This window comes from Cynocephalus volans, chromosome 8 (assembly GCF_027409185.1).
Source record: "Cynocephalus volans isolate mCynVol1 chromosome 8, mCynVol1.pri, whole genome shotgun sequence".
NCBI lineage: Eukaryota > Metazoa > Chordata > Mammalia > Dermoptera > Cynocephalidae > Cynocephalus > Cynocephalus volans.
Window position 1 is genome coordinate 143,919,830 of NC_084467.1, and position 72,089 is coordinate 143,991,918.

General features: G+C 40.4%; 1 pseudogene; it reads left to right on the forward strand.

Moving 5' to 3' along the window:
• Positions 1 to 7,664: 7,664 nt before the first annotated feature.
• Positions 7,665 to 35,066, forward strand: LOC134383675 (tRNA-splicing endonuclease subunit Sen15-like; annotated as a pseudogene).
• The last annotated feature ends 37,023 nt before the right edge of the window (positions 35,067 to 72,089 follow it).

Here is a 72,089-nt window from a genome sequence, read left to right on the forward strand (position 1 = left end):
AATTTTGGCCCCTCCTTTGCCCCTGTAGCATACCTATCAAAACAGTTAGACCCCACTGTACAAGGCTGGGCACCCTGTCTAAGAGCCCTAGCAGTGGGGCAGTTGCTGCATAAGGAGGCATCCAAATTAACATTTGGGGCACCTCTTACCATTCTCTCACCACATCACCTTAAAGACCTCCTTACCTATAAGGCTCTCCACTCCCTCCCACTTTCCAGAATTCTAACCCTCCTGTCCTCGTTTCTGGAAAATCCTGCCCTATCCTTCAATACCTGCCCACCCCTAAACCGGGCTACTCTACTGCCTATACCAGATTCCCCCAACACGCCTTTGCACAGCTGCGTAGAAAGCCTTCAGAATTTCATACCTTACTGCTCTTCCATCACTGAGAGGACCCTGTCTCACGCTGATCTTGCATGGTTCACGGATGGATCCTCATTCAAGGAAGGAAACACTCATTACGCAGGTTATGCCATAGTCTCCCTTGATTCGGTTATAGAAGCTTTACCCAGGGGTACTACCAACTAGCAGGCTGAACTTATTGCTGCCACGTGAGCCTGTGTTCTAGCTGAAGGAAAAACTCTTAACTTATACACTGACTCCAAATATGTCTTTCATATACTTCTCTCTCATGCCGCCATATGGAAAGAACGCGGTCTGCTTAACACTAAGGGTTACACAATCACCAATTCAGCTTTAATCTCCACCTTAATCGAGGCATCCCATTTACCTTGTAAATTAGGAGTCATTCATTGCAGATCCACCAGAGGGACGATTCCCCAATCACTCGCGGGAATTGTAAGGCTGACCTTGCTGCACGCACTGCGGCACGGCACCCACAGACACAAAACGAACTTCCCATTCTTCCTTAAGGCCCCAAGGGTTCACAGACACCCTCTCAGCCCTAACTGCCTAATGATAATAAGTCCTCTCTCGCTTGCTCCATGACCTGTTTCACTCTAGCCCCCAAGCTTTATCCCAGTTTTTACAAGCCTTCTTCTCAATCACCCCATCTGACAAAGCCCTCTTGCAAAAAATCTCCTCCTCATGCACAATCTGCCAGCGTACCAATCCTAACACCCCTCTCAAACCTGGGCCATACCCCTCCCACCAGGCCAGAGGTCTCACACCCACAGCCGACTGGCAAGTTGATTTTACACACATGCCTTCCGTCCGGTGCCTCAAATACCTCTTGGTGTTTGTTGATACCTTTTCAGGATGGGTAGAGGCATTCCTAAGATCCAATAAAAAGGCCTCCACCGTAGCCCAGACTCTCCTTTCCCAAATCATCCCACGATTTGGGATGCCCACTTCCATTCAATCTGACAATGGACCTGAGTTTACCGCCCAGATAGTACAAAAACTCTCCCAGTCACTCTCTCTCCCCTGGCACCTACATTGCCCTTACCGACCTCAGGCATCTTAAGGTAGAAAGAACCAACAGAACCTTAAAAGACATACTAACTAAATTATCTCTGGAATTACACCTTGATTGGGTCCGTCTCCTACCTCTCGCTCTACTCAAGGCCAGAGCTCTCCCAAAGAGGCCCTCCAACCTTTCCCCTTTTGAAGTCATGTATGGTAGGCCCCTCCTACCCCTGGGGATCACAGCAACTGAAGGACCCATACGACCCGCCATGGCCTTACCCTCGCTCTCCCACCTCCGCACCGAATTATGGAAGCACCAGGACTGGCTACTTCCAGATCCGTCACTTTCCACAAATAACCTTTCACTCAGCCCAGGCCAATTAGTATTCTACACTTCCCCAGAACCCAAAACCCCCCTAACCCCTAAGTGGGAAGGCCCACGTTCTGTCATCCTTTGCACTCTGACCACTGCTAAACTTGCCCTGCCAGGTAATCCATTTCCACCTGGCAACGAATCATTTCTGAAACACTCATCTTTCTCACCCACACCTCGCCGGCTCTCTCTCCCGAAAATTGTTTTCTTTGCGCCTCTCTCATGCGACCGCTCCTGGCGGTCGACCCCTTAAATGCTCCCCTTCCTCTCAATGCTACCTCCTCCCCACCACCAGAACACCTTAACCTTCCGGGCGTCCCTCTCTGGGAGCCCGACGACAAAGACAATACTCTGTTGCCCCGTCACTGTCTCATCGGAAGCTCTTCCTCCCTAACTTCTCCCCCGTCTTATTGTGATCTTAACACAACCATTCATACCCACACCGTCGCCCCACCAGGCTCTTTCTTCTGGTGCAATGGAACCCTCTCTACCTCCATCCTGCCTAATCTTACTGTCCCATGCCTTCTTGTCACCATTGTCCCTCAACTCACTCTGTACTCAATTCAGAATTGTTCCATCTTCTTCATCCCCCCTCAAGGCAAAAAAAGGGCCACCTTCCCTCCAATCATGGTCGGTGTTTCCTTAACAACATCAGCGGTCGGAGCCGGCCTGTCGGGAGGAGCCTTAGGGCACAGATTATGGGCGGTCGAAGACATCAATGCTAAACTTGAAGGGGCTCTGACCTCCACTGCCGAATCTCTTTCCTCTCTACAGAGACAGATCACCTCTTTAGCTCAGGTCACCCTCCAAGACCGCAGAGCACTAGACCTCCTCACTGCAGAAAAAGGAGGTACTTGCATCTTCCTTGGGGAAGAATGCTGTTACTATATCAATGAATCCGGTCTGGTGGAAACAAACATCATCAGACTCACCGACTCGGCTTCCAGCCTACGAACCACATCCAGTTCTAACCCCTTTTCCTCCTTTATCTTAAGCCCTGTCCTAACTTGGATTTGGCCCATTTTGGGACCTCTAATCATTATCCTCATAACCTGCCTTTTCTTGCCCTGTATCATTAGGTTTCTTCAAGCCCAAGTGGGAAAAATCTCTAATCAGGCCTTTAACCAGCTTTTGCTTAGAAACTACCAGCTTCTAGGTACCGATGAACCCCCCGCCTCATCTCGTGAGCGCCTCAGCCGATGCTGAAGAGACACCACCTTCCAGAGGGAACGCGTCCTACACGCCCTCGCCACCGACGCCTGGCTGCTCCCTCCAGTCTCCAACTACGAACAATGGAACCGGTGCATGTGCGACTTGTGGCTTCAAGGAACGTTTATGGACTTTTCCCCTTTTGAAATGACTTGTTTCTCCACCCTCCTTTGGGGTTTCATAATCGGTATTTATGTACCTTCCTCCCTTTGCCCCCCCACAACGCCCCAGTTCAGCAGGAAGTAGCTCGATGACTTCAACGTCCCCTTTCCTAAAACAAGAAAAAGGGAGGAAGGTAGGGACCCAAATGCCCCAAGGGGTCACAGCGAGGAATGTAAGAACCCAAATGCCACAAGGGATCACACCTGGATCACGTAAGCCCTTCTCGGCCACACCCCATCATGGCGCTGGTTGCCCTTCTCTTCCGTATTCTCCTTCCCGCCGGCGCGAATTACACACCAATCAGCTCCCCCCAAACCCCATGCGGTATGCTAAGTAGGGATTGTATTTTAAGCCAATCACCTTTCCCCTTAAAGCCCTATATATGTGTGTGTGCTGCGTAATAAACGGGCTCTCTCCGGTGGATCGGCAACTGGTGTCGACTCATCCTTTCAGACTGCCCCTCACATAAAGAGCAAACCCAGCAGTATTTTGTTCACAAAGCTGTACTTTTTAGATGTTGAGAACAAGTGTGCTTCAGGTACCTATTTTTCCAACTTCCCGGTGGGGGGAGAGCAAGTCAAAAACACACACCACCCAGTCACTTTTCAGGAAAAGCATAGAAGGAGCACAGAGCCAGCAGCACTGACAGGTACAGAACCCATCAGGCATCTTATAGGAATGTGTGCAGTCAGCTCCTGGGAAGGACTGATGGCTCCCTGAATTCTTGGGCTGGATTTGGTGAGCACGAAAGGAACGGGACTCGTGAAGGGTTGGGAGAGGTTTCTCCAATGGTTGGTCGGTCAACCTAACTTACCTCAGTTTCCAGCCCAAAGTCAAATTCCACGATGGAAATAGAGCCAGCAGGTCCGGACAGCCGGGGATGTCTAGGAGGGAAGGAAAAGTGATAGGTGAGTCAATGAGAGGCGATGAAGTGTCACCAACACACAGATGGGGCGAGGGCAAGGGGGCCGCTCCCGAGGGTCCTGGCCTCAGTCCGGGCACGGCGGACCCCCCGGCGCCCCTCACGGTGAGGCTGACCCCCGGCCCAGCCGCGTCCCGCTGTCTGTGCCCGAATCAGGTGCTGCAGAAGCTGCGGCCACCACGGCACTGACGAGGCACTGACAACCGTTTCCAAGGAGCCTGAGCCAGCTGGGGTTCTAGAACCCACGGTGGGTCCTGGCTCGTGGGGCCGGGGGATGGGCGGCACGTGGCCCCGAGAGCGCGTCCCTTCGGCCCCAGTCACTAAGGCGGGCCTGCGGCCGGACACTGGAAGAGCCTCTTGGAGTTAATAGTATAATTTGATGTCTTTGCATTGATCTGTCCCAGGGAGGATGCCTCAGGGTGTGTGTGCATATGTGCCCACATGTGTGCATGATCTGTGCATGCGTATGCATGTGTGTGCCCACACGTGTGCATATGTGCATGCGTGGGTGCCATACATGTGCACTCAGCATTTGTTCACGGCGATTATCATCTTCCAGCGGGCCTGGAGCCGTATGCGTTGCAGCACACTTTGTATTCTATGTCATTTTTCCTATGATAGGTAGCAAATTCTTTGAGTTGATTTCCATGAGTGCTGATTGATTTTCACCAAACCATCTTACCTCTTTCAGTCTCTTCCTTTTGTGACTTTTGGCAGGTAGTTGCAGACTTAACAATTGTCTCTCTCTCCAGGTGCCTCAAAATGTCCTTATTGTCATTGTGTCATTTGAAATCACAGCTAATCAGTCAGGTGGATGAAGGCAGGTGTTTTTATATCTCTTCTCCCGATAGGGGTCAGTGGCGTTAGCGGACCTGTCCCGGTTCCCGCAGTTCACAGGTGGCACAGCTAGGATGAGAAGTCAGGTTTTCCTCCTGCAAGCCTCCTTTCCTGTTTTGTGCACAGAGAGGTGTCTGTAACACACCGTTCAGTGACAAACCCATGCTGACTTGTATGTACATGGCAGGTGTGTTTAAATATGTACACACATCCACAGAAAGGTCTAGAAGAACATACTCCAATCTGTTGAAAAAAGGTCACGGGACGAGATTAGAATGAAGGAGGAGTAGATATTTTGCTTTTTTAGTTTATGTTCATTTGTAAGATTTACTCTTTTTGCAATAAATAATGAGTTTTATCATTTTAAAATGAATAATTATGAGCAGTGAAGGAGTAAATGGTGTATTAGTGTCATTGGTTTCTGTCTATAATTTTGTGTTTCTCTCTGGGTGTTCTTTTATGTTGGGAAACGCTGAGGGGTCATTAGGTTGTTTGACTCATTGTTAGGCTGACGTTCTTATTGACTGTTATTGTGTCATATGAATGATCACAGTTGCATCGTTACAAGCAGACTGCCAGATACTGTGTATCTCAGATGACTTCGTCTGCCGGGAATGTCTGAATACCAGGGGCACACCTCCAGCTGCGGGCCTCAGCTCCCTTCGGGGCCTGCACGCCTGGCTTTGCGCTGGAGTGGAAAACGCTGTGTTGGAGTCCAGCTCTCCTCATTGGGGCTGCCCCTGGCTCTGTGCCTAATTGGGGAACCGGTGAGAGGGGAACTACTGAAGCACTGACAAAAGGAGAAATCTTCCAGTCTATCAGAAGCTGAAACTCTACCCTGTTCTCTAGATTGCCAAAAAGCCATTTTGATTCTATACTTGTCTAAGTGTTCCCAAATCCTTCCGTGTTCATTCTTAGGCATTCCCAATCACCAAGTCCTATTTAAAAGTTTTCATTGCTTAATGTGGAATCCAAGAGACGCTTTATTTTCATTCTTCCACTGGCTTAAATAGACATGGATGTTAAAAGTCGGAAGCATTCAATATTCATGCTTAAATGTATTATGCTTTCTCTGAGCAACAGTACTTAATCTATTTGCCAAAGAATAGCATTTGTCTGTTGCTTTTTCAGTTTACAGTTCTTTCTTCAGCATTCTAGGTTTCCTTCCCCGCCCCCCCTCCTTTTAAAATCTTAAGCAGAAACTGAAAATCTTTGCCTGGAGATATTTGAGCCTTGTTCACACGGTATTTAATCCCACTGGATCTTCTTACCAATTTATAAAATTTCCCCTCTACTCATATTAGCAACAAAATGCTTCTATAAATACCAGATGTGAACCGATTAGTATCACTAGGGGCCAGAGAGAAAGATTTATTAACTTCCAATTACTTGAATTAGTGTCAGTGTTCAGTGCTTCAGTGAGCCTACTGATTTCAGTGCTGTTTGCTTCTTTGGGGCTTAGCAGATGCTTTGGGGAAGTAAAGGTTAATGACTTCTTTCAAATGAAATGTATTCTAGGGCAATTTATGAATCTTTGTATGTGGCTGTATATCATATTCAAGAATAACTACACTTCTCTCTGAGTGTAATGTATTGTGTTTCCTTTGATGCATTCAGACTTTTCTCTTTATCTTTGACTTTCAAGTTTGACTATAGTGCGGACATTTTTGTATTTATTTTAGTTGGTGTTAGTTTATCATTTTGTATCAGCAAATATCTACCTTTCATCAAATTTGGAGAAATCTTGGCCACTGTTTCTCTAAATTTTTTCCTGCTCCATTCTTTTTCTTTTCTCTCCCTGTTATCCCATTTACATGTATGTGGGATTTTTTTTTTTTTAATCATATAGCAAGTCTCTGAGGCTCTGCTCATTTTTTAAAATTATTTTTCTCTTTGCTGTTCACTTTGGATGATTTCTACCATCAAGTTCACTTTTTCCTCTGTAATTTCTGATTGTGTTGCATTCCAGTATATTCAGGCAGTCGCTTTTTGTGTCATGTCCAAGTTCTATAGTTGTTTTCCGCTGGAGGATCAGCCACTAGAGTTTTAGTCTATCATGTCTGAAAGTGGAAGTTCTGCCCTACGTATCTGGGACTTTGAATTTTGAGAGTCAGTTCCTGCCCTGGTTAATACACTAGGCTCCTAATCAGTCCCTGTCCCCTACCACCTACTGTCAACACCTCAGTCAGTCAGAGTGACCCTATGAAAACATAACAGGAGCCTCTAATGTTTCCCTGTTTTACATAGAGTAAAACCAGAAATGCTATGTCCTACTCTGCCTTTCCTTGGCTTCCTGGTCACACACTTATGCTGGTTTCTATCCTCCCTTTCTGACCACTCATTCAACGACTCATGTTTCCTCTAATCCGGAAAGGTAGGTCCACCCTAAAAATATGGTTCGATGTTAAACTTCTACAACAGGGCATTGGATAAGGGTTTAAATTCCCAGGAATAGGAGACCAGGACCCAATGCTAAAGGCAAAGAGGACTTAACCCCTACTTTTCAAGAAAGCTGCAGGCAGCACTGACTTAAGGAGGGTTAAGGGCTTTGGGCTCGGGGCTCGCTTGAACCTTCCTCGCACTCGAATCTGCCCAGATTTTAATAACAAACGCAGAGTAAAACTAGAACCTGCTTTTGCACAGGTTCTAGCTACCACTGTCAGAGGGAGGGGCTGATTTCACTTTCCTCCCAGTACCTGAGCCCTACAGAGCAGACGCTGCAGATGGCGGGAAGCGGAACCCAGACCCGGGCGCCCCTGCTTCTGGCCGGGCGCAAGTCGTGGTGCACCACGCGTGCGCCCTGCGGGCCGGCATGGAGGAGCGCGGCGATGCCGAGCCGACCGCCGGCTGCAGCAGTCTGGGCCCGGGCGGCGTTCGCAGCGGCGGCGGCGCTCCGTCGTGGGCCCCTGAGGACGCCTGGATGGGCACCCACCCTAAGGTGAGGAGGCGCAAGAGGAGCCGGGCGGCGGTCCAGCCCCCGGCCGCAGGCGGAGCTCCCGGGCCGCGCTCCCCTTCCGACCGGCCGGGCAGCCGAGGGTGCGGTGGGTGGCGGGGGCCGCTGTGCACTACTGCCAGCCTCAGGCAGTATCGTTTCTGTTTGTTTAGATGTGTTGAACGATCGCTCTGACACCTTCCCCAGCCCCTCACTAAAGCCATCCTTAGACTGAAGGCAAAACATTAAACTCTCCTCAAGCTGGAGACCCCCAATGAGCACTCCACCAATACCTGAGTTTTGTTGTTTAGATAGAGGTCGTTTGGGGGGTGAATTTCTTTAATTCTCACATTAACCATACAAGACAGTTTGTGGGCCATAATGAACTAGGAGTCCGTCATGGTAGAGGTTTAGGTACAGTCACGTTTACCTTAGCCTTGGACCCAGAGTGTGCATCATGATTTTGCACAGGTGCAGATTCCTAATTTATGGGATTTCTTGGAAAGTTTGAATAGGTTCTTGCCTAAAGCAGAGCTACTCACATTGTGAGTATATTTTTCTGTATTCACATCAAGGGAGGTAAAGATGATTAGTCCCTTGCTTGCTTCTGCTTGGGAAATTGCTGCCTTGTACCAGTAATGTCCCAAACAGTGAATGGACAGTGAGCAGAGATGTGGATTTTGTAAGAATCTCTGGGACTGGTCTGGTACTTTAGTAGAATTGCACTCTTCTATTTGAGAACAACAATTCATAATGATCTGAAAACAGTCAAGAAAGGTAAAATTTTATAGATATAAGTCTGAAAAGAATTAAGCCTTCTTCGTCTTCTCACTTGATTTTATCCTCCTGCTCTGTCCCCTTCATCTTCCCCGAACAAGTGAGAAAAAGAAACAATAGCATGGAAGTATTATTTAGTACCATAAAAAGAAAACAACATGGCAGGGTAGCATAGTGGTTAGGAGCATTAACTCAAAGTCAGACTCACTGAGTTTGAATCCTGGTTCTGTCACTTACCAGCTTTGTGATTTGGGCCAAGTGGCTCCATCTCATTACACCTAGTTTCCTCACCTGAATAACAGGGATAATAATAGTATTTGCCTTGTAGGGTTATTACAGGATTAAATCAGTTAATATTTTTGACATATAGAAAGCACTATGTAAGTATTTAATAAATGAAACACAAATAACACATTTTTAAAGCCTCATCGAGATTTGGTGTTGCTATTCAGTTTTCATGCTTGTAGATTTTTTTTCTCTTTGAAGTTAATGGCTGTGTAGATCATGACCACCAAATCTTCCCTTTTGATTATTCTTCCTGAATTGATTTTTAAAAACAAGAAAAGAAATAATAGTGAGTGTTTTTCCAGTCCAATTTTTTTGTTACTCAATTTGGAAATTACTTAGTTTCATCCAGTAAAATGGTATCAGATTTGTCATTCTCACACAGCACTTATATTATTCTACTGCTTAGAAATCCTCAGTGTTTCCTTATGGACAAAACTCAGACTTTTAGTTTGGCCACCAAGACCTTATAACCTGGCCTGAAATTACGTTTTGTGTCATTTTCAAACACATTTGAGGCTTCAGGTAGACAACTAATAACACCCCTATTCTCCTGCACCTGTACACTTAACGGTGAAACGGATCGGGGAATGTGACTTCAGATCTGCCCCCATGCAAGTCTGCCAAAACCTCATCTCTGCATTAGCCTTGCTTATCCACCTAGTCAGTGATGTAGCTAGACAGTCTCAGGCTTTCCCTGCAGGAGTGAGCTGCTGAAAAATGTTCCCTTATGCTGACCAGCAAGTCTGAAAGAAGGAGCACCTTGCTTAGTTCCTTCTTTAAAATCCAACAATTAAATAACTCCCTACTTTTGAGTGAAAAAGGGTGAGGAGAGAGGCTAGGAATGGTATTCTAGCAGACTTTCTCTTCTATGCAAATAAGAGACCAGGGAAATAGAAGCTCCCCACCAACATGTCCCAATGAAAATCCTATTAAAAAATGTCTCTACTCCTGGCAGATAGGTTTCTTTATAGGCCCTTAAATATGTGTGGTTTATTCCCACCTTTGTGTGATTACCCACACTATTATTCTACTTCTCCATTTACTCAAATCATGTCCTTCAGGGCTCAATTTGCATCCCACTTCTGCCATGAAGCATTCAGCAACCAATCTCCCTGAGTAAAGCTCCTCTGACCTGTTGGGTTCTGTGTTTTTATTCCACTCACATGGTTTTTAATCACTTAATGTCATCTATTGTTATTTGCCTAATAATTGTAAGTATGCATGTGTTTATCCTAACAATTGCAAATTCTTTAGAGGTAGAGGTCAGATCTTATATTGCTTTTTAACTACCGCTATTACCTAGAAGAGATATTTAATGTATCCTTGTTGATTGAAGGAAATGATTAAAAGATTCTTCCTTCTCTATTTGACAATTGCATTTTGATTTTCAGTACTTAGAAATGATGGAATTAGATATAGGAGATGCCACCCAAGTCTATATAGCATTCTTGGTTTACCTGGACCTCATGGAGAGTAAGTCGTTTGTTTATATTGTTTTGTTATTGGGGCTGTGGTATGGGTTTGGGGGATTGAGTTGGGGTATAGCATCGTTGGCATTATATTAAGCAATCATTTATGCATTTGCTATTAATTTTGTCAATTTTGTAATTTCTTCATTTATAATGGGAATTACTTTGTAACAGAAAATACTAGAAAAGTAAAGAGAGGCAGTGGCATTATAAGTGGTGTTTGCTCAACTGAGTATTAGGTAGAAGTTTGGTATTTTTATCTTTTGCTTTTGATGAACATTATTGTCCATTCAATGATGCTCTTTCAGGTAAAAGTTGGCATGAAGTAAGCTGTGTGGGATTACCAGAACTCCAGCTCATCTGCCTTGTTGGTACAGAGCTAGAAGAGGAAGGGTTACAGACTGTGGTGCCTGTACCCATCACTGCTTCCCTCAGCCATAACAGGTGAACTGGTGATTTTGGTCTTTGTTTAACAGATTAGTTCCTTTTCTGAGTAAAGCACTAGGAATCATTAAATTAAAGGTAGTAATATAACATTTTTAAAGGAATTTGGGGTACAGGGATCATAGCTTTACTCTTGGTCATTTGAGGAAGTAAGTATGAGAGTTCAACAAGTATTTATTTAACACTTAGAGAAAGAATAAATGGTAGAAATTCTATCCTTAAGGAAACAGAAAATATTTATATTCTTGGTAAGGAGGCAAGCCATTACATTTGAAACAACGTATATTATAAGATATACAATGTGATACCAATCATACCTGCTATAGGAATTGATGAAGAGCATGATTAACATGCAAATTGAAGTCAAAGAAAGCTTCATGCAGCTGTGGGACTTTTTAAAATTTTTTGTTCTTTAATATATTTTTAAGATTTAAATGAATTATTTTTTGAATTGAAACATAACTGATTATACATATTTATGGGGTACAAAGTTGACTTATCAGTATTTGTAGACAGTATGTGATGATCAAATCAATATTATTACTATGTTCATCATTACAAATAGTAATAATTCTTTGTGTCCCTTACCCAATTACTTGCTAACACCCATCCCTCTCCCCCTTTTTCACTTCTAGTAACTATAGGTCTGTTCTCTACTAAAAATTTGACATTTTATTGTTTTTTTCTGTCCTTCTTCCTTCTTCATCCCTCCCTCCCTTCATTCCACCCACCCACCCACCCACCTACCTACCTACCTACCTACCTACCTACCTACCTACCTACCTACCTACTTATGAGTGAGGACATGTGGTATTTCTCTTTCTTTGCCTCGCTTATTTCACTTAACAATTTTCTCCAGGCTCACCTGTGTTGCTGAGAATAGCAGATTTTCATTCTTTTTTATGGCTGAGTAGTATTCCATTGTGTATGTATACTACATTTTCCTTATCCAATTGTCCATCGATGCACATTTAGGCTTATTCCATATCTTGGCTGTTGTATATAGAGCTGGGATGAACATGGGAGTGCAGATATCCCTTCAACGCGATGATTTCCATTCCTTTGTGTATATATTCAGAAGTGGGATTGATGGATTGTGTGGTAGTTCAATCTGTTGTTGTTTGAGAACCCTCCGTACTGTTTTCCATAATGACTGTACTAATTTACAGTCTCACCAACAATGTAGAACAGTTCCCTTTTCTCTACATCTTTGCCAGTATTCAGTATTGTCTTTTTTTTTTTTTTTTTTTTGTCTTTTTCGTGACCGGTACTCAGCCAGTGAGTGCACCGGCCATTCCTATATAGGATCCGAACCCGCGGCGGGAGTGTCGCCGCGCTCCCAGCGCCACACTCTCCCGAGTGCGCCATGGGCTCGGCCCCATTATTGTCTTTTTGATCATAGTCAGTCTACCTGGGGTGACTCAATGTGGTTATCTAAATGCAGTTATTATCTCAGTGTGTTTTTAATTTGCATTTCCCTAATGCTTAGTGACGTTGAGCATTTTTTCATGTATCTTCCTTTGAAAAATTTCTATTCTTCCTTTGAAAAATATCTATTCAACTGCTTTGCCTATTTTTTAATTGGATTATTTGGGGGTTTTTTGACTGTGAAGTTGTTGGAGTTCCTTATATATTCTGTATATTAATTCCCTATTGGATGTATAGTTTGCAGATATTTTCTCCCATTCTGTAGGTTATGTTTTTACTCTGTTGATTGTGTCCTTTGCTGTGAAGAAGCTTTTTAGTTTGATATAATCCCATATGTTTGTTTTTTCTTTCGTTGCTTGTGCTTTGGGGGTCATATTCATAAAGTCTTTGCCCAGTCCTACATCCTGAAATGTTTTCTTCTAGGAGTTTTATAGTTTCAGGTCTTATACTTAAGTCTTTAATCCATTTTGAGTTGATTTTGATAGATGGTAAGAGGCATGGGTCTAGTTTCATTCTCCTGCACATGGATATCCACTTTTCCCAGAACCATTTACTGAAGAGGCTGTCCTTTCCCCAATGTATGTTCTTGGTGCCTTCTCTAAGATCAGTTGTCTGTAAGTACCTTGGTTGATTTCTGGGTTCTCTATTCTATTCCGTTGGTTGGAGTGTCTGTTTTTATGCCAGTACCATGCTGTTTTGGTTACTATAGCTTTGTAGTATAGTTTGAAGTCAGGTAGTGTAATGCCTCTGGTTTAATTCTTTTTTGCTCAGGATTGCTTTGGCTATTGAGGCTCTTTTGTTTTTCCATATTAATTTTAGGATTGTTTTTCTATTTCTGTGAAGAATGTCATTGGTATTTTGAAGGAGATTGCATTGAATCTGTAGATTGCTTTGGGTAGTATGGATATTTTCACAACATTATTTCTTCCAATCCATGCTCTTGGAATGTCTTTCCATCTTTTGGTGTCCTGTTTAATTTCTTTCAACAGGGTTGTGTAGTTCTCATTGTAGAGATCTTTCTCCTCTTTGGTTAAATTTATTCCTAGGTCTTTTATTCTTTTGGTAGCAATTGTAAATGGGCTTGCTTTTTTGATTTCTTTTTCTGCTTGTTTGTTTTTGGTGTATGAGAACACTACTGATTTTTTTTGTATCCGCAATTTTACTGAATTTATGAGCTCTAGAAGTTTTTTGTAGAGGTTATGGGTTTTTCCATATGTGGAATTGTGTCTTCTGCGAACAGTGACAGTTTAACTTTGTGTGTTCCAATTTGGATGCCCATTATTTCTTTCTCCTGCCTGATCGTTCTGGCTAATACTTCCAATACTGTGTTGAACAAGAGTGGTGAGAGTGGGCATCCTTGTCTTATTCCTGTTTTCAAAGGAAAAGCTTTCAGTTTTTCCCCATTCAGGATGATTTTGGCAGTGGGTTTGTCATATATAGTTTTTATTGTGTTAAGATACTTTCCTTCCATACCTAAATTGTTGAGGGTCTTTATCATGAAGGGATGCTGAATTTTGTCAAACATCAATTGAGATAATCATATGGTTTTTGTCCTTGCTTCTGTTAATGTGGTGTATCACATTTATTGATTTGCATATGTTGAACCATGCTTACAACTCTGGGGTTGAATCCCACTTGATCATGGTGTATAATCTTTTTGATGTGCTGTTGTATTCTGTTTGCTAATATCTTATTGAGGACTGTTGTGTGTATGTTCATCAAGGATATTGGCCTGTAGCTTTCTTTTTTTGTTTTGTCTTTGTCTGATTTTGGTATCAGGGTGATGTTGGCCTCATAGAGTGAATTTGGAAGAATGGCCTGTGTTTCGATTTTTTTGAATACTTTGAAAAGGATAGGTGTTAATTCTTCTTTAAACGTTTGGTAGAATACAGCAGTGAAGCCATCTGATCCTGGGCTTTTCTTTGTTGGGAGACTGCTGATTACTGCATCAATCTTATTGCTTGTTGTTGGTCTGTTCAGGTTTTCTATTACTTCTTGGTTCAGTCTTGGTAGTTTGTATGTGCCAGGAATTTATCCTTTTCCTCCACGTTTTTAAATTTATTGGCATAAGGTTGTTCATAATAGTCTCTGTTGATTCTTTGTATTTCTGGGTATTGGTTGTGATGTCTTCTTTTTCATTTCTGATTTTTGTTATTTGGGTCTTCTCTCTTTTTTTAGTTAGTTTGGTCAACGGCTTGTCTATTTGCTTTGCCCTCTCAAAAAAACAACTTTTCGTTTCATAGATTTTTTTGTATCATTCTTTTGGTTTCTATTCATTTAGTTTGCTCTGATCTTAATTATTTCTTTCTGTCTGCTAGTTTTGGGATTAGATTGTTCTTCTTTTTCTTTGAAACTTAAAATTAGGTCAGTTTGAGATTTAACATTAGGTTAGCTTGAGATTTAATGTTAGGTTGTTAATTTGAAGTTCTTTGAGATTTAACATTAGGTTGTTTATTTGAAGTCTTTCTGTTCTTTTGATGTAAGCACTTATTGCAATAAACTTCCCTCTTGGTACTTGATGGAGTTTGGATGTGTTGTCCGCACCAAAACTCATGTGGAAATTTGATTCCCAATGTGGCAATGTTGGAAACTGATTGAGTCATGGGGGCAGATCCCTCATGCATGGATTAGTGCTCTCCCTGGGGGAGGGGGGATTAATGAGTGAGTTCTCACTCCATTAGTTCCCATGAGAGCTGGTTGTTTAAAAGACTCTGGCACTTCCCCCCCTCTCTTGCTTCCTCTTGCCATGTGATCTGCTTGTACCTGCCAGCTGCCTGCCACTTTTCACCATGAGTAGAAGCAGCCTGAGGCCCGTGCCTGATGCAGCTGTCGCAGAATTGTAAGCAAAATAAACCTCTGTTCTTTATAAATTACCCAGTCTCAGGTATTTCTGTTATAGCAACACAAAACAGACTAATACAGTACTGCTTTTGCAGTATCTCATAGGTTTTGGAAAGTTGTGCTTGTATTTTCATTCACTTCAAGGAATTTTTTGATTTCCTGCTTTATTTCTTCTTTAACCCACTGGTTGTTCAAGAGCATGTTGTTTGATTTCGGTGAATTTGTATCATTTCTCCAGTTTCATTTGTTGTTAATTTCTAATTTTATTCCATTGTAGTCTGAAAATATACTTGATATGATTTCAGTATTTTAAAATTTGTTGAGACTTAATTTGAGACCTAACATGTGGTCTGTCCTGGAGAATAATCCATTTGCTGATGAGAAGATTGTATGTTCTGTCATTATTGGATGAAATGTTGTCTATATGTCTGTCAAGTCCATTTGATCTAAGGTGCTGTTTAAATCCAATATTTCTCTGCTGATTCTTTGTCTAAATGATCTGTCCAGTGCTGAGAGTGGCATGCTCAAATCTCCAACTGATACTATGTTGGGGTCTACCTTTCCCCTTAGATCCAGTAATATATCTAGGTGCTGTGATGTTGGGTGCATATATATTTATGATTGATATATCTTCTTGCTTCATTGATCCTTTTATCATTATGTAATGTCCTTCTTCTCTCTTTATAGTTCTTGTTTTGAACTCTATTTTATCTGTTACAGGTATGACAACCCCTTTTTGTTTTTGGTTTCTGCTTGCATGGAATGTCTTTTTCCATTCCTTCACTATTAGTCTGTGTGTCTTCATTGGTGAAGTGTGTTTTTGTACACAGCATATAGTCGGGTCTAGTTTTTTATCCATTCAGCCAGTCTATATATTTTAGTTTTTTAATCCATTCAGCCAGTCTATATGTTTTAAGTGATGATTTTAGTCCATCTATATTCAGAGTTGTTACTGAAAGGTATTACTTTATTCCTGCCATTTTATTAATTTCTCTATAATTTTATATTTCTTATGTTCCTTTCTTTCCCTTTCATTGTTTATCTTTGCTGTTGGGTGTTTTTTTGTAGTGATAAAGTACATTTTCTTCCTCTTTCTCATTTGTGTATCTGTTCTGCTAGTGGTTTTTATTCTTTCTCGTGTGTTTATGGTGACATATATCTCTCTTTTGATTCCAGATGTAGGGCCCCTTTGAGGATTGTTGAAGGGCCAGTCTTGTCATGATGAATTCCCACAGTTTTTGTGTATCTGGGAAAGATGCTATTTCTCCTTAATTTCTGAAAGAAAGCTTTGCTGGATATGGTATTCTTGGTTGCCAGTTTTTTTTCCTTCAGTGCTTTGAATATGTCATCCCAGTCTCTCCTGGAGAGAGTAAGGATTTTGTTGAGAAGTCTGCCGTTAGCCTGATGGGGATTCCCTCATAGGTAATTTGACTCTTTTCTCTTGCTGTTTTAGAATCCTTTCTTTGTCTTTGACTTTTGATAATTTGACTACAGTGTGTCTTGGGGAGGTGCTTTTTGGATTGAATCTGTTTGAGGATCTTTGAGCTTCTTGAATCTGAAAGACCATCTTTCTCCCAAAATTTGGGAAGTTTTCAGCTGTTAGTTCATTAAATAGGTTTTTAATATCTTTTCCTTTCTCTTCCCCTTCCTGCATACCTATAATACAGATGTTTTATACTTCAGGTTATCAGAAAGATTTTGCAGTTTTTCTTCATTTTTTAAAATTCTTTTTTCTTTTTTCTTTTTTTTGGTCCAACTGTGTTAGTTCAAAAAGCCTGTCTTCTAGTTTGAAGATTCTTTCTTCTTCTTGTTCTAGCCTGCTGCTTAGGCTCTCAGATTATTTTTTATTTCTTTGAATAAATTCTTCAGTTCCAGGATTTCCGCTGATTTTTTTTTTTTATTGCTTGTATCTCTTTGTTGAATTTTCCGTAAATGTCCTCAAATTTCTTTTTGACTTCATTGTGATTTCTATTTATTTTTTCATCCATCATTTTGAGTTTCCTTAGTATTGTCCTTTGGGATTCCTCCTTAGGCAATTTGTCAATTTCCTGTTGTTTGGAGTCTGGTATTGGAGAATTTTAGTCTTCTTTTGTGAGAGTCAAGCTTCCTTGTTTTTTCATGTTTCTCATCTGGGCATCTGGTTGTATAGTCACTTTTTTCAATTCTGGGAGTGGCTTTTGAAGGGGGAGACTGTTTCTTATAGAAGTATTCTATATTGACAGTTAGTTGGGAACTTTAAGTTTGCATCTGGGTCAGTGTGGTAGTGCAGCCTTCATTGCAACTTCTTCTACTGTTTTCAATCTTAGAGTTGTCTGTAAGTGCCATGGCCTAGGTGGAAGGGCCTTTGGCAGTTTGTTTTTGGGGTGGGTTTGTTGTCAGGGTGGGTGGTCCGCTGTCAGCCAGTGGGTAGATGTATACTGTTACAGCAGTTCCTGGGAGGTCTGTACAGGGCCACTGGCTCAGCTGTTGAGCCTGGAGCAAGCCTGTGAGAATGATGCGGGACCCAGTGGCTCTCTGAAGGTGTGCTGTAGGAAGAGAAAGCTGCTACCCAATCGCTGTTGAGCCCCATGTGAGCCTGCAAGGGTGCAGCTGAGCCCAGAAGCATCCTCCCTTGGGGAGGAGGAGGAGGGTGTTGTGTTAATCCAGACACTGGGGTCTAAGTCACTCTTTCAGAGGCTCCAGGCAGCCTGTGCTCTGACCCTGCCAGTGCCCAAGTGAGCACCACAAAATGCAGGCAGTGCCTCTAGACAAAGGGACCCAGGCTGGCTGGGTTCAGCACACGGGTCTAGTCTTCAGGTACTTGGGATTGTGGCCCTGTCGGCACCTGTGCATGCCTGTGGAGGGTCCCAGTGGGAGTCAGGGCTGCTGCTGGGTTAGTTGTGGACCAAGTAGTTTGTTGTAGGTTTAGCTTCCACAGGCCATGCAAGGCAGGTGATGAATGTGGGGACTCACTACTTTTTAGTTGATTTCCCGCTCAGTAGGTCTGCTTGCCAGCTTGGGGGGGAGTAGGTACTGAGTGAGTTCAGGTGTGGGTCCCCAAAAGACTGGGGATCCCCCCAAGGCAGGGATCACTGGCGTTTGTGACGGTGGGAGGAATAGCCGGGTTCTTTTCCACTCTCCTTTCTCTCTGCCTGGTTCTGGGTGGGTCCCCATAGCAGGGCTAAGGCTGGATGCCCTGCTCTTCTCTGCCCTCTACGCGCCATTCCCTTCTTCTGTGTTTCACAAGAATCTCCTTACTCTCCTGGTGCTCTGCACTGTGTTTCCTCCGGTTCCAGTCAAAATATACTTGTCTGTTGTTTTGATCTCTTTTTATGGGAAGGGGGCTAGCGCCATACCTCTCTAGGCAGCCATCTTAGAGGGAAAAAAACTTTTAAGATTTTTAACTAATGCATTTCTTTTTTTTGGTGGGGGGAGGTGGCTTTTTTATAAATCTTAGGTGCACAAAATTGGATTAAACATATCTTTGTTTCATGACTTACTCTCATTCTTAGTCCATGCCTGGCTTTTATTTATTTAGTTGGTTGGTTATTTTTAATAATGTGGCAAGTATCTCTGAACCCACCACCCAAAGCAAACTAGATACTTAACAATTACTGGGATCTAATCTTATGGGACCCCTCCTTTCCCTGCTTCCACTGACCTATGGTAACTGTCATCCTGAATCCCATATTCACTGGGAATTGTTTTATTTTAGAGGTTTTTATCTTTTTAAAAAGATATGCAGTCTTTTTGAGGCTCACCTCTGTACTGGAAATTATATTGCTAAAATTAATTCGCTATTGTGCATTATTTAGGCTGCTGTGTATTCCATAGTTTCATTGTACCTCAGTTTTCACACCCACTCTCCTGATGATGGAGTGTTACTAAAAATATCCAACTGTAGGAGATAATTTCAAACTATTTCCAAAGTGGTTGCAGCAGCAGTGTAAACAGGATCCATTGGAACTGTATCGTCTCCAACATTTGGTAGTGTCAGACTTTCAAATTTTTGCCAGTTGAATGAGTTATCTCATTGTGGTCTTAATTTGCATTTCTCTGATCACTAAAAATATTGAACATTTCTTTGCGTATTTATTATTTCCTCTCTTAAGAAATGCCTGTTCATATCCTTTACCTATTGGGTTGCCTGTAGTTTGTCATTGACTTGTATGAGTTCTTTATATATCTTGATAATAATCCTTAGATGGTTAGGTTTTGCAATTTTTAAATCCATCTTTCACTATCTTTACGGTATCCTTTAATGAATAACAGTTGTTAATTTGTTTTTTTAATAGTTATTAATTTGAATATAACTTTGAATATAATCATATAAATCCATCTTTTCTTTTATAATAAATACCTTTGTGTCTAGCTTAAGAAATATTTCCTATTTAAAGGTCTAAAAAAATGTTTACTTAGAGTGTAAATAATACAAAGAGCATATAGCATACCAGGCCTGATAACTATCTCCTGTTGAGATAGTTGAAGTTTTCAAGTTTTGGAATCTGTTGTTTATAAACTGGACCAAACTCTGTCATTTATATTACTAACTACAACTTAGTTATAAGACATTTCCTTAGTGATGACAAACAATCCCACTATATCAGTTACAACCATTTTAATAGCTGTCTTGCCAGTTGACTGTTGAGTGGCAGAGTGGCATATACATTTACATGATTTATTCTTTCCATTATTTATTTTATATTATATATGTATTTGCTGACCCCATAAAAGATAACAATTCTAGGCAACATTTAATGTTATATCTGTGTGCATTTCTGAGAATGCCTAAACGGTTTTTCTATCCATTTCCCACTTATTTTCCCAGGCTTTGGGCCTGGTGATTTTGTTTATATAGTTTCTGGCAAGAGTGGAAACAGTTCTCATTGCAGGGTAAATGTGCATTTAAATGGCCTTTAAGTGAATGCATTACTTTGAGCACAAGTACAGTTTGTGACTAGTGTTTTCTGTAAAGCAGTTATATGTAATATATGAACATAGTTAAAACACTGTCATATTTTCAGGTATTAGAAAGTCTTGTGTATACTAGTCCTTCTGAAAATACCAATTTAATGCTAATTGCTGATCTCCAGTGGGAGAATAAAATTGGTAAAGTTCCCATTTCTGATCTGGTGGGGAAATTATGCTGATGGAGTGTACGGTGATTAATTGCTAGTGTTTCTTGAAGGGAAGGACACCTCTCCTTTTTCTCCCATCTAAAAATACTTCCTAAAACTAAAGTAAAATAATTTTTAGTTTGCATTATAAAATACCATATTAATTTATGTGTATGAATGGTGTATCCATATGGAGAATACTCTAGACGTTTCTTGCTACGGTGAATTTAAGGAATCCATGTAGCAACTTTGGTAAATGACTAGAAATATGAGTACAGTTTCCCCAGACACAACAATAGTATAAAATTATATTCATAGATTTAGAAAGGTCAAAGAGATCTGATGGATTTAAAGATGAGATGACCACAGGAATCCTAACTAAAAGCTAGGGACCTATCTTTTTCAGTGCTGAGGTTGCAAATGAAGTCAAATTTGTGTTTGGATAGCTTGATTACCTTCTGTTTGTACCACCTTGCCATTGATGTTTGCTGACTGCCTTAAAAGAAAAGAAGTATATTACACCAGACTATATTCTGCCACAACTATTACAGGTTTCTGTAATAGTATTAGTATTACAGGTAGTTGTAAATGGGAAAATACTTTAAGTGACTTTCAGAAGGATCTAAATTATGAGGGGGAAAATGGTTAATGATTTTCTGATTTTTGTTTTTGTTTTCTTTATTGAAGTAAAGTTACTTTTGTTGTTGTTGCTAATTTTTTAAAAGGAATTTATTTTTAATTGAAATGTACTGATTATACATATATATGAGGTACAGATTTTATTTCAATACATGTGTACAATGTGTGTGTGATGGTGAAAACAGGGTAGTTTTCATATTCATCATTACAAAAATTTATCCATTCTTTGTGATGAGAACATTTGAGTTCCTTTCTTCTAGCCATTTGAGAGCATACAATAAATTATTGTTAATTATAGATGCCTAGCACTACCACTAGAACTTATTTTTCTGATCTAGCTGTAATTTAGCATCCTTTAACCAACCTTTCCCTATCTCCCCTCCCCAGCCTCTAGTAACCACAGTTCTGCTCTCTGCTTCTAAAAATGCATTAAATTTTTCTTTTTGCTCCCACATGTGAGTGTGAACATGTGATATTTATCTTTCTGTATCTGATTTATTTCACCTTATTATAATGTCTTCTAGGTTCATCCATGTTGCTACAAATTACAGGATTTTATTCTTTTTCATGTCTGAGTAGTATTCTATTGTGTATATATACCACATTTTTTTTTATCCTTTCAACTATCAATGGACACCTTGGTTTATTTCATATCTTGGCCGTTGTGGATAGTGCCGCAATAAACGTAGGAGTGCACATCTCTCTTTGGTATGCTGATTTCCTTTCCTTTGGATAAATATCCAGCAGTGGGATTGCTGGATCATATGGTAGTTCTATTTATAGTTTTTTGAGAATCTCCATACAGTTTTCCATAATGGCTGTACTAATTTACATTCCCACAACAGTTCCCTTTTTTCCCCACCCTCACCAACATTTGTTATTTTTTGACTTTTTGAAAATAGCCTAACTGGGGTGAGATGATATCTCATTGTGGTTTTGATTTGTATTTCCCTGATGATTGGTGATGTTGAGCATTTTTTTATATACCTGTTGTCCATTTGTATGTCTTCTATTGAAAAATGTCTATTCAAGTCATTTGCCCATTTTGTAATCAGGTTGTTTTTTGCTGTTGAGTTGTTTAAGTTCCTTGTATATTCTGGATATTAATACCTATAAGGTGAATAGTTTGCAAATATTTTCTCCCATTCTGCCAGTTGCCCCTTTGCTCTGTTGCTGTTTCTTTTGCTGTGCAGAATCTTTTTACTTTGATATAATCCCATTTGTTTATTTTTGCTTTTGTTGCCTCTGCTTTAGAAGCTTTCTCCATGAAATTTTTGCCCAGACTGATGTCTTAGAGTGATTCCCCTGTGTTTTCTTCTAGTAGTTTTGTGATACCAGGTCTTCCATTTAAGTCTTTAATCCATTTTGAGCTGATTTTGGAATCTGGTGAGAGATTGGGTTATAGTTTCTTTCATCTGAATATGGATATCCAGTTTTCCAAGCACTGTTTATTGAAGAGGCTGTCTTTTTAACAGTGTGAGTTCTTGGCATCTTTATCAAAGATAATTTGGCCATAGTTATGTGGATTTATTTATGGGTTCTCTTTTATGTTCCATTGATCCATGTGTCTGTATTTATGCCAGTACCATGCTGTTTTGATTACTATAGCTTTGTAGTATAATTTGAAGTCAGGTAGTATAATGCCTCCCACTTTATTCTTTTTGCTCAAAATTGCTTTAGCTATTTGGGGTCTTTTGTGTTTCCATTTGTACGTTAGGATTGTTTTTTCTGTTTCTGTGAAGAATGTCATTGGTATTTTGATAGAGGTTACATTGAATCTGTAGGATGCTTTGGGTGGTATGTTCATTTTGATAATATTAATTCTTCTAGTCCATAAACATGGAATATTTTTCAATTTTTTTGTGTCCTCTTTAATTTCTTTCATCAGTGTTGTGTAGTTTTCATTGTAGAGATCTTTCACCTCCTCAGTTAAATTTATTTGTTTTTTTGGAGTTTTTTTGGTAGTTATTGTAAATGGGATTGCTTTCTTGATTTCACTTTCAGCTAGTTCATTGTTAGTATATAGAAACACCAATGATTTTCGTAAATATTTTATCCTGCGACTTTACTGAATTCATTTATCAGATCTAAGAGGTTTTTTTTGACAGATTCTTTAGATTTTTCTGTATGTTAAATTATTTTATCTACACACAGGGACAATTTTACTTCCTGTTTTCCAGTTTGGATGCCCCTTATTTCTTTCTCTTGCCTAATTGCTTTGACTTGAATTTCCAATAGTATGTTAAATCATAGCAATGAGAGTGGGCATCCTTGTCTTGTTCTAATTCCTAGAGGAAAAGCTTTGAACTTTTCCCCATTCAGTATGATGTTAGTTGTGAGTTTATCATATATGGCCTTTATTGTGTTGACATACTTTCCTTCTTTACCTAATTTGTTGAAAGTTTTTATCACAGAGGGATGTTGAATTTTGTCACATGCTTTTTCTACATCTATTGAGATGATCATATATTTTTTTTCTTCATTTTGTTGATGTATTTATCATATTTATTGATTTGCATATGTTGAACTATTCTTATATCCCTAGGATGTATATCCCACTTGATCATGGTATGTAATCTTTTTGATGTGTTGTTGAATTTGGTTTGGTGGTATTTTGTTGAGAATTTCTGCATCTGTGTTCATTAGGGATGTTGGCCTGTATTTTCTTTTTTTGTTGTGTCCTTGTCTGCTTTTGGTATTAAGGCAATGATGGCCTCATAGAATGAGTTTAGGAAAATGCCCTCTGCTTTGATTATCTGGAATAGTTTGAGAAGAATTGTATTAATTCTTCTTTAAACGTTTGGCAGAATTCAGCAGTGCTGGTATGTAGGAATACAATGGACTTTTGTATATTAACCTTGAATCCTGTAACCTTGCTATAATTTCTTAGTTTATATTCTTCCCATTTCTTATATGCCACAATTTATTTATCAACAAATCCTATGGAATCTGTCCATTTCTCACCACTTCCATGGCAAGCGTTACCACTCTGTTACCACTCTTAAGCCTCCTGGACCAACTAAGAGTGGTCCTCCTTTATAACACTTGCCACATTGCTACTCAAAATATTGTGTATTTGGTATTCTTTGATTGTTCATTGCTATTTCCCCAGTACGTAACCTGGTACCTGGTACATAGTACTAAATAAGTATTTGTTGAATGAACTCTTTTAGGCTACTAAGTTCCTGCAGCAGAAACTTGCTAAATGATACCTTAAAGAACATACGAGCAAGCAACTTTTCAAGAGTTTCCAAAAAATTAGAATGTCTACAAAATTCATCTGCTTCCAAGGTTTATCACCATTTTCCACACTTTACACTTTAACTATAACGTGTGTCGTGAGGACAAAGTACAAATCACAAGTCTGAAGAGGTGATCTGCCAATGCTATGAATAGCTTCCTTACCTTTTAGTTAAATTAATTTTCATCCGTGTTTCCCTGCCCTTTCACCCCTTCTTTTTCCCTAGTGTCTTTTTAAAGAGTACATTGCCCTGGGTTCATACTTATAATTCTTATTCTTACCCTTTTTCATGGTATAGAATAGGAGTCATCAAACCAGATAGTAAATATTTCAGGTTTTGTGGACTGAATGGAAAAATTGGGGCTATTATGTAGGTACTTATATAACCATTAAAAATGTACATTTGAAGATGTAAAGACCATTCTTGACTCATGGACCATAAAAAAAAACAGGCAACCATAGTTTATCAAGTCTTGGTATACAAACAATGGAGTAAATGGTTACTAGAGCTGAGTTCCTTCTTTAGAACATTTCTAAACACATTTTTAGTTATGAGATTTAATCCTTACTTTCCTTAAATGACATTCCTTTATTATTTCCCTGTAATTAAAAAATATTTCCACTTTCCAAAAGTGTAGTTTTTATTACAGATGCATTTATTTTATTTTAGTTTAGTTATTTTATTTTATTTTGTCAATATACAATGTGGTTGATTATTGTGGCCCATTACCGAAATCTCCCCCCCACACCTCCTGCCTCCAAACAACCTTATATCTATTTGCTTGTCGTATCAACTTCAAGGAATTGTAACTGTTGTGTCTTCTTCTCCCCCCCCCACAGTTTATTTGTGTTTTTATTTATTTTTAGCTCCCATAAATAAGTGAAAGCATGTGATATTTCTCTTTCTGTGCCTGACTCATTTCACCTAATATAATTCTCTCTAGGTCCATCCATGTCATTGCAAATGGCCGTATTTCATTCTTTTTTATAGCAGAGTAGTATTCCATTGTGTAGATATACCACATTTTCTGTATCCACTCATCTGATGATGGACATTTGGGCTGGTTGCAACTCTTAGCTAGTGTAAAGAGTGCTGCGATGAACATTGGAGAACAGGTATACCTTCAACTTGCTGATTTCCATTCCTATGGGTATATTCCCAGCAGTGGGATAGCTGGGTCATATGGCAGATCTATCTGCAATTGTTTGAGGAACCTCCATACCATTTTCCATAGAGGCTGCACCATTTTGCAGTCCCACCAACAATGTATGAGAGTTCCTTTTTCTCTGCAACCTCGCCAGCATTTATCATCCTCAGTCTTTTGGATATTAGCCATCTTAACTGGAGTGAGATGGTATCTCAGTGTGGTTTTTTATTTGCATTTCCCGAATGCTGAGTGATGTTGAGCATTGTTTCACTGGGGAAGAGACTGCCTCTACAGATGCATTTAATGACCATTATTTTATTTGAGGCCTGAAGTCTAATAACTGGTAAAATGTCTTCTGTCATTTGGTTTTGCTGCATATCAAGAGTGTGTGTCCTCACTCTACCTCTATTGGAAATCTGTTGCTGGTGAAACCCCCAATTCTTGCAGCTTGTTTTAATTGATACAGCTCTTTTTTCCTCTTACCCTCAAAAAAAAAAAAAAAAAGAAAAGAAAAGAAAAAAAGTTTGTGGTTTATTTTAGCAGAATGACTTCCCACTGTGGTGAATAGCCACACAGGTATTTGATTGTTCAGTAAAGCCCCTGGGATTTTAGCTGCCTTGACTTTTTACTAGGAAGGCATTGGCCTGATTCCCAAGGAGGCATTCTGTTATCTTTGAAACTTTTCTTTAGGACTTAATATGTGGATGAATAAGGCTTTTTGTTTTGTCCATACTGAAGAGGAGAGAAGGAAATATTTTCTGTGGATTGAAATTAATACTAAGTTTAACCCATAACACATTCTATTTCATCAACATTTGAAGTTAAAAGTAATGTTGTCTTCAACTTGTCCTCTGTGTAAATCTTCAGAACTTTCGTAGTTTCTCTTTCAGGATCATTGTAGAAAAATAAATGCTCAAATTTATGGAAAAGATTTAAAGAGCTTGGACTAAAAGCATTAACAAATAGTGTTAACTGTGTGTTTTTCTTTCTTGTTTTTATGTTAGCTATATTAAGCTTTAGAATTCCCCTTTTTTTCAGTATGCACAACTCCTCCATGAACAGTTATGAGAGAAAAAGCTGTTATGAACATCAAATTTTGTTACTGTTGATCAATAGCTATGATTATTACTGACAAATCTTTTTCTTTAGGTGGGATTTCTTTCCCTCAAGGTATAACTCACTTGAACACTTGAAATTCTTATTATGAATACGTGGGTAATCTTTTTCATATGTAGATTTCTACCAAATATGAACTATAAAGAATTTTATTATCTACCTTGTTTTAGATTTGTGTGATGAAACATATCCATGATATTTTTCTGAAGAACTGAGCTATTAAAAATTATACATATAAGGAAACTTTGTTCTGTGATTTCTAAATTAAGACTTCAAACTATAATCTTGTTAGAAATTAAGAGACATTATAGTATCCTGGTGATGTTTCACTGTTCTAGACATCTTTACAATCATGTGTGGTTTGTTTAGTAGAACTTTAGAACCTTTTGTTGTTGCTAATATTCTTGTTAATAGACTGAGAAAGCACAATCTGTTGACCTAAAGGCAAAGTAAACATTTTTAGGAGTTTATGCAGTATCCTGTAAAAGAAATAAGAAAAGTCTCCAATAGGGAAAGGTAATGCTATAACTTTAAGCATATGTTAAAAATAGACCAGAAGAGATGTGAACCAGAAACTTTGTAAGGCCACCTGAGTGTACTTTGAGTAACAGAGGCAGATAAACTGTTTTATTCTGTTATTACTGAGAAGATTCATTGGTAATTTTCCCCCTGCACACCACCAAGTAGAATAAACAAGAGCTCAGAGATGGGAACTTCCATTTCATTTTTTTTTTTTTTTTTTTTTTTGTGACCGGCACTCAGCCAGTGAGTGCACCAGTCATTCCTATATAGGATCCGAACCCGCGGCAGGAGCGTTGCTGCGCTCCTAGCGCAGCACGCTACCGACTGCGCCACGGGCTCGGCCCCCATTTCATTTTTGACTGATTTCCCTCAACTCAGAAAACAAAACCCCCTTTACAACTCCGAACTAATTTTCAAGCATTAGGGTTTCCCACATGGGTATTTTGGGTAAGTCTAAAAATGTTCTGCTGTTTATATCAAAGAACTCTGGAAACAAATGTCAATTGAGAATGAAAAAGCAGCAGTGAATGAGGTGGAAATTTCTATCCCCAATTTCAGTATATGGGCTAGAATTCCCATGCAGTTTACCTTAGGAAAAAAACATTGCATACACACATGTACACACACACACATGCACCTTCTGATTTAAGCAGTATCTGTTTTGAGAAATGGAAAATGAGTAGAAGTTGTCTTCATAGGTTCTTATTTCCTCTTGTCTGTGTCCCATTCTCATCATTGTCTGCCAATTAGGAATGTTTAGAGAAATTTATTTCTAACTTGTGGCACTGCAGTAACTTTATGTGACCTATATACGGGTTTTATGTATATTGCATACTGGGGAGTACCTGAAATATATACTAACAGCAGAAGACTTGGATAAATTATAATCTTAGTTAACCTGTCATCTTTGAAGAAAAAAATTAATTCAAAACGGGCAGTCATTGATCTTTTTCTATGAATATTAATTTAGCTATTGGTTTGCCACTTTTGAAGAAGGAAAACATGTAGTTTCACTAAAATATTTGCATTGATAAAGTAACTGGAGTATACTCTCTTTTATCAGGCTGTCACTTCTTGCACCAGTGCTGAGTAATGAAGTTTCTGATCAGTATCTGTGGTTGGTTTATCTGACCTAAACTGAAGTAAACTGATATGAACAGGAAACTAGCTAATTGTCATTCAGTTCAACATAGGTGGAAATCATTTTTTAAGGATTAAGTCAATTTCTAGGATTCAGGCAGTCTGTTCAGAAAATGAACATTTCCTATATTTCAGCTAATGGCATGGTGTGCCTTAGTATGTTTAGGTTGGTATATCTTTTTAGCAGTAGCCATGGAGGCAGATACAAATATTATGTCCCAGTTTGCAAAGTAGCAAAGCTGGTGTAGGTACCATGTAATACTACTTGTATTTGATGACTACCTAACAGTTTATATATGACATTTCATTGATCCTTACAATAATCCTATGTGTAAATATAGAGGTATACTATCTTCATTTTATAGCACCATTTGTTGAAAAGACTTTCTTCAGTGAATTGCCTTTGCACCTTTGTAAAAAATCAACTGACCAGACTTACAGCATATTAAGAAGTAAAATACATGACAATATTAACACAAAGGATCAGGGAGGGAATGGAGCTGTATAGGAGCAAGGAAATGACACCAGAGAGTATTGTGAAGAAATGAGTACCAGAAATGTTAAGTATGTTAATATAAAAGACTCTAATATGTTTTTCTTCCTTCTCCTCTTAACTTTTTAAAAAGACATAGATTGTATAAAGCAATATTTATAACACTGTATTATTGGATTTATAATATATAGTGATATATGACAATAATAGCACACAGTAATAGCATAAAGGAGGGAGAAAGGAATAAAGCTATATTGGAGCAGTTTTTATATTTTAATAGAATTAATCTGAGGTAAATTGTGATAAATTAAGATGCAGTAGCAATCTCTAGAGCCACCACTAAGAAACTCAAAAGCTATAGTAAAAAAACAAGACAGACATAAAAATGGTGCACTAGAAAATATCTATTTAATAGCAAAGAAGGTAATAAAGGAGGATCAGAGGAACAAAAAGACATCATATATAGAAAACAAATAACTCAGTGGCAAACATAAATCCAACCATTTCAATGCTAATTTTAAATGTGAATGGATTAAACACTCCAATCAAAGGGTAGAGATTGTCGATGAGATATAAAAAACAAGATCCAACTATATGCTGTCTAAAAAAGACACACTTTAGGGCTGGGCAGTTGGCTCAGTTGGTTAGAGCACAGTGTTATAACACCAAGGTCAAAGGGTTCAGATCCCTTTTCCAGTCAGCCACCAAAAAAAAAAAAAAAAAAAAAAACCAAAACCCCACAGATAAAAGGCACACTTGAGGTTCAGAAACACCAGTTTTAGAAAATTCTCAACCATTTCTTTTGCACCATTCTCTCCTTTCCTTCTGTGATTCCAATTACTCATATATTAAACTTATTTGATCTTATACCACAGGCCTCTGATGTTTTGCTATTTTTTAAAGTTCTTTTTTCTCTTTGTACTTTATTTTTTTGTGGCTTGTTTTCGAGTTTGCTAGTGTTTTCTTCTGCCACATCTAGTCTGCCATTAAGCGTATTCGGTACTTTAAATGTACATGTATTAGATGTCCACTTTCTTAAGAATTTCCATTTTTCTGCTGAAATTTTTCATCTTGTTACTCATTTTGTTTGCTTTTTCCTCAATACTATAACATTTACATAGTTATTTTTAAACTGTTATCTATTAATTGCAACATCTGAGTTTTTCAATGTTGGTTTTTTGAAGGTCCTCTTATACTGACTTTTTGATTTTTAAATATGTTTTCCTGCTTCTTCATGTTGCTTAGAGTTTTTCACTGTGTACTGGGCATTGTGTACATAAGAGATTGATGTTGATATTACTCCCTGCCCTGAGGATTCGTCGTTCTTTTATCTAGCAAGTAGGGGAAGGACCTGATTTAGTAAATCTAATAAGAAGTCAAGGGGAGTTAGGAATGAGTTGCAACTTTAGTTATCTAAGTTTCCTCCTGGTTTCAGATGACTTGAGAATGAAATAAGGCCCCCTCTCCTTCTCAGGGCTTTGTGATTAGAGCTTGCTTGCCATTTTCTAACCCCTTCCCCAGCTTTTCTTGCTGTTGCTTAAATGCAGCAGAAGTCCCATGGGGGAAGATTGGTGTCCTGGATGGATTGGTGTCCTCCTGGATTCCAGTTCACCATGCCAGTCCATACACAGCTGTTTCTCCTTGTGTCACTGGTTTCTCTTTGTCCCAGTGAAGTTGCTTGCCTCTTACAGCTCACTCTTCCAGCTGCCTGTGCCCAGACTTAGCAATTACTCTCAGGGATGGAAGTGGCTGTCTGTTGGTCTCTCATTGGAATTTAGTTTCCTTAAAGTTCTTCATGTTCACATTTCCTTTATGGCTTTAAAGAAAAATGTGATATCCTTAAGTAAGTCAGGTGTTTGCTGTCTGTCATGGTAGGAGTGGTGGTCTTTTGAGATCTTCTACATCCTAATTAGAAGTGGAACCTCCTCCTCCTTTGACTTTTGAATCGATATGTTTTTAAAAACGTACATTGCCCTGGGTTCATACCTTATAATTCTTATTCTTAACCTTTTTCATGGTATGGAGTAGGAGTCATCAAACCAGATAGTAAATATTTTAGGCTTTGTGGACTGAGTGGAAAAATCGGGGCTATTATGTAGGTACTTATATAACCATTAAAAATGTATATTTGAAGATCTAAAGACCATTCTTGACTCATGGACCATAAAAAACCAGGCAACCATAGTTTACCAAGTCTTGGTATAGAGAGAGTTGATAAAACAATTGAATAAAAAGCAAACAAATATTAGATACTTTTAAGAAATTAAGTTCTTGGATCTACTTTGGGCCCAAGTGCCACACCGTCTACCACTGTTTCTACAATAATAAGTACCAAAAATGATGGTCCTCAGCTGTCAAGACAGTTGAACTTTTGTTTAGTATCATAGAATTGTGTAATAAGTTTTAGAAAAATATTGTCAGAAACATATTCTAAAGTTTACATACGTAAAAAAATTAGTATAGCCATATGGACACCTTTATTAAGAGAGCCTCATTCATTCTGCCAAGGTCATCTACTACATATTGGACATCAATGAATTTTTTTAAGTTTTCATGGAAAAAAAGAATTTTAAAAAATGAAGAAAGTCTAAGAGAGCTAGCAGACAACGTTAAGCACACAAACATTCAAATCATGGGTGTTCCAGAAAGGGAAGAGAAAGGAAAAGGCATGGAAAACCTATTCAGTGAAATAATAGTGGAAAATTTCCCAGGTATAGAGTGAGACATGGACCTTCAGATCCAGGAGGCTCAAAGATACCCAAACAGATTCAACCCAAAAAGATCCTCTCCAAGTCACATTATATTAAAACTGGTAAAGCTCAAAGTCAAAAAGAAAATCTTGAAAGAAGCAAGAGAAAAGTGTCAAGTCACCTGTAAGGGAGCCCTTATCAGACTAACAGCAGACTTCTGAACAGAAACTCTACAGGCCAGAAGAAAATGGGATGATATATTCAAAATACCAAAAGAAAAAAACTGCCAGCCATGAATACTATACCCAGCAAGACTATCTTCAGAAATGAGGGAAAAATAGTGTATTTTCCAGACAAACAAAAAGAGTTCACCACCACGTGACCAGCCCTACAAGAAATCCTTAAGGAAGTCCTGCATCTGGAATCTGAAACACAATGACGTCTAGTACGAATACACAAGAAAGAACAAAACCCACTGGTAGAACAAAAGTGTAAATGAGAAGAGAAAGAAACTAAATCTTACTACCACAAAAAAACCATAATGACAGTGTAATAATGCCCTTGCTCTATTTCTGCTTTTAGTAATTTCAGTCTTCTCTCTTCTTTTTTTCATCAATCTAGATAAAGGCTTGCAAATTTCGTTGATCTTTTTAAAGAATCAGCTTTTGGTTTTGTTGATTTTCTCTATTGTTTTTTAATTCCCTATTTCATATATTTCTGTTGTGATCTTTGTTATTTCCTACTTATATTTGCTTTTGGTTTAGTTTGCTCTTTTTATTCTATTTTCTTAAGGTAGAAGTTTACATTACTGATTTCAGATTTTTCTTGCTTTTAATATAGGTGTTTACAAGTATAAATTTTCCTCTAAGCACTGCATGAGACCTGCATCCTGTAAATTTTGATAGTTGCGCTTTGAATTTTATTTCAGAGTACTTTCTAATTTCCCTGTGATTTTTCTTTTTACCCATTGTTTATTTAGGAGAGTGTTGTTTAATTTCCACACATTTGTGAATTTTCTAAATTACCTTCTGTTATTGTCGTAAGAGAACATATTTTCTATGATCTTAGTCTTTTTAAATGTATTGACTTGTTTTATGGCCAAACATTTTTTAAAAATGAAATAAAATAAAAGAAGCCCAAGAGGAAGCCCTTGCCCCTTCCACCTTGTGAAAACACAACATAAAGACACCATCTATGAAGGAGGAAACAGGCCCTCACCAGACACCAGATCTGATGACACCTTAATCCTGGACTTCCCAGCCTCCAGAATTGTGAGAAATAAATTTCCATTGTTTATAAAAAAGAAAAAAAAGTTTTTACTCTCAAAATGGTTATAATCCAGTGGAAAATAGACAGATATAAATACAACACAGTGATTACAGTAATGTAGCTTTGCACAAGGTGCTGCTATAGGGTAAGATATATAACTTTGCCTAGAGGTTGGGGAAAGGTGATCGATCAAGAAGACTTAAGAGAGAAGATGATGCTTTGCTGACTCTTGAAAAAGAATTAAGAATTGCCAGATAGACAGATTTTATTTGTTTAGTAACTGTTGCTTGACAGTTATGCCTGAAAATAGAGTATCACCATATTGTTGACTTAACTCTTTGGAAGTCATTTTAGAATTGGTTTGAATGTGAAGAAACAGAAACTCATTCTCTTCTCAAATCATTACATTCCTGTGTAACCTTAAATGATAGGTGGTAGGTAAGCAGTCTTTGTGACTGATGTTTAAGCAAACCAATTGTCATTCTAGAATACACTGTGTAGTCATCAATGGTATTTTAACAAGAACAATTTGCTTCAGCTTTTCCAGAAGTTTATTGCTGTTTTAAATTACTCTTAACATCTCTAGTCTGTACTACAGATAAAAAAGCATTATAGTTATTGTAGTAAGAATATTTCAATGCAGAGTTTTTTTTTTCAAGATTCTTTATAGATTTAATAGCTAATAGGATAGGTAAAGTGTGGCCATAATAGTTTTTACCTAGGGTTAAGAAGTAGAACTTAATGGCACAAATTAAACTTTTGCTAAAAGAATGTAGTGGTGAATTATTTACGTATTCAGTAATATAGAATGTTCATATGTAAGTAAATCATTTTTCCAATTTCTGGAGAATTGATTGGCTTAATGAAAAAAAAAAAACCTAATCGTTTTTAATTTACCTTTTTAAGAAAGCTCCTGGGGAGGTTACATTTAACTGAATTATTGAACACAGACTTTATCGAGTAGGTAATAAGGATTATTAGTTTGTGGTAAACAAGTGCTAATAGTGGTTTGAAGACCTGGATACTGGATTTAGTAGATTATTTTCCACAGCAAGCCAACTGAAATCCTAACATTACCAAAATTAAGGAAAAAAAAAAAAAAGAAAGAAAAGTTTTATTTCTCTCTATATTTTTCTTCTACCTTTTATTAAGTGTCAGAATACGTATTGAGAATCATAAAAGTATTTCTACTTAGTTCTAATAGTTCTGATACATGGAAAGACTTCACAAAAATATTTCAAAAGAAACAACTGCATGCAGAAGGATGACCATCACAGCTCATCTTTATTAGCATCACACTTCTCTGTCCCCTCCTCCCCCCAAAAACCTGAAAGAACTTTATAGCGATAGGGGAACAATTGGGTAAATTCAGGGTTAATGCAATATTATGTAGCCATTTAAAGGTAGCAATTATTAACCCCAAGTAAAATCCTGGGGAAAATGTTTATTATAGTCTATTTTTAAAATAACAAACTGGAATACCAAACTGGAATACCAAAGAGTTTCACTATAAGATACCAAGTTGGAAAATTGGAAAATTAACACCCAGGGTCTGTAGCCAATTTAGATGGCACTAAACATTGTTAGTGTCCCATTTCATAGGTTCCTGAATGCAGTTTGATTCTCTCAGGTAAGATGATGAGGAGAGATGGGTGAATGGGTGAATGGTTTTGAGAAGGACTGAACATCAATGGATAGCCCTTATTTGCAGGATTTTCTACATGAAAAGACAGCTTTAAATGTTTTTTTATATTTGAGCTTTCAGACATTTCCCTTATAAGCATTATGGATATAATGTAATTTCCTACCTCTTCCTCAAGATTTTATAGTATTTGATCTTATCACTATTGAGTGACTGTGACTCCTAAATATATTGTGACTTTATTTTTAGGATAAGGGAGATCTTGAAGTCATCTCGAAAATTGCAAGGTGATCCAGATTTGCCAATATCTTTTTTTGGCCATCGTGGAATCTGATTCTACAATAGTCTATTATAAACTTACGGATGGATTTATGCTGCCAGACCCTCAGGTCAGTTTTGAGGTAACTGATAGTAAACAGTAAAATGAGAAAAATTATGACGTGATTTTAAGTGTGAATCAAGTTATTCATAGAACTACTGCTTCCTTTGCCATATGAAAAATTTAAGAAAAAAATGATTTTCGTATCTCAGAAAACTGGCTGGCTATATTTTGTTCAAATAACATGTTCCTAGCTATTTTTTGCAGGAATAATTTGATTCCCTTACTCTATGGAAAATTTCATAGCTTCCCAGAATATTTCATGAGGTCATCATGCATTTATTTAGTAAATAACTGAGGTGAGGTGGAAGGTAAAAGCTAATAATAGTTTTAACCAAAAGAACATTTATTTAGGAAATGTCAAATTGGTTGACATTCTGACAGGAACATTTTAATAAAATAAATGTGCTATATATGATTTCTTTACATACTTCATTGGCATAATTGGGATAATCACATTAAATATCTTTTTTAATGTTACTTTTAAGTTATATTATTCATTGGGGAAATGGTCCATCCTGATCATTTTCTTTTTTTGTGTTTCAGAATATTTCCCTTTGAAGATGACATCTGTGCTTCCTTTTTTTTTAAAAAAAATTTTTATTTTATTATTATTTTTTAAAAAATTTTATTTTGTCGATATACATTTTGGCTGATTATTGCTCCCTAACACCAAAACCTCCCTCCCTTCTCCCTCCCCCCTCCACCCCCAACAATGTCCTTTCTGTTTGCTTGTCATATCAACTTCAAGTAATTGTGGTTGTTATATCTTCTCCCCCGCCCCGGTTTTGTGTGTGAATGTGTGTGTGTGTGTGTGTGTGTGTGTGTGTGTGTGTGTGTGTGTGTGTGTGTGTGTGTGTGTGAATTTATATATTAATTTTTAGCTCCCACCAATAAGTGAGAACATGTGGTATTTCTCTTTCTGTGCCTGACTTGTTTCACTTAATATAATTCTCTCGAGGTCCATCCATGTTGTTGCAAATGGCAGTATTTCATTCGTTTTTATAGCTGAGTAGTATTCCATTGTGTAGATGTACCACATTTTCCGTATCCACTCATCTGATGATGGACATTTGGGCTGGTTCCAACTCTTGGCTATTGTAAAGAGTGCTGTGATGATTTCCATTCCTCTGGGTATATTCCCAACAGTGGGATAGCTGGGTCGTATGGTAGATCTATCTGCAATTGTTTGAGGAACCTCCATACCATTTTCCATAGAGGCTGCACCATTTTGCAGTCCCACCAACAATGTATGAAAGTTCCTTTTTCTCCGCAACCTTGCCAGCATTTATCGTTTAGAATCTTTTGGATTTTAGCCATCCTAACTGGGGTTAGATGGTATCTCAGTGTGGTTTTGATTTGCATTTCCCAGATGCTGAGTGATGTTGAGGATTTTTTCATATGTCTGTTGGCCATCAGATGACATCTACGCTTCCTGATGCTTATTTTATTCGTTCAAGATTGAATTTGAGACCTGTCAGCCTGCTTCATCTTTTATCTCAGAGGTAGTCAGGGTTGACTTAGGTAGTCAGGATTGACTTTCCCATCCCAAAAATTTTCTTCAGAAAGAATAAAACTTCCCCAGATAGAAGATTTTTGTTGTTGTTGTTCAAGAATATAGAGTAGTCAGTCTAGAACTCTCTTATCTGGAGACAGTTTAATTACAGTTGTGTAGTTTTATGCCTAGGATGTACTCAGAGAGGTGGAACCCATGTGCTGCTTCTGTCATCCCACACTCATAGCTGCACTTTTGTTCATTGCTAGCTCCATGTTGTGACTGCCACCTCTTTCACTTACTCAACTCTCCCAGTGCTTTTTGGCCATTACAGATAGCTTGGAATGGCGTTTCATATATGCCTTGACACCTGAGAGATTACTTCTATTTGTCTTTTTATCCCTAGTAGGAAGTAAAAGATTTCTTTCAGTTGGTTTTCCTATTGCAGTTACTGTTACTTCCCTCTTTGGTTGACTTTAAATCAAAACTAAAAATATGCTTATCTGGTGTATAAACATTCATGTCTAGATTAGTAGGGACCAGGCCAGTGCTACCTACGAAAGTACTGGGGCTTCCTTTCCACTCTTGTCACCATCTTCTTATTATGTCTTAGGATATGTCAAAATATTACAAGAGAGGTACAATATGGGACAGTATCAACCTTAATAACATTTTTTATTAATTAAACCCAGTTATTCCATTCATATTAATATCTCCCAATTGTCCAAAGTGTGAAAAATTATACACACAAAGATGTTCCAGCTGGTATTACTTTATAATAGCCTAAATTATAAATTACTTAAAAGTTCAAGAGAGGGGTCAGCAAACTTTTTCTGTAAAGGGTCAGAAAGTAAATATTTTAGCCTTTGCAGACCATACTGTCTCTGTAACAACTTCTCAGCACTGCTATTGGTAGCACAAAAGCAGCCATAGACAATATGGAAACAAGTGCTCATAGCTGCGTTTTAATAAGACTTTACAAATGCAGGGCCATAGTTTGCCATCCCCTGGTATGGGGAATAGTCAATAAATAGATATATATGAATAGTACATTTTGTACTCATTAAAAATTAGTAATGAATATTATGAAAAACATGAGAAAATGTAATAGTAAGTAAAAAAATGCAAGATACCAAAGTATATGAGTGGGTGTGATCATAACACCCCAAGTATAATAAGATGGCAAAGTAGATCAAATCACTAACTGTGGTTATAGTGGGATGGCAGGGCAGTAAATGGATGACATGTCCTCTCCTCAGTATTTCAGTTTTTCTTTATTTGTATTACTTTTATAATAAAAACATTTTAAAATAAAAAAATGTTTTGAAGTCTGTATTAGTTACCTATCGTTGCATAATAATATCACAAGCTTAATGACTTAAAATAGCTTACATTTATTATCTCGTAATTTTTGTGAGTAAGGAGTCTGGGCACAGGTTAGTTGGTGTCTCTGTAAGGCTGCAGTCGGGGCACCTCCTCTGAGGCTTGACTGGGGAAGGATCTGCTGTTTCACTTGTGTGGTTGTTGGCAGCCTCCAGTTCCTTGTGGGGACCTCCGTTCCTATTGGGCTGTTGGCAGGAGGCCACCTGCTGTGGACTGATTGAATTGTCTCCCAAAGTCCATATATTAGAAGTTTAATTCTCACTGTAACTGTTGAGGGTGGGAAATTCCTTTATGATAATTGAAAGGTGGGGTCTTGAAGAGGTGATTAGATTGTAGGACTGTGCCATAGTGAATGGCTTAAAAATGGTGGCCATGGGTGTGGTTTGGTGGGCTTTAAAAAGAGTGAATGAGGTTATTCTCTCACTCTCTCTCTGCTCCAACATTTCGCAATGTGATACCCTGCCATCACTGAAGTCACCACCAAAGAAAAGCCTTCACCCGATGTGTTCCCTAGACTTTGGACTTCCCAGCCTTTGAAACTATAAGCAATAAATTTTGTTTTCTTTCTAAATTACCCAGTTCCAGGTATTTTGTTATAAGCAAAAGAAATGGACTAATACACCACCCTTAGCTCTTTTTCACATAGGCCTTCCCAACACAACTGGTTGCTTTCTCAAAGCCATCAAGGGAGGACGTCTCAGCAAGATGAACCTTAAAATTGTATGTAATGTAATCATGTGCATCCTGCGCCATATTCTGTGGGTTAGAAGCAAGTCAGAGGTCCCTCCTTCACAGCAGCGTTTCATGGATGATCTAGGAAATGAGAATAACAAGAATGGAAAAATGACAAAAAGTAGGAACATTACAAAATGATGTAAAGCATCACTCCCGGTCTGTGGTCATTCCTGACTACTCTCCTGTGATAGTATTTGAATTTCACTTTTATTCTTGATGGAAGGTCTCAACAATCCTTCAGGCTCCCTCTGCTTCCCCAGAAGGCCTGAAGGTTCACCTGTCCAGAATAATACATGTTTCTGTGACTCTAGTGGGCAATTTGCAGATATAAGAATCCTAAAACAGTTTATGATAAATTCTTAAGGTCTCTTGATTTCTTAGGATCTCATTTGATTCATTTTGAGACCTTTCATCACAGTGTTAGAAAAAGCCTTCAATTTCAGAAAGAAGTATAAGCCTTAATGAATGTCAGATTTGTGTGTCAGACTTGGTGACCAGAGGGCCCCTTGTTAACTACAAGACCAGAAGTGTCTTTTGGGGTTGACTGTGAAAGGCGCTTTCTCAAATCTTTAAAACTAGAACTCAATCCCACCATGTCCTGGGATGTTTATTCTATCTCAGAATGTTCCTTGTGTACTTGACCAAAAATGTTCTGTCCAAAGCCAGCCAGATACCTACTAATGTGAATAATGGCCCAGAACAGATTGGAAAGAGCAGCAATCCAGCTGTGACTCTCATTTTAGTGAAAAACTAGGTACAGTGATTTAGGTAATGTTGTAATTTGAGTTTACTTTTGACTTTCTTGTTAGATTATGGGCTCCTTAAGAACAGAAAAAGAAACCATGTCTTTTTAAAAATACATCTCTGTATCTGGCTGCTTTCCACAATAACTGGCATATAGCAGACTCTCAGTAAATATTTAATGAATGAATCAATGCTGATTATTCACTTGTCTGATTATACAGTGGCTTACTTTGTCCCTCAAGGCAAACTAAAACGATCCATTTGGACACCAGAGGGCACTGCTAGATAAGCATATTTTGGACTCCAGGAGCAGATTAGCTTGAAAAGTGGTGCTCCTGAAAATTTATTTTCAATCTATGGGAAATAGCATAAATAAAAATATAAATAAGTTTTATTTATTTTATTTTTTTATTTTTTCCTTGTAAAAGCCTAATTCATTATGAATTTCAGGATCAGATCACACAGCAGGAGACCCCAGCTCTGAAACTCACCGTACTAGCTAAATACTGGTGGTGAAATACATAAATTGCTGCTATAATACATATAAACTTTTCTGTGAAAGGGGTGCCCTCGCTGGCTGGGGGCAGGAAAGAGGGAAAGGACATGCGAAGATTTGTCTCTGGTGGTGTCTTTGCCTTTCTCTCCCGCAGTCCCCGATCAGAGTGCCCTCTGTGCTGGCATGGCTCAGTGGCTCCAGACTAACTTATTTTGCTTCTCCTGCCTGGGCCTCTTTAGAAGAATGCATTTCTAAATGCCATAGGTCTCTTGTAAAGAACGTGAGGGCAGAGGAACTTTATAAATTCTAAGTTACAATTAGAATAGAAGAGTAATTCCTACAAAGTTCATGTAATTTGTATTTTCTTGGCTGGAACAGCTTTATGCTTTTATAAGCCTGGAACCAAATAACCAAAACTTCATGGTGTTTCATCTCTTTCTGAGCATTTCTGTTCTGAATTCCTCTCTGAGGTCACTTTTTCCATTGCAGCCCCCAGCAGGAGGCTTCTTCTCAACTGCAGCACAGTGGTTTCTGCCAAAGTTTATAGTTCTATACAGAAGCTCTTTATTCATCTGCCATATTTTACCTTGACTGTTTACATGTGCAGAATAATGTGCTATCCTGTAAACAATTAATAGCTCAGTTTTCCCTTCATTCTAGCAATAACTGTTCTGTTCCTTACGGCCCCATTCCTGCAGCCTAATCCTCTTAATGATCTTTAAGAACTGCTTGTGCTCACTAAGGAAAGAGGATGGAAGAATCACATGTCTTTTGGGTGGGTGTGCTATTATGATGTTTAGAAGATTCTGGAAAATTTCCCCAAAACCAATTGTAGCAAATTCAAATTTTTTTTAGGCTTCAGAGTACTGAGTAGAGGTAATACTAAGAAGTACTTTATTAAAATTCACTTTATTTGTTTATTAATTTCTCTTTAGACATCAACTGGTATCTTAGCTCAGGCTGCCGTAACAAAATACAACAGACTGGGTGTCTCAAAGAACAAAAACTTATTTTCTCATTGTTCTGGAGGCTGGAAGTCCCAGATCAAGGTGTTGACTGATTCCATTCAAGGGCTCTTTTCCTGGCTTGCAGATGGCTGCCTTCTGGCTGCGTCCTCACGTAGCCTTTCCTGTGGTGCATGGAGAGATAAGAGAGAAAGGAGAGAAAGGGAGAGGGGAGAAGGAGAGAGAGAGCTCTGGAGCCTCACTTCTTATAAGGACACTAGCCTAATGAGATTATAGCCCCACCCTTATGGCCTCATTTAACCTTAATTGCCTCCCTAAAGGCCCTATCTCCAAATCCAGTCACATTGGGTGTTAGAGCTTCAACATAAATTTGGGGGGCACATAATGCAGTCCATAGCAACTGGCCTCCTTCTTTGCTTAGACATTGTGATAAGTGCTGGGGATGCAAAGATTAATGAAACATGATCTCTGTCCTCAAGGAACTCTGCCAATTACCACTCTCCTTGGCCATAACACTAAAAGCATGTTATCAGTGTGAGGTGAGGAATACTTGTCGTGTGTTGTATGGAGTTTACGTAGTTTATGCAGTTTACTTAAGGGTGAAGGGGTTCAACAACATTTGAGAAACAGTTTTTAAACAATCATATGTGTATGATTTGTCCCAAAGGACTCAACAGTTGAGTCGATACAAAGAAAAATTGCACAATGCACATTTCAAGGCTCTTATTGTCTGGCTAGAGAGGAGATAATCTATGGGCAAAATAATTTGAGAGCATAAGGCAGTATTACATACAAATGCTAAATTATAATTGTGTTGCACTTTATTCATAACTAGTGCTTTAATACCCTTTATCTTGATTCTCACAACAGAGCTGATGTTATTTGCTTGTTATTATAAACTTATTTAATAGAGAAATCAGGGCACCAAGTGGCTGAGTAATGGCTTTGTGTAGCCGCAAGTGAGTGGAGGGGGTAATAAGGATTAGAGCCAGGTCTCCTGGCACCTAGTCCACTGTTCTTTTCAGATTACCATGCTGCCTCTCTCTTGTATGGTGCAGAGAAATATACTGTGTGTTGATTTTTTTCCTTTGGGAGGAAAATAAAATTGTTTAGTCCTGGAGGGAGTTAGGAAGTGATTTAGAGATCAGTTATGTTACCCTCTTATATTTAAAAAAATGTATCAAAATGTCGGGCTATTTGTGCATCATTCTGAAAACCATATTCATAGGCAATATATTTACAGAGTTTTACCCCAGAGGACAAGTACATTCATGTCCATGCTCTTATGTAGGCAAACGTAAAGCAATATTTAATAGTAAATGAGGAAGAGCTCAGAAAATTTCCCTGCTCGTTGGAGCTAAATTTCGTGCTGGTGCAAAGAGTAGTCTCTGGAAACATAAATAATGATTTCACTTCAATGGGTCTTACCCCCCAGTATCCCCCAGATTTGCTTCCTATTGCTTGAAATCCTACCATATTCAACTTCTTAATCGTGAAGCTATGATTCAACTCAATTTGACAAACATTTTTGTAGCACCCCCAAGGGAAGGCACAAAGCTAAGATTTTGGGGAATACATGTCCCAATATTTTACTACTAGACTCAACACATCAAATTAATCAGTATATCAGTTATAAGAATTTTAAATGTTTATTCTCAATTTCCGTACTTACCTCATTGCAGACCAGCGAGTTCGTGGGTTGATAACCTGTGTGCAGACCACTTTTGGAGTAGCATGTGTTATGAGCTCAGATGAGAAGTAATGAACTCCAATAGTTGCCCAGGTATATTAGTCAGGATGGGTTCGATTATGATGCAGTAATGACTAGCAAATTAGTTTAACGAATGTTTATTTCTTGCTCACATTACATGTCCACTGCATATCGACTGGAGCTCCGTATTCTGGAAGTCAGGCTTACAGAGCCTCCACCATCTGGAATGTTGTTGGTGCCATGGCAGGAAGAAGAGAGCGCCTCAGTGTTGCCTACTGCAATTAAATTCTTCACCCAGAAGCAACATGCTGTCACTCCCATCCACATTTCACTGGCTGAAGCAAGTCACATGGCTGGCCAAGATGAACTTCAAGAAGGAGGGAAGTACAATTCTGCCATGTTCCTGGTCAGACCAGAGGAGCATTCAGAGAACAGCACTTCTGGGTAAAGGAAAGGAGAGGAGAGGTAGCAGAGACTTAGATTTCACAGCTGATTAGCTGTGAGAACAGAGGAGTTGGAGTTAAAGGTCAAACTAGTCTGAGTTACTTTCATGTGAGTTTCAGGTTGCAATGGGAAAGTAGCGAGAGGACATTGCAGGAAGGAAAGGATATTCAGCACCACCAAGGTGGAAAAAGGGCCGACTGATGGGGCTGGGGAGGACAGGAGAGTTTGGATGACAGATTTTTTCCCACTTTCCTGCTCAGGTTCTGGATTTAGTATCACATCTCAGAAGGGTAATCTTTTATGTATCAGGAACCTAGAGTCACTGGAGACTTTTTTCTCTCTCTTCTTCTGAAGCATCATGTACACAGACTGTGTTGTCCTGCTCTTTACTTCCTAAGAGTGGAAAAAGAAAGGACTTGTGTCTACAGCACAGGGAGTTTAGTTGAGCTCTGAGAGAATATTTCTGAAGGAGGCTGGTTAAACACGGATGTATGGATGGGACTGGTTTTATGAGGAGCCTGGTAGCTTGTCTTCTGGCATGGATAATTACCTGTGGGATCATGAACCTGGAGTATCTGTATACATCTAAGGGGTTTGCAGGGTGCGTTAGCATAGGGTGGAGAGAGAGAGTTGGGGGTAGAGATCAATCCTTAGGGTTTCTTATCAGTCACGCTGGCATCAACTGACTTGAGTATCATCCTGCTGTGCCCTAGCCACATAAGTCACTCCGTGTCTTCCTAATCCCTCCCTGCAAGATACTTCAGATCTGGGTCTCTCTCAGCTATTTCTCTTGGGCACTTGTAAAATATTTTGACTGTGCCTGATCTCCATGGGCGTGTGGGGAACTTCCAGGCTGTTTGGGGCGCCCTCCATCCAGATATGCTTTCCCAGGCAGATGTTCTGCTGCTCCACAGCACACGGGGTAAAAGACCCTAAAAGCTGAGGATCTTTGAAGACTTTACCTGAGCTGGAGGCAGCAGTGGGAGGTGTGTGGGGTGGGGGTGGATGCTGGCTACAGATCCCCTTCATATGCCTCCTATTTCCCCTGGAGCTTCTATCACGCCTCCTGTGCACCAGGAATGCAGTCACATGGGGTCAGGGCAGAGGGGACAGAACATGGGTGTCTGTCCCATGACCCATTCAAGGGTGTGACTACCTCTGCTTTTGCTACCTCCTCTCCTCCCAGTTTTTTCCTAGTTTTATCTTGTCACAGGGGTAGAAAAAACTGAGTCTGACTATTTAGAGATCTATTTTCCTTCCAAATATACTGTTTTTTCCAAGATTTCAGGTTTAAAATTCAAAAGCCAAGACTTTGCTTCTTTTGTTCTGTAGTATAAACCCATCCATGAGGCAGTATGCCAAGAATGACCGTATGGGAAAAAGCTCACAGGTAACAAGAGTTCCTGAGAAGGAAAAACATATCAGTTGACATATCAAAATATTATCCTGCTACATTTGCAAACAGAAGGTGTTAATTATGATTAACATGCATATTTATACTCACGAGAACTATTTAACTTTCTGAGTGTACATTTTATCTTATCTATCAGAGTGCATCCTACATAATGGTAATATAGTGCTTGACACAGAGTAGAAGCTTAATAACTGTTTTATTTGGTTGCATTCAAATGTTTATAAGTGGACTACTTCTCATACAGTTTTATCCCTGCCATTCCAAAGACGGCAAAGACCAGCTGCCGTCCTGCCCTGTCTACCTTGTATGTAAAGCAGAGCCCCATATTCCTTGGGCCATGAGAGAGGTCATCGCCTATGCTATATGCTCTTGTAAACATGCTTATACTATGAGATCCATTATATTTTTGTCCCTTGCCTTAGTTGTTTTTGAGAAATCAAGACAGGAACTTCTAAACAAAGTATATCTGCCTGATAAGCTTAGTATTTGAATACACATTCTTGCCTATGCTAAACCTGTGCATTTATTTATCTAACAATTTTGGAGGGTAATGAAGACATGTGAACATGCTAAGTTGGGAAATTCCTCTTGGAAATGGTAATTCCCTCTACATAATTATAAAATTATAGTAGCTGTACTTCTGTTAACCACCAGAGATGGGGACACTGGTTTTGAAAACTGGGTGAAAAATTGGTCATGTCTTCTCCCATATCAAGTAAGGCCATTAGAAAATGTCCTTTCTGTTAACATAATCATGTAGGTGTGCTTTTTCTGGATTGTAGGTTTTTAAACCTTTAGATATAAGTGAATGTAATCCATCCACTTTGGGCCTTACTGTTTCACTTCTGTGGAGTGACGGGGCTGGTGCAGCTTGTAGCTCTGATGTTGGTAAGCCTGTGATTGAAAGCGAGTGCGACATGGATTTTTCCTCCTCACCATCACTCTCGTCACCCTCTTCCCACCTTTACCCCTGTTTAAAAGAAAATGAAGTTCTTCCCATCACAGATTTTGATAACCCACCACTAAAATTGTGCTCCCTTGAATTTGGGGGGCTCAGGAGATTTGGAAGGCAGACCATTGACTTCAGACTACCCAGGGTAATTATGTTTATATTTAATTATTTAATTATGTATTATTTAATTATGTAATGTCCCAGAGCCTCAGTTTCTCATCTGTAAAAGGAAGGATAAAATGTGTCCTTCCAGGGTTGTGTTTTCCTCACATAATGAAGTGATTATGTGAGGATGAATGAAGCTCGGCACACAACAAGCCATCACGCACCCTTCCTGTTGCAGCCTCCAAGCGCTTCCCTTAGATGTGCAAGGGGCCACCTTAGGGAGAATACAAAGTAACTAGCTGAGAGTCGGGTCTCCAGGGAATGGGATCCCATGTGTAGTAAGGTGGGAGAAGGTTGCCTTTGTCCGTTTTATGCTGCTATAAAAGATTACCACAGACTGGGTAACTTATAATGAAGAGAAATCTACTGTCTCACAGTTCTGGAGTCTAGGAGTTCAAGATCAAGGGGCCGGCGTCCGGCGAGGGCCTTCTTTCTCCATCATCCCGTGGCAGACATGGGAGGGGCAAGAGAGAGCACTCGGGAGCCACACTGGCCTGTTTGTCTCATCGGTGAGTGTGCAGCCCTCACAGCCTGACCACTTCTTAAAGGTGTTACCTCTTTTCCTTTTTTATTGAAATGTATGTATTATACATATTTGTGGGGTACAGAGTTGAATATCAATACACGTATACACTGTGTAGTGATCAAATCAGGGTAATTAGCATATTCATCATTAAGAAGCTTTACATTTCTTTGTGATGAGGTCATTCAATCTCCTCTACTCTAGCCATTTGATAACATGCAATAAATTATTGGGTTTTTTCAATTTTATTTTTGTATTGAAACGTAATTGATTGTACATATCTCTGGGGTACAGAGTTGAATATCAATACCTGTGTGCAATATGTGATGCTCAAATCAGGATCATTAGCATATTCAACATTACACACTGTAATCATTTTCTGCGGCCCTTTGCCAATTTTTTGCTACCCACTCCCTCTCCCCGTCCCCCTTTCCCACTTCTGGTAGCCTCAGTTCTGTGATAGATGCCTGGCTCCACGGTACACCCAGAGAACTCATTTTTCTTATCTGGCTCTTATGTGTCCATTAACCGACCAGTCACTCTTCTACCTCCCCCCCCTCCCCCGCCTCTAGTAGCCACACTTTTGCCTTCTCCTTCTGAAAGTCTAACTTACCCTTCATTGGTTTGTTCCTTCTTTCCTTGCTTAGCTTCCACTTACAAGTGAGAACACCCAGTATTTCTCTTTCTGTGCATGACTTATCAAGCCTCTTAATACTGTTACAATGGCAATGAAATTTCAACATGAGCTTGGAGGGGACAAACATTTAAGCCATAGCAACGGTGCAGGAAAAGGAGGTAGAAAGACACCAAAGACAAAATTTGCCCCTTGAAAATTTTCTCAGAACCAGCATTGCCGCTGCTGCTGCTGCTGCTACTGCTGGTGATGGTGATGGTGATGGTGACGGTGAAACTTCTTTGATCCCTTTTTGAGGAACACTTTGTATTCAGATAAATTACACAGGAGTGAGATAACCCCTAGCTATGTAGTTGGAGATTTACATCAAGTAAGGGAAATTTCCACTGCAGGGAAGCTGTACTGCAGCCATTCATCGGGACTGAAAACAACCAAGTTAAACTTAGCTCAGCACAGCACAAAAGCACATTTGAAAATTTCTTTCTAAAAGAGGAGATGGAATGTTCAGGGTGGGTTTTAGTCATAGGACCTGGCATGGAGCCTTATGTTGATGGTGGGGATTGGACCTCTACTTGAAGGAATGAATAAGAAAAAAACGTGAAATAATAACTGGAAACTCGTATTTGTATAGCACACCTACATTAGAGTGGGGGATGTAAGGACATTATTTTGTTCCCCTGTGTATCCCCAGAGCTTAGAACAGTGACTGACACAAAGTGAGTGTTCCATAAGCATTTGCGGAAGGAGATAAACAAGTGAATGCATATAAAATAACACTGAGTGGTGGTAAATGTTATGAAGAAAGTGCAGCAGGTAAGGGGATAGAGCATGACAGGACTGCAGCTTTAGTTAGGGTGGTCAGAAGTAGCTTTTCCCTGCAGGTGACATTTGAGCAGAGATCAGAATTCAGTGAGGGAGTGAGTCATGCAAATACCTGGAGGACTGGCCTTGCAGACAAAGGGAAAGGCAAGTGCAAATGTCCTGAGGTGAGAGTGTGGCAGAATCTGAGATTCTTCGTTTTTGCACATGTTCAGGTGATGCCAGTGCAGTTGGTTCGTGGGCCACATTTTGAGTAGCAAGGGTTTCGACTAGAGTTTGACCAGGGAGTCAGCAGCTGAAGTGAGGTGGCCAAGAAACTAAGAGGTGAGGTCATCGCATGAGAAAACAAGGATGCAAAGTGCAAAACTGCATACGCAGAATAATCTTATGTATATAAAAATGTATGCAAAAAGGGATATTTAAAATATCAATAGTGTTTTCTCCATTGATGTTACATTTCAGGCTATTTAAGTTTTCTTTTTAGACTGTTCCAAAATTTCTACCATGTGTATTTATCACTTTTATATACAGAAAAAAAATTTTTTTGGAAGTTATTTTAAAAACAGGAAATATGTTTTAACTAAGACACTGAATTCAAAATGTATTAAAACATTTCTAAATTAAAAAAAAATTCTATAAACATATGGGAATTGGTTGGGGTTTGTTAGGGAAGACTTCATAAAGGGGCTGATTTTGAAGCCAAACGTAATATCTAAGTAGCAAAACATAAGTTTGAGCTCTTAGCAGCTTCTCCTCTCTTCTTTTCCTGTCTTCAGGTGGAAGTGGGGAGAGGATGTAGGGCATGGATGGGGTACTAGTTGTCTATTGCTGTGGAACAAATTATCTTAGGACTCAGCTGCTTAAAATAACACTTATTATCTCACAGTTTCTGTGGTTCAGAAATTTGGGAGCAGCTTAGCTGAGTGGTTCTGGCTCAGCTTCTCTCATGAGGTTGCAGTGAAGACGTCAGCTGGGCTGGAGAATCTACTTCCAAGACAGCTGACACATGGCTGTTGGCAGGAGAACTCAGTTCCTTGTCACATGGGCCTCTCTGCAGGGCTGCTTGAGTCTCCTCATGATATGACAGTTGCTGTCACTCAGAGTAAGAAGCTCAAGTGCTTTATGACCTGGTCTTGGAAGCTATACAGTAACACTTCTGCTTTATTCTATTCCTTAGAAGCAAGTCACTAAGTCCTGTGCATACTCAAGGGGAGCACAATTAGAATCTAGCTTTTGAAAGGAGGAGCATCAAAGGATTTGTGGATATTATTCTAAAACCATCACAGGTAAGATGGGATGTGATAGTTGAAGGATATTTTAATTTTCATTTAAAGGGGACTATATAAATAAGATTATAAAATACCATGGCTTGCTTTAGGAAACTGTCAGTCATTTAGCATGCCTGGTGTTCAGCAGGATACAGGGTGAGGAAGATGCAGAGTGGGAAGATGGAAGGTTGGAAGGGAATGAGGAAAATATCTTGAACATAATGCAAGCCACATATGCAATTTAAAATTTTCTAGTAGCTAGATTAAAATATGTAAAAAGAAAAAAAATATGTAGTTTTAATAATTTTTTAGCTCAATGTATGCAAAATATTTTCATTTCAACATGTAATCAATATAAAAGTTATTAATAAAATATTTTACATTCTTTCTTCTTTGTACTACTTCTTTGAAATCGGGTATAGATATACTTGTAGCACCCCTCAATTTGGAATAGCACCATTTTAAGTGCTTCATCATGTGGCTCGTGGTCATTTTATTGGGCAGTGCAGTCCAGAGATCTAGGCCAGGAGTTAAGAACACATCACTGAGAACCATGGTCTGTTATCCATCAGGCAGATTGTGGGCCCAGTAGAGGGTTTAAGCTGAAGAGTAACGTCATCAGACTGTTTGAGAATTTATTCTGTACTGTGTTTAGGATGTGGAGAGATGAAATGGGTGAGACTAGATGTATACACATAATCAAGAAGCTGTTGGAATATTTCATGTAAGAGCGTGAACGGTGTTGGTTACACTACATATGGAGAGGAGGGGACGTAAGAGAGACAGTAAGGAGGTGGTTTGTACTCGGCCCAGTGGCTGCTTGGATGTGGGAAAGGAGATGGTCAGAGCTAGAGAAACTTAGAACAATTCCGAGGCATCTTGCTTGGGTTCTGAGAAGACACAGAAAGGAAATCCAGGAGATGAAGCATATTTTGCTTGGAGAGGATGACAAGGTAAGGGTACAACTGTGGATTTGGAAAAGTTTTGGTTTAGATCCCTGTGGGGGATCAAGGTGAAGATATCTACTGGACAGTTGGGTGGGCAAGTCTGGGGCTCAGGGGAGAGTCCTGAGCTCCTGGTAGAACTACCACAAAGCTCTTTTCTTTTATTGCTATGAAACGGGTGCCGTGGAAAGTTCCAGTCTTCTCAGTTGGTTGTTGTAGGGCAGAATTAGCCGAGGAAGAAAGACGGAGCCACCTCAGGTGCGGGCCTCTGAGCACTGCACACGAGTCCAGGAGGCTGGCTGTCCTGGCCCAGAATGACCTGGTGACTTAGGAGGGGGGAGATGCTGTGGGAATCACACTGAGGGGTCATCTTCGAGAGAGACAGGGGCTCCTTGGACTGGCTGGGAAGGCCAGAGAACATTGTGCTGCCCCACTGAAGGGGAACAGGAGAAAGAAGAAGTATCTGGATAAGGTGTCAGAGTCTGAGGAGTCTGACAGTGACATGGGCTTTGGTCTTTTTGACTAAACCTCGTTTGTAACATGTTCAACAAAAAGCTGAATTCTTTGCTGCTAAAAAAAAAAAAAAAAAAAAAAAAGTTAAGAGTTCCTGTCCTGGAATATGGCTCTCTACCATCTCAGATAGTACGTGTCCCTGTCAGTGAAGTGTGTCTGACCCCTCCCTTTTCATTACTGGAGGTGGCTCCTCAATGTGGGGGTTGCAAACTAAAATGCTCACCAGGTCCAGGAAGAGAAAACACAGGAGCAAGGCGAGGGCAGTAGGGTCTTGTGCCAGACTTGCCAGATATTCTGACCTGTATGTCAGAATAAAACTTCACAAAAAAATCAATTTCCCTTAAACACAGCAAACCAAACAAAACATGTCTGTGGGCTCTCATCAGCCCACAGTCTATCATTTTTGACATCAGGCTGAATGCTTTATATATGGCAGTATATATGTCACGTTTAATTGTGTTTTTCTACTTATGTTTCCCCCTGTAACCTCCAGTGTGCATATGAGTTGTTTTCTGTTTGTTGGCTTTCTTGTTTGTTTTTATTCTCTAAGAGAAAATATCATGGGTGAGGCCCTATTTGTTAACTAATCCCATTTCTGGAAGGTGGGAAGAGCTATGTGAGGCATTGAGACCTTTTACTCTTTTAGGTACCTAAAACCCCAGACCATATGGAAAATGGCATTTTCCCTGGCAGATCCAGGCCACAGTTGAGGTTGGAGAGGAGTGGCCGTGATGCCATTGTCCATGTTTTGGTGCTGACTCCACTAATAAACTGCCAGGTTATTTAAAGTAGATCTGATCCCATTTTTAATGGCAGAATGAACTATCAAAGCCATTCATGAGGGTATTAGGTCTCATGATGAAAAAATAGTCACTCTTTGCAGTGCTCAAAATTAAACATTAACTAGGTGAGAGAGAAAATACAAGAATATTAGTGAGGGAAAAGGAGAGAGGCGCATGGAATGAAAGAGACACAATGTGCACCTCTGTGCATCCTATGGAGCTCTGTGTCTTAGATGTGTAGGAGAGACGCAGAGCTTCCCCCTCATACTCCTATTCCTCCTGCTTCTTTCCTAGCCTGTGGGGCAGTTCCTAGAGATTGGTGGCCTTCTAGGACACTGGACCATGTTTTCCAGTAGGTGAGTCACTGCCCATTAAAAGACCATACACAACGTCCACACAAAGACCTGTGTATGAAGTTCACAGCAACTCTATTCACAATAAACAGCAACTGGAAGCCACCTGAATGTCCCTCAGCAGGTGAATGGATAAACAAACAGCATATCCATCCAGTGGAGTACTGCTCGGCAATAAAGACAAGCAGCTGCTGACCTACACCACAACATGGGTGAATCACTAAACGTTCTGCTGAACTGGAGAAGTCAGAGTCCAAAGCCTTCTTGCTATATGAATGTATAAGAGACTCTAGAAAAGGCAAACTATACTATAGTGACAAAACAGATCAATGGCTGCTTGGGGTTTGGGGTGGGGGACATGGAATACAAAAGGGCATGAAGGAGTTTGGCAGGGCAATGATGGAAATGATCTCTATCTTGATTGTGGTGGTGGTTCCATGTGTGGTCGTAGTTTCAAAACTCATCAAACTTACACTTAAAATGGGTGCATATTATTTTATGTAAATTATACCTCAGTAGAGTTGATTTCAACAAAAAGGTCATATACTAAGATGTATTCTCTCCTGTGCCTCCTTCTCCTGTGCAGCAGAGCAGTCAGTAGCCTCAGCTCTCCTTTCTTCTCCTTTCTGCTTCCACGTGCACTGAATAGAGAGAAAGCCAAGGCCTTGCCACTCAGGACATGATCTTATCTTGCGTAATCAAGCATTTCCCCTGTTTGGTTTTCTACTTTCACTTACAGCAGATGAGGTGTACTAAAGTCTTGGAGTTGGGTTTGGGCTTGTGGAAGAGCTGGTTTTCCTTCTTTGAGCCTCCAAGCTTGCTCAAGTGCTCCAGCCCAGCTTACAAGGGCTCTGCACTAGGTGCAGGGGCCCACCTTCATCTGAGAATGGGGCACATGACTTTCTTTCCTTTACCATAGTTCTACAGGTATATAGTTCTCTCAGGAACATGTTAGAAAGGGGTGGCTGAAGTTTAGGACATGATATGTGTATTCCTAAGACTCTTGGGTTACTATCGTCTAAATATAATTCTTTCTAAGGTAAGTTTTCCATAGACATACCATACTCACTCAGGCCTCAGTGCCTTTGCACATATTTCTTCAACCAGAAATGTCATTCTCCAGTCTCAATAGCTCTTTGGACAGGCAGATGCTTACTTTTCAAAATCCAGCTTGAGTCATTATCCTTAATCCTTCCCATCAACCAACCTCAAAGTGCATCAAAATAACTATTGCTCCATGGGACAAAAGAAGGGAAGGGGCTTAAGTATGAGGCATGTCTGACTCACATCTGCTGCTTCCTGGGTATGTGACTTTGAGCAACTTTTTTATCCTTTCTGAGCCCCAGAATATGTATTTATATATAGTTTATTATACTGCTTATACTCACTGAGGCTCCGAGACTGATAAACATATTTATGTATTTTTTTCATTTGTAATTCCTACTTTTCAGGATTGTTGTATATATTACATGAGATAGTTAACCTACACAGTTTGTGAAGTGCGGATGCATCACGTGCTCTAGCTGTGATTATTATTAGGCTCAAGTGGCAGGACAGCGACCAGCCTTTCCTCGCATCTAGGTGTGGACACGGAACATAAGGCCGTGGATGCAGTTGCTGTGCGTCACTCCTGAGCTGAGGATTTAGAAGAGGATGGCCTTCTCCCCCGTTTCTTTCTTTCTCTTTCTGTTGGCTGGAAGCAGAAGACAAAGAGGCCTCAGGAGATGGTGGGACCACAAGATGTATGGAGGCTGGAGTCCTTGAATCACCACGTGGAAGACAGCTGCCACCCAGGAACACCCACATTGACTATTTCATAAGGAAGAAACAAACCTATTTTGGGTTAGGTCCCTGAAATTCTGGAGTTTATTTATTATAGCAGCTTGTGTTAATTTCCCTGGTAAATTTAGAAATTGGCACTTTGAAGTGAGGTTAATGTAAGAAAAACCTAAAATATGTTACATTGGCTTAGCAGTTGGATGGTGGGCGGCACAGACGCTGATATTGAAGGCTGGGGAGATGAAGACCTGTAGATGAGATGGAAAGGCATGTGGTAATGTGTTGCTGGTGATCATTTAAAAGGCAGGCCAAGTGCCTGGCAAGCCTTCATCTCCAGGGAAGAGGATGGTTGTTATTTTTTTAGCGAGCTATTACAAGGCAGAGATGTGCACAAGCAAGAATTGGTTTGTAAACGACAGATAGAACTTCCATATGACCCAGCAATCCCACTCCTGGGGATATATCCAGAGGACTGGAAAACATCAGGTCGAAGGGATACCTGCACTCCCAGGTTTACTGCAGCTCTATTTACAACAGCTAGGAAATGGAACCAACGTAACTGTCCATCGATGGATGACTGGATAAGGAAATTGTGGTGTATATGCACAATGGAATACTACTCAGCCATAAAAAAGAATGAAATTCTACCATTTGCAACAACATGGATGAGCCTGGAGAAAATTATCCTAAGTGAACAACCCAGGAACAGAAAGAGAAATACTGCATGTTCTCACTCATAACTGGGAGCTGAATCCATAAATAAACAAATGAACAATAAAGAAAGACAGAGAGAAAGAAAGAAAGAAACAACAATCACAGTAATACATTGAACTTTTAGAAAACTAGAGGTTGGAAAAGGGGAAGGGGAAGGAGCGGGGCTAATGAGGAATTGGTCAAGGACACAAAGAATGATTGCGTGTTGTAATGATGAATAAACTAACTGTACTGATCTAACCACCACACATTCTACACAATTATTGAAAATCAACATTGTACCCCACATGTATGTATAATAAAATAAAAAATAAAAAGTAACTTAAAAATTTCTTAAAAATTGGTTTGTATGAGTGCAGAAATGAAAGGGACTCAATAGGGTCCCCAAATATGATGCTTCACAGGATTGGAAAAGTAAACTACTCATGGACCTCAACTTGTAGAAGAGATGACTAAAAAGGCCTTTGAGTTACATAGGCCGACTTAAAAATCTCAGTTTAGTAGATAACATAGTAGCCTTTATAGAGGATATGAAATAACTTTGGACTGTTTTAGTAGAAAAGATAATACATATGTAGAAATAATAGTAGTGGAAGATGGTTAATGACTGAAACATACATGGCTATAAATAATGCAGGAATTACAACATTCTGGGGGAGCCCAGAATAGGGGTTCTCCATAGGATTGGGGACCTTGGACCTTGGTTGCTCAGTAAGCTCTCAAATCCACAAATGAATGAAACTCAGTGGTCTCTCCAACTCATTTTTGTCTTTCTGAAACACCAGCGTTCAAATCTGGTCTGCAGGACAGTAGCTGATACCTCGGGCATCGACATGACCCCTCAGGCCAGCCCATGACTTCCTGTCAGTGCTCTTCCCTGACTTTACCAGTAATTCAGGCTAAGACCTGTATAGGTTCCCTGCTTTGTACCTCATACCTGCAAAGACAGAAGAGGACCCTGCTTTCCATATCCTTCTTCTGCTGCCCCGAGATTATGAAATGCCCCAGACCTGAAAGCACTATTATGTTTGCTGAGATTGCTTGTTTTTATTGAATCTTGTTTTTTAAATAGTCATTCTTTGGGAAAGGAATGAGAACTTGCAGATTCTTATTGTTTCCTGGCATGAGCCTGGCGCCTTTTAGCTTGCTTTTATTGCCTCTTAGGCTGTGCAGAGCATTTATCTAAATATGGAATGGTGTACCACTATGGACAGGACTGGAAGAAGATAAAATTTTCTTTCCAGTCAATTCTGTTGCATCTTCTCATGAACACTGGGTACTGTTCTTAGAGTGGCAAGACTGGGCAGCAAAAAGAAATGATATCGAGTTGCAGAGCTTGCCAAAGTGGAAATCAATCACTGCAAGGCCTTCTAAGGTCACGAGGCCCAGGTCTCAATGCTCTGGACACTGGCTCTGCCTGTGACCTCAGGTGAACCACAAAATGACGGTCAGCAGCTCGTACAGCCCTTGGGAGGCAGGGCGGTGTAGTGGAAAGAGCACAGGCTTCAGCAGCTCCAGACTGGATGTCCTGCCCTGACACTTATTTATGGGAGACCCTGGGTAAGTTACCTATTTTCATCTATGAAAGGGGGTAACACTGATAAAACCTATCTCTTACGGTTATTGTGGGGATTAAATGAAATAAATATATGTAAATTATTTGGTACCTTTTCAAGAAATAGCTATTATTTTTTTGTAGGTGGATACTTTCTGGCATTAATATTTCAAATGTGATCATATCTTTAATTTTATTTCTGGGAGAAATAATCTGTATACATTTATTGATGATGTTAACGAAAAGCAGCTCTCACCTCCCTTATGAATTGGATATAAGTCCCTTAATGCCTTCGTTCATTCTTGTGAGAAGGTTTTATTGCTGGAGGTAGTGCATTGTAGTGGTTAAAGCAGGGACTCTGGCTAGTCTCCAGGGTTCAAATCCTGGTGTATGACCCTGAACAGATTGCTTAACTTCTCTGGGCCATGATCCTTTATCTGCAACTCCAAATTGCAACTTTTTGTAGGCTTGATCCACTTAGCATACATCTTCATTCTTTTAGTGCAGAAATAGTATGTTCGAGCCTAGGGAACTACCCCAGACCCTGATGGGGATTCTGTAATATATGTTACATGCACTCTATCACCTTTATTAAATCTGAATTCTGAGTTCCAAAATTCAGCTGGTTCCAAGAGATTTGGGTAAGAAACCTGTGGTTTACCCTTGCAGGGTTTTTGATCTACATGAACTTCACATAAGCCTCCTAGAATCTTGTGAGCTATTACTATCATCCTTGGAACAACCTTTTGGGGCAGCAATTATTATCCCATTTTACAGATTAGGAAAATAAGGCCCAGAGAAGTTAGATAGCCACATAGCTTAGATGTGGTACAGCCAGAATCCAAACAAGGCATTTCTGACACCAAATCTCATGCATTCTGTTGAAACACATTAATTCCCAGGGTCCTGTTCCTACACTGGCAGAGCCAACTGAGATCCCCAATTATTATCCCACCCAGAGAGGTTAGAGTCTACATTTAAGGAGACATAGTCAGCTAGACTGTCCTCTCCAGACCTCTCTGCAGTCAAGGAGAGAAAGGGGGTGCTGGTCAGGCTCCCCTGGGGGCTGCCACCACATGCATGGTGACGGAGCCAGGCCCATGCGCCGTCCAGCTGCACTTCTCTGCCCATTGCTCTGATGGCCATCCTGTCTTAGTTTGGATGCCTCCAGAAGTAGACCCTGAGAAAAGGATTTGAGTGGAAGACATTGGTTTGTGAAGTACAGAGAGCACCAGCTGGCAGTGGAGGAGCGATGCAGGGAAAGAAGGCGGCCAGTTATGGGTGTGTTGTTCCTCCGGCTTCCACAGTGAGTGACCGAGACTGCATGTGAAACTGCGCTCATGGATGGAGCATGCCTCAGAATGATCCCACCCAGGGGATGAGGGGGCTGAGGCATTTATACCCCATCTCTTGAGAGTCACTGACAGGAGACAGAGCAAGATGGCCCTCCACAGTCTGAAATGTAAGGTCAAGGGCATGTGAGTGAGGCATTAGCACGGTTGTGTGGCATAGCAGGAACAGCCTTATTTGTGAATAGCCCAGGACAGGGGCTTTCTCACTCACCGTGGGTTTCATGTCCACTTGCAAAACCGCCTACCATCAAAACGTTCTCACCATGGTGCCTGAAATTTGTGCTGTAAGTCACCAGTCTCCAGAGGCCACCAATAAAATGTCAGTACATTACCCAGGAACAATAGCAAATGAACTGTGACCTTTCCTTTCCTAGCCAAGAGACTTGCCTCGAGGGATTGGGATTGGAACAAAGATGTTTTAATGGAAGACAGATCAAGAAAGTTCTGGACATGGGGATAGGGAAGAGGTGGGTCACTACCGGTGAAGACTGTGGGTGAGCTGGGTGCTGGCTTCCAGGCTGGAGGTGGCCACTGAAGGACGTGGCCTTTGAGGAGAGTGGTACCCAACAGGGATCCAAAAGGTTCTCTCAGAGAAGGAAGGGGACTGAGGGGACATTTTCCTGTTTCTCAGTTTTATCCAGAACAGAACCTGGAAAGGAAAACTTCCTTCACTGCTGCTGAGATTGCAAACTCCTGGAGGATGGTGACCCTATCTTCCTGTCCTTCATTCCCCAGGACTCAGCCCAGTGACCCGGGACTTGTTTAACCAGATCGAACGGCCATGGATTCAGTGCTCTGCTCTAGTTTTCGCCTGCCAGTTCCCATCTGACTTTCCTATTAGCAACCCTACATCTATACACATGAACTCTGCATGTCTTCACTTCTCTTCCATAAAAAGAAAAAGCAACACCGCCAGCAACTCACTTATTGGTGGTGAGACTTTGGACAAATTACTCAGCTCTCAGTTTATTCATTGATAGGATATAGAGAAAGCCCCTGGTTTCGCAAGCTTGTAGTGAGGACTCAGTGAGGTCGCTATGGACTGAATTGTGTCCCCCCAGTGTGACTGTATTTGGAGTTAGGACCTATATAGAGGTAATCAAGTTAACATGAGGTCATAATCCAATAGGACTAATGTCTTTATAAGAAGAGGAAAAGACTTGACATCAGAGCTTGACAGATCCATATATCTATCTAACCTACCTACCCACTCCTGACAGACACAGAAGAAAGGCCATATGAGGACACAGTGTAAAGGCAGCTGTCTTCCAGCCAGGAAGAGACGCCTCACCAGAAACTGAATTTTCCTGAACCATGATTTGGGTCTTCTAGTGTCCAGAACTGTGAGAAAATAAATTTCAGTTGTTTAAGCCACCCCATCTGTGGTAGTTTGTTACGGCAGCCCGAGCAGATGACTACGATGGTAACTCATGGAAAGGGCTTTGGTTCAACGCCTGGCACAAGGTAGAGATTCGCTAAGTGTAGCTGTTGCTGCTATTATTGCTTCTAATAAAACACCCACCTTTCTAGGAGAGAGAGAGAATTCTGGAAACTCTAATACCAAACAGCCTGCAAATCCACTTTAAGCTTCTGATGGGAAAATGAGAGCATCAGAAAGAAACGGGCCGACCCCGTGGCGCACTCAGGAGAGTGCAGCGCTGGGAGCGCAGCAGTGCTCCCGCCGCGGGTTCGGATCCTATAAAAGGATGGCCAGTGCGCTCACTGGCTGAGCATGGTGCGGCCGGTCACAAAAAGACAAAAAAAAAAAAAAAGAAAGCAAACCACATTCACTGAAATTTTCCAGTCCTATTTCTGTATATAAGTCATAATGATTTGTGTCTAATAACATGCCTGCAACTTCCTTCTGAGGAACTTAATGTGCTTAGGCCAGCCACTTATCCATCAGGCAAATGTTTACATCCTGAGGATGAGCTAACGGAACATCTTAGATGGCCCGGTGCCTGACACTAGGACGGTGCACAGAGAGGCACTACAAAAATAAGGTAATTGAATTTGTTCCACTCTCTCTATACTTTAGGCTGCGTAGTCTGGAAGCAGGCCAGGCTGGTTGGTTTTAGGAATTGCAGGGTTGAGCTTACAGTACAAGACAGGTTTCAGTTCAAGTCTAAGTCGGCCTTGACTAATGGTTGTTCCATCACTTGGAGACATCCAGCTAACTCTGACTCACAGGCACATCTAGGACAGGGGCCTCTCAAGACTCTGTTCTCTCACCAAAACTCTGAGGTTCTGGTTTCATAATGTTTACATTCCCTGGGACACCCCCAGGCAAGCTCTCTGAGTGGATGTCTAGGTGACAGACCTCCTACAGGCAGAGCGGGAGCTCAGGAGAAGAGGTCTCTCAAGCAATTGCAAATCTTTCCACCTTCATTTTCAATCCAAATGAATGCATTAGAAATGGTAGTAAAATCTATGTGGGAAAACAAAACCATCTGGGATCACTGGTCAGAGCTCTAAATGGTGTAGAAAAGAGGAAAAAATGTGCTGACTTCTGAAAAATGGTAAGGGGTTACATTGGTTTAATTGAAAACAGTTGAAAGAATTCTTTTATCTGTTCCCCCCGTCCCCCCGCCAAGTTTTTCTTTAAATTAGTGGTGTCCAACTGTCCCCAGAGACTACATAAGGCACAGTGGAAATTTCTATTGTCCTTTCCTGTTACTGCCTGTCCACTGACCCTGACTTCAAAGGGTAGGGTGCGTAGCCTGGAGAATCCCTCGCATTGTTTCTCCATCACAGATGGACAAAGTGCTCCCATCCAAATCATTAAACCCACTTCTCTGTGTGCCTCCCAGATGCCAAGTTTGTTCGCTGGCTTAACATTGTTTCAACGTATTCATCAAATTGAAACATTTGCTCACCACCCACCATGTGCCAGGCTCTCCTACAGGCACTGGGGATGCTAAGGCAAATGAGGCCCAGATCCTGCCTTCAAAGAGCTCCAGTTTAGTAGGAGTCACTAACATATGGCCACAGGGGAAGACAAGGCATGGAGAAAGGCTTTGAAGAGACTACCAGGGGACATGGAGGTGACCTTGTAGGAGGGAAGAAAAAGAGAGGATAATGCATTAGTGGGAAAAGAAATTTAATTGGGAAAAAAGGAGCAGCCAGAAGGTTGTTTTGAGAGAATCAGTCTTTCTGATTTATGGCTGAAGGCAGCCGGTGATGCTGCTATAGATGAGACGCTTGACATCATTATTTGACACAAAAAGGAAGGAAGGAAGATAGGAAAGGAGCGGGGGAGGAAATAAGGGAGAGAGGGAAGGAAGGAAGAGAGTCAGCTTGTATGCTGGAGAAAATTTCATCGGTGAATCCATCTGCCTCGATTTCAGGAGCTGAGAGACTGGCCTATCAGAGTTTCCCTTTAGCTTCCATAAGATCTAACTTGTTAGATCTTAAAATCCATTGCTTCCTTTGTTTCTCAGAAGACTGAGGAATGGACCGACACACCTTGTACCAACCCCCCGAGAAATACATTGACTTAGGAAAAGCAATGACAGTATGACATCTTTTGCTACATAGGGTGATATTAAAATGGATAAATTAAATATATATTATTATCTGGCTGGAACATTATTGTTAATCAGCACACAGCTTTGAATTTGTTCTGTTGGTGGCCAAAACCTGTTATAAGCAAGTTGGATTGCTATTCCAATTGCATCATTCTGAAAAAAGGTTTCCAGCGATGTGTCCTAGCATGTACCTACGCAAATGTAGTACTGCTCATGAGGAGCAGGGAGGTAAGGGGCAAGAGAAAGAGATACTGAATACTGAATTAAAGCTTGACTGTAGGATTGCTTTTCACATGAATTGGGGACAGTAGTGAAGCTCATATGGTGACCATTAGCGGAGGAAGAATGGGCAGTGAAGGCAGGAAGTCTTCCTGAGGCACCTGCACCTCCAGAGCTGCATTCCCCTGATTTTTCTCCTTCCCCCCTCCCCAGTAATGCTCACTCAGTGTCAGTGAGATTTGATTTTGACTGTATAACTCTTTAGTACGTATCTGGAAACCCAAACAGTGGTGGTAGAGAAATTGACTTGAACTTTTTCAGTCTAGATGACTGACATCATGTCTTACTTATCTTTGCATCCTGAGTACCCAGAGGAGATGCTCCATATGTTCATTATAGAAATTAATGAGCTTCCTACTCCACCTTGTTTTACCGCTAGAAAACCTATTTCTTCAACAAATATTTATTAATCACCTCCTCCTTGCCAGGTGCTGTGTCAGGCACTAGGGATATAATGTGAGCAGGAAAGACATGAATGACCCTGTCCTCCCAGAGTGTGCTGCCCATAAGGAAAGACAGCAATTAAATCCGGCTTTACAAGAAATTATACCATCACAATATGGTAAGTGAGGTGCCAATGGGGCCAATTCCATGGGGACCACATCTGTTGGGGAGGTGGATCAAGGGACACTTTCTGGTGTAAGTGACTCTAATGAAGTTAGAGTTCTCAGCTTTAATTGGGCTTATAATCTATTTGGAGAAAGACAACCATTATGCATGCAGAAGTAAGAAAGAGAACAATGTAGGATGCTCTAGGTTTGGTGTTATATTGTGATCGTACAGGGTAGAAAGGGGTGAAATTGAAGGAATGAGTAGGCTTGGAAATTTTCCAGGAGGAAGGGGCACTTGGACTGTCCTTCAGAAATGCATAGAACAGTGGAATAGAACAAGAGGAGAAAAGGCAGAGATAAGAATCACACACAACTGGGGAGGTTAGGCCTATGGCTGGTGGCAGGAGAAAGCCTGAATGATACAAGATCTGGAAAGTCAGGCAGAAATGAAAATGGGAGCATAGTTCTATAATTGCTATTATATTTAATAATGTGATAACAGGTACTGTATGTTAAGTCCTGGTCTGGGGTAGGTGCTGGACAGGAAACGTTTAACAACAGGCCTGCAATCTATTTTCTCTCTTCACCAAGGGGAAACCAATGGAATAGAAGAAAGGAAGACAGCTGGCCCAATTTTCATGTAAACACACTAACGACAGACTCAAGGTAAACACACTAATGATATCTCCTAGTACAGGGTCCTTATCTATGGAATTCTTTTTAGAAGGAGGTACCTGGTCTGCCTGTGTTGCTCATTTGTACCAAATCTGGCATCTATGGATGCATTGGGCATGGGTTTTGAGAAAAGGTCTAGTAAGCTATGTAACTATCTGAGTATAATATGAAGATATTTCATGATGGCTCTTTTCTGAGTAGGTGATGTGACCACATACATAGCTTGAAGATCTTCTGTGTTAATCTGGGCGAGAGAATATGTTTCATGAAAGGACCTGGAGAGCTGTACTCGTGCTGGGCCATTCCTTGCTTCTCCTGAGTCTTGTGATTGCTGGTTTCATGAAATTATATGTAAAGCATGATACTGGGTAAGATCTCTGTTCTTGTGAGACCACCTTGACAATCTGATCCTTTGTTATTGTAGGTCCTTTACTTAATATGTTTCACATCATCCCTACAAAGTAGGTGCCCAGAGAATTCAATTTGTTTAATATCACACAGCGAGGAAGCAGCAAGCTACCAATTTAAACCCAGCTGTGACCCCATTCTCCCCCCTCCTGCTCCACATTGCTGCCTTGTAAAAAATTGAATAAAACAGAACAGGTCACGGGGCCCCAGCAAGGCCCTAGAGGACCATCAGGACCCCCATAAGCCCTGTGAGAGCCACTTCCCCAAAGTACAGTTTTAATAAGAAAAGTCTTTCTGGCACAAAACCTGATTCATTTGAGACCCACAAGGTAATGTTTGTGTCACATTTTCCATGGAAATTCATTCTCACCAGAGGCAAACCCCCTACATGTCCACTGGGACCCTGCAACTCATGGAGAGGTTGTGTGTTATCAGGGGAGTAATATCACATTCTTTAAATGCCGAGAGAATAGTCAGGAGACTCTGTCCTTGATGAAAATCAGATGATATGGGTGGGGGTTTCTAATTCCATCTTTAACCCTCAAGTAAACTGAGCCTTGAGGACAGGCTTGCTAATTCCTAGGGGCAGGATCAGCCACATTTCCCACGCGCTTCAGCTTTATGAGGACATTTGTAGCATTCATTCATGGCTCTGAATTTCTTTTTACGTGGTCGTTTGTGAAGTGTTAGGATCAGCTTCCTGTCAGGGAATCTGAAGTTCCCTTTTTGAAAAACAGCTCGTGTGTGAGCATGGGGAAGGAGGTTGGCTGTAGCAAGGAATCCAGCTCTGCTTTTCCGGAATAGTAAGTGGTTTAATTTTAGTCACCTTGGGTCAAGGAGTCCTGTTCTTAGGGGACAGCTGCCTAGCGCAGCACCTTGGTTCCTGTTAAAAGCACCACAGGGCACAGCTGGGGTGTGACCAATTGCCCCATGCCAGGACAGCTCTCTCAGGGCTGCCAGCATCTTTTATGGACAGATGGAGCTGTCTTCCCTTCCTTAGCCCTGCCTGTTTAAATGGCTTCAGAGGTAGCTATCATACCACTAGCTAATAAAAGCACTTATCTAAGTGGTAATATCCCCAGAAAGATGTTCACCTTGATAGAAAAATCTGATTGAAAAGCAGCAGAACCTTTATTTCAACAGTCAAAGCAGATCCACACGGACCTGGTATCTATCTATACCAGTATGCTGAGGGGCACTTTAACTTGGGTCTTTACAAGGAAAGCAAGGAGCTTAGTTGAGAATTACTGCAACTGGCAGAGCTGAGTTGAGAAAAGGCAGAGGTCTGGTGTAGACTTTGGGTTTCTCTTTTTCTGGGTTCTCCTGATCCTATTCTTAGCTCTTAGCATCCCCTGCAATCAGCACTGGGTTATTGCTTGCTTGCTTCTGGACTCTTATCTTCTTCAGTGTCCTTAGTCTTTATCTAGGCTCTTACCCAATGTTCCCTTTATTTGCAACCTTTCTCAGTTACAAAGGAGGATTTGATTCTTTTCAATACGTGGCAAAATAGTGGTTTTTTATTCTGTTTACCACCAGCTTACTTCCTGATGGTGCTGGGTCTTTCAAACCCCTTTGCTAGATGTTCTTTTTGTCTGGGTGCCCTGCTGTTTGTATTCTTTCTTTCGCCTGTCATGCAATAAAGAAAAGGGCAATAAACATCTTTGATTTTTAGAAGGAAGAGTAAACTCTAGCTAAATATAGATGGTTCTCCACGAGGCTGTTTTTGTAATACCACAGTCTATTGGAATAATCTTGGCTGCTAGTAAGCAGAATACCAAACTAAAAGTGGCTTACACAATGAGGGATCTATTTTCTGAGGGTGGTTAATACAGTGATAAGGTTGTTAGGATTCCAGAACAACATATCTGTCACCCTTTGGTTTGTCCCTTGTGGATCCAGTTGGCTGCCCCACACAGCATCCTAAGGAAGGTGGGGAGAGAATCCATCCCGTTGGAGTCCTCTCTCTGTTTTGTTAAATAGGAGGATATATCCTCTAGCAGATTTCCTCTTAGACAGCACAGGCCAGAGTAGGGTCCCTTGCTCTACCTTCAGTGAAGTCGGGACAGTGAGTGACTGGCTTCCGTAGTGGAAGTGGGCTTGATATGTAAAGAAGAGGGTGAGAAGCTGTTGGAAAAGTGTTGTTACAACCATTCAATACCCTCCTAAAGCACAGCAGCCTGGGAACGGATTATGTTTAATCATTTCCCATTTGCTGTCTGTGGGCCATACAGTTAACATGGAGTCCAAGAAGAAAAGGAGACTGAAGACTTCAGTTGAACCCATCCCCTCCTCTAGGGACAGATATTTGTTTACCTCAAGCTTTTTTAAAAAAAAAAAATTGTGGTAAAAATCAGATAGCATCAAAATTTACCCTTTTAACCATTTTTAAGTGTACAATTCAGTGGCTTTAAGTACATTCACATTGTTATGCAGTCACCACCGTCGCTCATCTCCAGAACTGTTTCATCTCCTGAACTGAAACTCTGCACCCTTTACAGAATAGCTCCCTGTCCCCCCCCGAAAGCCCCGACAACCACCACTCCATGCTCTGCCTGTGAGTTGGACCACTAGGTACCTCATGTAAGTGGAGTCATATACTATTTGTCTTTGGAGCTTAATTTTAAGATGCTTGGTAACCCTTCTTCAAGTGCCCTTCTTCCTTCTCCGCCTTCTCTCCTCTTCTCAAAACCTTTCCCTTCCTTACAGCCTCACCCTCAATGTTTCCAGTTTCTCCAGCATGTGCAGAGCTCTCCTGACTCTGGACTCAGAGCATCCAGAGGACTCGACTTTCCCACTCATGGGACCCTGCGTACACTGTCTCGTGCCATGTCTCGAGTCATTACCCTACATCAATCATCGTTCTGTGAGTGAATGTCTCATCTCCCCATCTAGACTGTGACCTCCTAGAGAGCACAGACTGTATGTATCTTACTTTTTTTTTCTATCCCCTACACACCTTCTGTACAACAATCATTCAGTAAATACTTGCCAAATTCCCTGCTCTCTTTAGGAAAACTGCATCAACCAGCTTTATAATCAAGATTTTCTGTCTTAAGTCTGATTTGCTGCCTTGGGTTGAAACTTTAGTCCTTTTCCAAAACATTTTTATCTTCCCTAAGATGGAGAGCAATGTTCAGTGTCCTTGTTAAGCCTACATATACTTGAGGGAGGGTAATATGTCACCTTAGCTTCCAATTTTCGAGGCTAAGCCAAGATAATAAGACAGAATCACCATATTAACCCAACACCTTTTCCTGAGAAATCATAATACTTCTCTCACATTAAGATCAGTTCTTTTTAGTAGTAAGAAGTCAGCAGAAGCTTCACAATCTGGGGAGGATTACCTCTTTTGTAGAAAAAGTCATAGGTGGGTAGTCCTAAGCCTCTGACAAGACTTTATTTTTTTACAAAGACTCCCTCGCTTAGTGGTGGTTTAATATCTGCTGAAACTCTGATGATCTAACACACACACATTCGAGGCACACTCTATCCAAGGACTGTCATTTTATATATTCACAATTTTAGATTTAACAAGGGTTAAATATGGGGTAGCCCCTCAGTACTGCTGATTCAATGACTAGTAAAAGATTTTAGCAACTAGGAATTTGTAATGATAAAATATTGCTCTTCTACTATCAATAATAGCAAATTTCACTAAAGTAACTTAGGAAATGGTGATTATAGATATATTCTAACCCACATTTCCTTCCCCAAATGATAATGAAAGGCATGGAGGTCAAACCACTGGGGGGAGCAAGAAGTCCTGGGGTTGTGTACTTTTAATAAAGACACCCAGGTCCCTTTTCTAATGATGTGTCTGCAGAGTCCTCTGGAGGAGCAGATTTTAGGGAGCAGATTCATATGCTCACTTAAAATATCCTGAAATATGAAGACAATCTATTTGAATGCCAGAAATTTACAAGCTAGTTGAATGGGTTAATTAATATTTGGCTTGTTTAACTGACTTGTTAAAGGGTGTCAGGGCCCCCTCTTCTTTTCCTCTGAATAACTGTAGAAATACAAACTGGTTGGATGAATTGAGGGTCACACCCACGGCACCTGGGAGGAAACCTCAGTGTAACTATTTCATGAACTTTCTTTTTGATTTGATTGTGTTTTTAAAGGTCTGGGTAGAATTAAGTAATGTTAGGCCTGCTTCAGATTGCACTTACATAGTGATATGACAATGTTTAATGAAAAAATTTTATAATGTGTACTAAATAGTGTTGATTGAAGTTCTAATATCAAAGTTGGGAGGAACTGGTAAGCATTTTGGTAGCAGAGAGCCATTTCCCCAATCAGAAGAAAGAGCAGCTTGGGACACATGGCACTTGGAGGTGAAGTATTTGATCCTAGAGTTTTGGCTAGTCACAAAGGAAAGCTTTTGAGAGCATAAAAGAAAAGATGTTTTCCTTATGAAAAATAGGACAGGAGGGACATTTAGAACAGGAAATAAGAATGTTAAGAAGAAAAGTAACCTCTTCTCTTTGAAAAGAGTAAGTAGACAGTTATGGTATTTTTATTCCATTTTGAAGCAGCCTCCCTAGGGAACTGCACATAGGTTGGACATTTTCATAATACCCATACACTTATTCACTCATTTATTCATGCAGTCATCATTCGTCATTTGTCCAAAATCGCTTATTAGGGACCTGTTCTATGTCATGCATTGGGGCTATGATGATGAATAGTTTTTCATCAGCAAGGACTCCAGTCTGTTGGAAGGAGGCTTACATAAACAGGGGGTCGGGTAAACATGATAGATGTAAACACCTGACTTGTCCAGGCTGCTGGGGAAGATCCACAGAAAGTGATATTTGAAGTGGGTTGTGAAGGATGAGTGAGTGTTCATCAGGTTCGGAGACTGAGAAAGAAAACCCCACTGAGGGACGGGCCTATGAAACAGCACTGAGGCATGAGTGGCTATGTAGAGCACAGGGGACAGTGATAAGGTGGCGGGGGCATGGAATGCCAGGTACAGAACCTGTGGGATGGGTGATGGGGAAGAGCTGAAGCTGAACCCCAGTGCACCAGGCCATCCACCCTCCATGCATCCGCGAGACCCAACTCGACAGCCAGAAGGCACAAGTGCGACCCGTGGGCTACAGCCCCTCCTGCCAACACACACACACATGCACACACACACACACACACACACACACATACCACCACACCCCAACACCCCACCTCACACCCCCCACACCCCAGAACATCCTTTCGGCTAACCCCTCCAGAGGCAGCAGAGTGGACTCTGCTACATCCCCCAGAACACAGCACAGGGTTCTGGGAACGTTGTGAGGAACTTTGGTAAAGAGGTTCCAAGACTAGTTTTTAAACATAAGAATGACATATATTATCTCTAGCCTGTAAGTTTATTGAGTCAGGACTAGATCAAACTTGTACTCTGGTTGGTCTTTTTTGCCTGGCACAGTGCCTGGCATATAGAAGGTCCTCCTTAAATATATGCTGCATGAAAAAATGAACTAAATGAATGAAACATGTGGAGAACAGACTAGTGTGGAAGGAAACTACTGTCAGACCAATTAAGAGGCTGCTACAAGAATCCAGGTGAGTGATCAGGTGGGGTTGGAGAGGAAGGGCCAGAATTTAGACCAACAGTCTCCAATAAAAGTTTCTGCAGCAATGGAAATGTTCTGTTCTGCACTGCTCATTAAGCAAGTCACTAGCCACACACAGCTCTTGAGTACTTGAACTGTGGCTAGCGAGGCTGAGGAACTGAACTGTTACTTTCAATTTTAATTAAACTATGAACATCACAGTTCTAAAGAGATTTTCATGGCAGAATGAAAAGAACTATTATTAAATTGGATTTATTTATTAATTCAATCAACACATTTTTGATTGTTCACTTTGTTCTGCAGGGGAAGATGGGAGCCAGTTGGTGGTAATAGTGGGTGCCTTGCCAAGGAGTTTGGAGGTTGTAAGTTACTTGGTAAAGGAGATCCAACCCTGGTGTTTAACTGTGAACAGTGAGACAACATCCTTGTCCTCATAGACCTTACATTCTCTTGGGGGCAGTAACAGAAAAAGAAAGAAAAAAGTTCCATGAAGAAAATAAAACAAGGTGATGCGACAGTGAGTGCAGAAGAGTGGACAAGCTATTTTAGCAGGATTGACCAGGGAAATCCTCTCTCAGAGGTGACAGCCTGAGAGTTGGATGATGAGAAAGTTATGGGGATCAAGAAAACAAAACAAACAAAACCCCCAAACATGAATGAGAATAATCATTGATGAAGGAGAGCAATAAGATTCAGTACGAAGACACTTAGAGCAGGAAGGGACCTGCTCCATCTGCAAGTCTGTCTCACTCATTTCCTGTCTCCAGAAAGGAAACTGAAGCCAGAGAGATAAAGAGGCTGATGCAAGGTCACAAAGCTAATTAATAGCACAGTCAGAAAGAGACTCTTAACCTCTACTTCCAACTTCATCCCCTACTGCGTAAGTCTCTCTTAACATCTTGAATCTCATTTTCTTCTTAGTAAAATGGGTTATTGTGAGAAATTCAAAATGTAACATAGACAAGGTGTTCAAAATGTCAGGTATTTCCATTACTGGATTTGTTTTAATCCTGTTACAGTGTACTCCTCAAGTAGTTAACTATGTTATTACTTTAGTAATACAAAAACATAATATAAATATTTAGTAACTTGGTAATACAAAAAGCATGAGAGAGGCAATGAGCATTCAACTCCTGATTATTTTAGTCACCGATGCGTGGGTTAAGTCTCAGCCCGGGGCCTCTGCTGTCAACATCAAGCACCACCTGCCATCTGCCTGGAGGCAGCTACTGGAACTGCTGTTGGGGAAGAGATAACCAGCCCCCTACACTGCTGGCCTTGCAAGCCCCACCTTATTAAGTGGTGGCAAGTATCACAGTCCTAAGATGCTTCTGAGGAGAGAAAAATGAGGCTGTGGACTTCCCAATAGACACAGCTGTCATCAAGCTCTTTACGGAAAGCTGCTGTAGACAAGGGCAGAGAAGAAGATGAAGGCTTTAACAGGATGTGAAAGTTGAAGTGATAAAAAGAGTGCACTAAAAGCACATGGCAAAGGGAAGGCTTTTCTACATCCAGATTGAGAATCAGACCTGCATTTCGTTACTTGGCATTTTGTATTGTACCCCCTCCCCCAACACACCTCTGCCCTTTGAGCTGGTGTTTTTGTAAATATTTGGATAGGACAAAGAATATAATAAACAGGGTCATGGCTTTGCCAGAGTGAGAGTCACTGTTGGAATATACATACTGGCTGTCCTTAACTTCTCCATGTCACTTGATTTTTCTGATCACACTTTTGGCGTTTAACCCAGGGGCTCGGACCCCAAGCCCATGCTGTAGCATTCTGTTGTGTTGCATCTGAGTTTGGTGATGATGGAGCCACCCGTGTAATTATGATTAATCAATAGTTTGATATGACTATCGCATGATTGCCAGAGTGACACTGAAAATGAGGCCTTGCACAACTGTGGGTTGCATGTGAAAGAGTGACCTGAGAGCCATGTCTGAGCCTCACTGCCCACTGTCATTACCTCACTCTTCCATCCCCACCTGGCCAAGGCTAGGACCCTCTTCCCACACTGCAGCACCCTCACCTCCCATCATTCTGAACAGCAGAGAGTCCCATCAGGATAATGCCCCATTCACTTGTCAGCCCTCCCGTGCTCACCAAGGGCCCTGACAGTGGACACAGTGCCATACATGTAGCTGCAGAGGCAGAGAGTCCAAGTCTTTGCCCCAACTCTAGCAGGTCTACATTCCAGATCTTGCTCTACCACTTAATTTCTTCACTATGAGCTTGGAAAAATTAGTTCTTTTCTCTGAACCTCCATTTCCTCTGATGTGAGGCTGGAATATGTCTATCTCATTGGGGTCTAAGAATTTTTAAAAATCACATTATTGTATATAAAAATGCTTTGAAAAGTAGAAAGCTCTACTCAAGCACAGCTATTATTCAATAGTCTACATACACCACATGGTACTTTTGTGGAAAAAATTAAATCTAATAAAAAATAAATTATATTCACATCACTTTATTAATTCATCCATCCATCCATATACATATACATCCATTCTTTCAATAAAGTTTTATTAGACAACCAGTCTGGGCCAAGCACTGTGTTGGTGCTAGGTATATATATGATTGTGAACAGCTCAGATATTATTACTTTTATTAGTCAGTGTTCTCCAGAGAAACAGAACCAAAAGGATGTATATATCTGTAGAAAGAGATTCATTAGAAGGAATTGGCTCATGTGATCATGAAGGTGGGCATGTCCCAAGACCTGCTGGATGAGTCAGCAAGTTGGAAACCCAGGAGAGCCAATAGTCAATGGTTTAGTTCCAGAGTTTGAAGGTCTGAGACCCAGGAGAGCTGATGGTGTAGTGCCTGTCCAAAGATCAGAAGGTTCAAGACTCAGGAAGAGCCAATATTTCAGTTTGAGTCCAAAAGCAGGAAAAAAGCCAGTGTCCCACTTCAGAGGCAGTATGGCAGAAAGAATTCTCTCTTACCTGGGGAGATCAGTCTATTTGTTCTATTCAGACCTTCAACTGATTGGATGCAGCCTGCCACATTAGGAAGGACAATCTGCTTTACTCAGTCTATCAACTTAAATGTTAAGATCATCCGAAAACACCCTCACTGAAACACCCAGATTAATGTTTGATCAAATATCTGGGCACCCTGTGGCCTAATCAAGTTGAAACATAAAACTAGCCATCACTTTCCTCATGGAACTTACCATCTACTTGGGAGAAAAAGACACAGTAAAACAATTGTCAGGCAAATACATTAGTAATTACAAAGCATGCTAAGTGCCGTGAAGGAAAAAGTGCAGGCTGCCAGGAGTGAGGCACATGAATATGAAACGTAAGTCGAGTTGATGGACTTTGGGCAAGTGCCTTTCAGGCAGCAGACGTGCATAGGGGAAGACTTCAAGATAGAAGAGCACTTGGCAAATTCAAAGATCCAAAAGGCCAGTGTGGCTGGAACATGGGAAAGAAGAGGGATTATGTTGCCAAATGCGAGCTGGCTGAGTGAGAGTCACAGACAACTCCTAGGTTCTATGATGACAAGGCTGGGAAGTTTGAGGCTAGTAGAGAGAGTGCAAAATATAAGTTGCTGGACTGAGAAAATGACCTTACTAAAGCAATGTAGTAATATGGTTGTGTGGTCCATTTAAGTTGAGAGGACGAATTCATGAAGATTCTAATCTCTTGGGTGTTAAGATTTTTTATAGTATTTTGTTCAACATTTTAATGCAGAAATATAAGTTAATTTTAACATTGTTGTGATTTTCTATTTCATATTATTTTATATGGACATTTCTAGCAGTCTGTATTGCATAACCTTGTTATTTTTAATAGTTGTGTAGTATTCCCCCATGATTTCCATCATGGTATTTCTGGCCCTTCTACACACTTGTGTGGTTTTTAATTCTTTATGCTTTTTTCGTTTGTTTGTTTATTATTAAACAGAGCTGCTGAGAGTACTATTTGGAATAGTTTTTTCTTATGAGTTCTTTTCTGAAGTTACATTCCCCTCACGGGTCACTTCTCTGCACGTCACAGCCACATGGATGCTCACGTATGTTGGTCGTGCTTTGCTGGTCCTGCCTGTGTGGAGAAATTCCCATGGTAGCAGCTGCTCAGAGGACTTGGATGGGGAGGCAGGAAGGGCATCATCCCGTGTAGAAGCACAGAGAACACAGGTTATTGTGTTACTACGCTTCACCCTCGAGGATGCTGCCTTTGCTGGGGTGTGTTCTGCACTCAGAACCTCCATGGCCCTGAGCCTGACGGTAGCTTTCTCTCGCCCCTCACTTTGCAGTCTCCCCCTAGGGTCTATTAAGTTCCTAGTAAGTGCTGTACGTGGGACACGGCAGAGAAGCAAGTTGTTGTTCATAAAGTCTCCATGACTGTAGTTAACTGAAAGTCATAATTACATCAACTAAGGCAAATAGTTCCCTGGGTGCCAACATTTTTATTTATTCCTTTATTGAGTGTATTCATTCTGAATCTCTAGATGTTGTTGAGAAATTAGTGAGGAATCAGCTCCCCAAGCCAGCAGGTGTCAGGGAAACTCATCCAGCCTCTTCCTGGACTGATCGTAGCTCACTCACTCCTCTGAGCCAGTGTAAATCTTACACATTTATGGTTAGTATTGGTCAAAAAGTTAATGGAACAAAACAGAGTGACTGAACTTGTTTGATTTGGGACAAGCGTAGTTTAAATTCAGTTCTTTGGAAAAGAAAATTCTGTTTCCCAAGTCAAACATAATATCATACAGTAATAAGTTAGTCTAATGTTCTTGACAATTGGAGAGTCAGTTCTAAAAAGTTTCTCTATCTTATAAGAGTGAAAAAAGACAAACATGGAACATTGTAACTATTTTGTCCTCTTACCCAAAAATGGTATGTAGGAGAGGAGTCAGGCTCCTGCTACAATCTCAGCAATTTTGGTCAGAAC